General features: G+C 50.3%; 1 long non-coding RNA gene and 1 other non-coding gene across 2 annotated transcripts; one reads left to right on the top strand and one right to left on the bottom strand.

Annotated features, from left to right (window-relative positions):
- Positions 1-33603: 33603 nt before the first annotated feature.
- LOC122429791 lies at positions 33604-35406 on the top strand. Its single transcript, XR_006266139.1, has 3 exons — positions 33604-33644; positions 34310-34385; positions 34972-35406. It is a non-coding gene; the product is annotated as an uncharacterized LOC122429791 (long non-coding RNA).
- A 5035-nt stretch (positions 35407-40441) lies between these two features.
- TRNAY-GUA lies at positions 40442-40513 on the bottom strand. Its single transcript has one exon. It is a non-coding gene; the product is annotated as a tRNA-Tyr (tRNA).
- Between the last annotated feature and the right edge of the window lie 20435 nt (positions 40514-60948).

Here is a 60948-nt window from a genome sequence, read left to right on the forward strand (position 1 = left end):
ACAGCTCACCATGGAGCCCCCTGATCACAGCTGCACCCCTGGGTGGGACCGAGGGCAAGACCCCTCCCCAGCAAGGACGGCAGGGACAGTGAGATGGAGCCCGGGAATGCGTCTCTCAGAAGGTGGGTGGTGCTCAGACCCCGTCACCGCGCTGTGCTCACTCACTCGTCTCTGACTCTGTGAGACCCCACAGGCCCCGCCAGCCTCCCCTGTCCGTGGGATTCTGCAGGCAAGAACACTGGTGAGGTTGTCATGCCCTCCTCCGGGGGACCTTCCCAACCCAGGGACGGAACCTGTGTCCCTTACGTCTCCTGCATTGGCAGGTGGGTTCTTTACCTCTAGCGCCACCCGGGAAGCCCGCCTATTTACCCGAAGGATGCTCAAGATCTCTCAGGGCAGGAGGGCCATGTCCCCTTCTCCACACTACATGCTCTGCTTTGGAGACATTCTTACACATCCGATTTAGCCAAGGCTCTGTGCCAAGGGGTGTCCATTCACCCTCTGCTATTTGAGGCCACGCTTGCTGTGAGCTGGGCTCCCCCCCTCCCACTCCCTCTCAAAAATGCAGTTAATTGACGGTGGATTGGGCCACAGAAGCCTATTATTGGAAGTGATGGGATACAGCAGGATTTATGGGCTGGATTTTTTTTTCTTCTCAAAGAATTACAAGCTAACCCCAAATTGTAGCAAGAATTCTTAAGGTTCAATAATTAAAAGCAAAAGGCAGTCCCCTTGGGAAGGAAGCAGTGTGGTCTGGAAGATATCTTTCAAATTGAAGCAGACTGTGTAACTCCCAAATATTATGGATACAAATTAGCTATATTTGATCACTGGATCTTATTTACCCTAATTGTCTTCATTTCTGTGGTTTCCTGATACGTTTTGTTTAGAGCACACAGTTTAGCAGTTCAGCGTTGGAGTCTGCGGTGGTGGCGAGAGCAGGCTTCAGGTTACTAGCGAGACAGAGACAGAGAGTCAGAGAGAGGCCTTTGTCAGGAGATGTGTGTTTTTCCTCAAAGACGTAGAAGTCTTATAAATTCAGACCAAAGATACATTAAAAAAAAACCAACAAATTTCGTTCTGTGAAATGTTTTGCTTGTCTTTTGGAATGATTGATGCGAACCTAAGATTTGAAATTTGAGCAGCCAAGTAACCAGGAATTAGGACCTTATCTAGAATTTAGGCAAAAACTCCAGACCACTGCTGTTGAGAAATCGGGTTAGAAGCCTCCTGAGGAGTGGCTTTCCCACAAGCTTTCTGGTGCTTCCCAGATCTGAATGGATGAGAAAAATGGCAGGAATGCAGCATCACTTCCAGTCTCTCTGTCCCTCTCTCTGGTTTGGGGTGAATGCAGGGAAGAAGGGACCAGGGTCTGTGCAGGGACCCCCTGGAGCATCAGGCCGGCCGGCTGGGCTGCGGGGCCAGTGGAGGCCAGCTCTCTGCTCCCGGCTTTTCCCTGTTCCCGGAACCCATGGCTCCCGTGGGTGCGGCACTTATTACAGCGGAGGCCGGGCCAGCTCTGCCCCCCCGGGGACCCGGACTCGAATCCCGGTTTAGCTCAGAGGGAGAAGGCTGTGGCTGCGACCCTGCGGCCTCTGTCCACGTGACTGACACAGCACTCTGGGGGGCTGACGGCCGCTTCCAGGGGGCCCCCGGGGCAGCGGCGAGGACGCGCTGCGTGGGAGCTGCTGGAGGCGCCTTGCTCTCGCCACGTGTGCCTTCAGCCTGAAGCAGGTCCCGTGCATCTGGTGAGCACTGGTGTCGGCTGCCTGAGTCACACCCAGGCAGGCCGTGCACGTGGGCGGGAGTGCGGCCGGGCACACGGGCGCTGTGGTCTAGTGCGTCTTGCCCGTGCCCTGCGGTTCAGGTGCCAGGGAGCCTGGGAATGTGAGTGTGAGTGTGTGTGTGTGTGTGTGTGTGTGCGCACACGTGTGATGGGCCGGGGTGGGGGTCCTGCTGGGGGCCGCAGGCTCCGTGATGGGATCACAGCTGCTCGTGCGTGTCTGGCAAGCCGTCTTTCTGACATCGAGTTTGCTCCCGAACGCTCTACTCCTGGGGAAGTGCATTTCCTTCCCGAGTCTCCAAACAAACGATCCAGTAGACACGGCCCTTTGTGTCCACAGTCCGGATGCCCAGACTCGGCTCCTGCTCAGGCCGTGTGGGCTCAGCCCTGGGACGAGGCGGCCGGTTCCCTGGGGGCTGCCCTGGGCGGGCGAGAACGCGGCCCGCTTACTTGCTGTTGTCCTGCAACGTGAAGCTCCTTTGTTCCTCTTCCTCCAGAACAGAACTCCGATTCTGTAGATTCAAGGATGCACTTTCAATCTTTTGGTCTTTTCTGTCCGTGTGGTCTTCCTGACCGGCTCCTGGGACAACCTTGTGGATTCCTGTGAAACTGATGTGCTTGCCGACTCTGGCGGGCAGGAAGTGAGGATTGTTATATCCAGTGAGATGTCCACGTGGGTGTTTGGTTCTCCCCTGGCCCTTTGTGGGCAGAGAATTCCATAAAGGTCATGAGGCTTGCCAACACACTCCACCTGTTTCCACGAGGAATTTAGTCAAAATCATACATTATTCACTAATATTTTGCTTCAAGGTGGCAATGTGTTAAAATAAGTGATTATGTAGTTATCATAATAGTTTAAATCTATATTTGCTAGAAAACATTGCTGGATTTCTCCAGTGATCATATTTATTATTCTTTACTTGGTGGGTGAAAATAATTTTTGCTAAAAATAAATTATATTCCAGTTTATTTTATAGCCCAGTATCCAGTAACAAAAATCAGTATCCGTCTGTTATGTATGTATGTATCTATCTACTGCTGTGTGTATATATATGTGTGGGTGTATGCATCATGTACCTATGTCTACCTAGCTACCTACCTACCTGTTTCTCTCTCTAACACTTGATTAGTTCTATTATTTCAGATCGATGACACATTTATTTAGTTCTTCCTTGCCTCCAACTTGCAGTAACATAACCTCTAGTAAAACATACCTTTAAAAGTTTATAGTTTACAGCCCATAGATTTAAAGCCTCACAAAATCAATGATTTATTTAAGTTCATTAGTTTTAATTCTAGATTTTGTGGCACTAAAATAGGTTATTAAACCAATAGCCATAAATGGATCTGTTCATTCGTTTTTGATGAAATCCACAGACCCAGCATGCCTGCGTGTAGGTAGCATACCCCTTTCTGCACGCCCACTCAGAAGTGAATGTTGGTTTGAAATAGGCTAGAATAGTATCAAAATCACATTTCACATCCATGAATTTGACTCTGTGAGCTCAGCAAAAATAAACAGATATTAAAGCCTGGTTGGCAACACCCGGTCGTGGCCATATGAAGCCCTGGAGTGAACTGGGCCGGCTGGTCTGGATGCTCTGGGCCCCGGGCCACGTCAGACCACCGGAGCCGCTCCTGGTGTAAGGAGCCTCTGAGCTGAGTGTGATTCTAGGCCTGGAAGGGAGGTCCCCGCACACCTGCATGAACGTGTCACGGTGTTTGAAGAAGCAGCCAACGCTTCAGCAACGTGGGCCTTTCTGAGGGGCTTCCAGGGGAACCCTGCTTCTCTTCAGGAGCTCGCAGCTGGGGAGACACCTCACCACCTCGAACCAGGACACAGCGTGTGTTTTCAGCGTGATTTGAGCTTCCTGGTTAGGCTCCTCCTCACATCTGCTTCTGCCTGTCTTCTGAACTTGAACCTGCGCCGAGCACATGCCCATCTCCCTCAGAGGCATCCCGAGGTGAAGACGCTGCCGTGTGAACCCTCAGAGCAGAGTCCACGGGCCTACCAGCCTTCGTGCGGGCAGGGCAGCACCGGGCGTTTGCCATTCCCGACACAGAAAACGAATCAGTTCTGCGCTCTCACAGGACCCTCTGCACAGCCCCTGGCTTTCAAGAATTTTCAAGGGCTGGCCACGTAAGCCGTGAATTACAGAGCTGGAGCGTGACGGTCACTCAGAAGCTGCCCACAGAAGCGAACAGCTCGGAGGATTTCCACGCCGGGCACTGCCCGCCTAGGGGTGGGGGTCGGGCTCAGGGACCCTCGGCCGACCCATGAGACCGCGTGGCGGCAAGAGGCTGGACGCGGCCTCGAGGGCGACCCGCCTTCTCACCGGGGTCCTCGGAAAAGGATGGATCTTCCCGAGGAGAAGCGCTGTCAGGGCGGGATGCTTGCCTCGAGTTCTGGAAACAAAAATAAGATGGTCAAGTGGGGCGGGATGAGCTGAAGAAGATACCAGAAGTGTTGGGCAATATTTTACAGAAGCGGTGGTGTGTCCATCAGTGCACATCAGGGTTCTTGTCTGGACGACGCGAGGACTGTCCAAAGAAGTCACGCGCAAACATCGATAATTCCAAGCTGTGACTTGCTTGAGAGCAGAAATGTTAACGTTTGGGATGGTTTTAGCGTGAAAAGAAGATGTGTTTATAGAAGCTTAACAGAAAGCTTCAGGCTGACCAGGGCTTACGAAGACCACCTAGCTCCGCATGCACTGCTGTTTATCACCTGGGATTCAGCAGGGAGTCAGAGGGAACCGCGCCAATGGATGTCACTGCTCCATCAAGGTCATCGTCACCACGGCCCGGGCAGGTGGAGAGGCTGGGCAGACGGTACAAGTGCTGGCTTCTCAGGTGCCTCAGTGACACGGGGGTGCGGGGACCCCGTGGAGCCGCGGGGCGAGGCTGGTAACAGGAGCCCTGGGGTCCCGGGGCCTGCCCCGCCTCTGGCTGCGTTTTCCATAAAGGATTACATAATTGGCCAGCAACTGCATAATGGCTTGGGTGCAATAATGGCACGGTCTGACTTCCTATGGGGCCCTCGCTTTCTGAAAGCCGGATTCATCCAAAAACTTAAAAACCAAATAAATATTCCTCCAAGTGATGACTGCATTCCAGCTGTCAGGCGGCTTGTAATGACCAGCTCTCAGAGCTGGGTGATGGCCTGAGCTGACCATAAATCCTACCCCGATCCTCCGTGTCAGCACAGGCTTTAGAGGCCGTAAAGCAGGCCCGGCTGGCCTGTCAGCTGCTCCCCCGGCCGAGCACCAGCTCTGCAGGCTTGCCCGGCTGGCCCGAGCCACCGCCCAGCAGACATTTTACGGCTGCTTTTCCCCCCAAACCAGATGAAAATGATTATGCACTACAAGGGCTCTTTTGATATAACCGATTCACGGCCAGGCTGGTGTTGGACGCAGCAGGGAGGTGGGCGGACCTGGCCCCCGTGTGGGAGGCGCTGAGCGGAGGGTGCTGCTCAGCCCCCGACCCCCAGGGGGGCCGCAGCAGCAGTGAGCCCCCCGCTCCCGGGCACCGGGGTCGTGCATGCCTGTCCCCCGCGCCGGGTCCAGCCCTCCTCTGGGAAAGAATGCTCACCATCCCAGCTATTCCAAGCAGCATCCTTGACGTCTCGCTCCCTGGGGCCTGTCACCCTGCAGTGATCGTGAGCTGCGAGCCCTCATACCTCAGCTGTTTGTCTTGGCAGCTCCCCCTGTTTTGATAACTGGCCAGATGCAGGACAAGGCGCCCCGTCCCACCCGCCCACTCGAGAAGGGGCGCCTCCATCATGCCCCTGCCAGCCAGCGGGACGCCCCCGGAGGTCAGCGGGCCAGGCGGCCAGCGCCCTCCACCCTCTGCCTCTCCCTCCTGAGCCGGAGGAAAATGCTGAGGCAGAGGTTTGACTCTGGACGAACCGGAGGACGGCTGTGAGCAGAGCAGGGCTTGTGGGGTTGAGTCAGCAGGATGGCGGGGGGCGGCCAGGCTGGGGTCTGAGCTGCACGACCCTGCCCCAGGTGCTTCCCCCCCGACTCATCACAGCAGGACGGAGGCTGTTGCGGGGGGCGGGGGGCATCCCCCACTGTGGTCCGGATCACCAGTTTCCATCGTTTCAGAGCAGGGACACACACTGACGCCAAAGGAGCACGTCAGCAGGGGAAGCGAAGCCTGAACACAGACTCCTCCTTGAGGCGGGATGGATGGAGCATCGGATTGTCGAGCTTGAAAGACAGAAGAGAGGGTGCAGAGGATGGTCACGCAGCAGCGACCGGCCCAGCTAAATCCGGACCTGCTGCCCCACTTCCGGGGAGCAGAGGGCGTGAGCCTGCATCACCCCATCCAGTCAGGTCTCTGCGTTGGATACTGGACTTCAAGGGACATTGGCCAAGGATGCCAACTTGGCCTGCTTGTCAGCTCCAATGTGGAGGCCCCCATATTTGGCCACGTGTTCGTTTGAAAATCCTCCAGGGTGAGAGAGTCTTTTGGTGACGTGAGAGGAATCTAACGGAGATGAGGTTCCAGGGACTCCGCGTCCGGGACCACCCTCGTCTCTGCCATGTTCTGAGCTGGGCTTAGCCTCGGCCTAAGAAGGAGTCGCAATCAACCAGAGTGACCATGGGGACAGGGCTGGCCTTGGGGGTGCGTGGGAACCGGGCCAGCTGGGAGTCTGCAGCTTGGGACCAGCAGGAAGGACTGCTCAGGCTCATCTACCAAGGACGCTTAGAGGTCTCGCCCGACGGTCCTCTCCGGGGAGAGACAGCCTCTAAGCTCCTTCCCACGCGAGCAGAACCGTGCGGATGGGCTGTGCTGGAAAGTGTGTCCTAACGAGGAAAAGTTAACCTCGTAAATGCAGGTCACACGAGGGACAGAGTGCCGGGACCTGCCTGTGGCCCCCTCTGGCCCTGTCTGGGGGCCTCCTCCGACCCGGTCCCTCCTCATTTTCCCGTCACGTGGGAGCCGTTTCTCGTGGGTACACAGTCACTTGCAGGGTTGATTAACTCACTTGAAATCTTTCCCCCAAAGTGCTCAGGCAATTCTGGCATCCTCACTGATTAGATTGTCCTATAATTCAATCCTACTCATAGTTTCTAGTCAGAATTTATCTCTTCCTGTTGATGAATTACTGGCTTTGAAGCAATCTGAACATTCTTCTGGTCAAAATTTAGTACTCTATATCAGAATATTTCTTATGGATTCCATTGCACAACTATTCATTTTTGCTTGTACTCTATTGAATTTAATATTAATTTCCTCTTCATTCGTTAACAAATTTAGGCTTGCCAAAAGAAGATACACACCCAAACACATTTACAGAGATACATTCATATGCATTCAAAAGATGTACATTTACATACATCCAAATCAAGTCTCTATATGATTTCTCATTTGCTTTATTAAAAATGTTTCATCTTTCTAAATCCAGTAAAAAAAAAAATGCTTCCTTTTTTATCAGATATTCCAACCTCATCCAGAAAGAAAGACGAAAGCAGGATGAACTTTTGACCAATACTGATGATCCTCTGTGTAGTTTCACACAATGGAGGCTGGAGGAGCCCCCTGCAGACTAGCTTCTGAATCTGTGCAGGCGAAGACCTGCTTCTCCTCGCTACCCACAGCGGTGCCCTTGGATTGACTCTTGCCTCTGACCGGCACCTTGCAGTCTTGGGACTGGGCCAGTGGACACAGCGTGCAGTAGAGATGCTCAAGGAAGCTACCCTCCATCAGGGTGCTCCGCAGTAAGTCGGCAGAGGAGAGGGCCTGGAAACCACATCCATTTACCCCATCGTTTCCCCGGCTCCCCTCACCCCTTCCCGGGAGTCCGCCTGGCCTGCTGCCACTCCAGCTTACCCTCCAAAGGGAAGGTGTGATTGACAGGAAATAAAAACGGAAGAAGACGTTGGTTCATCTTCGTTAAATGATCTTTTATTTGCAACTTTTATTGCACATGGTCACAGGAGCACGTTGTGAAGGGTCACTCAAGAAACTTAGGTTTGTGTGGACCGTTTCCTGAGGTGTCCACCCGGCCCCTGGAAGGAGCCCATGTAATGAAGGGTCCTGAAGCTTGAGCTCTGTTAGTTTTATGGTAAATCTGCTTTAGACATCTATTTATTCATTCAGGATTTTGTTGTTGTTAATTTTTAAAAGAGTCTGCTCTGTGCCAAACACATCAAGAGCTTCATGAGGAACAGGAGTGATGCTGGCTTGTCATCGGCAGCCCCCCGGCCCTCCCCACTGTGCAGAGGGCGGGCTCGCACTCAGCTGTCCCGGGCCCTGGTCTAGTCTGTAACGGCCTTGGGGCAACCAGGGGGCAGCTCACGATTCGCGCTGAGAGAGAAGGGACTGTGGTGCTGGTAGCAAGTCAGGCAGTCTCCAATCCCTTGCTTTCAATACAGTTACAGGAAAACCTAATACCAGCTGGCGGATCATTAAAAATAACTTTGGTGATTGATCATTATGTGATTTTTGACATATAACTCAGAAGTTAAAAGAATTTAGTGACATAGCCTCAACAAATCTTTTATTTACTATTTACTTATTTATGTGAATAGGGCTTCTTAATAAAACAAAAATTAGTAAAAACAATTTATTGCCAACTTGTTTCTTATTCTAACATTAAGTAACCCATAAATTCAATTAAAAATTAAACACACACACACCAAAATTTAGGGGAAGATTGAAATGGGCAGAGATAATATTAGGTATCCCTTGTAACATGGACCAGTCATCTCTGACTTGAGCTATTTTACAACCTATAAATTGAAGAAGTTGCATGATAGTGTGAATTATTCTTGGCCATAGAAATATAAATATATTATGTCTGAATTACTGGAGATTCAAATAACTATTGCCTTGTGGATATTGACCAATTTTGATCTATCTGTAAATTTATTTCAATATTTCTAATTGCTTCTGTACATGCGTGTACATGTGTATTTGTTTTTTGAACTCATGGTAATTAACATCTTACTGGTCTCCTCATTGGTTGATGATGAAAGTAAAATCTCTGATGTGCTTATTTTGTATTTTCCCTCTAGTAATGATGATTTTTACCTTTTAAACATTAAAAAAGTCATTTAAAAATGATTTTTATCTTTTATTAGAGAAAAACCTTAACTGTATGATTTCTATGTTGGGAATTTATGGGTATTTTATTTTTGCTTCATAAATGGCCAGTTCAGAGGTTATGATTTTTCCATCATGACATGGTAGTGATCTCTAAGATGCAGGGCAAATACCAGTATGTGCTTCTCCAAATATCTTCTTAAAATCAAGATGAAATAAGAAAAAAATCAGGATGAAACAATGCCCGTCTCAAGGGCTGTGTGAATGAATGCGTGTCCCCGGGGGCACAGGGGACATATGCAGCAGATCCACTCACTGGCCTCCTGAGTCACCGACCCCTCAAGCGTGCTGTGTGAAGAGCGTGATGACTCTTTCTAATTCCCGATTAGCCGTGAATTTTTCTGAGCAGGAATAGTCCAAATCTTGTTTTCTCTCTTTATGCCCCCAGCATCTTTCTCGTGAAACACACCCCCTAATAACCATCCCCCCACCAGCCCACAGCCAACCCTAACCACTCAGAAAAAAGACAACAAGTTCACGATTGACTGAAATCAGATGCAGATGGATGCTCGGTTTTGTCTGGAGCCAAATGACTGAATCCACAAAGTAACCAGAAAATTCCTCGCACTGTGTCAACCCCACCGCCAGGCAGAGGAAGCAGAGCTCAACCAGGCTGGTGTCCCGGAGGTCGGACGCTCCCAGGAGACGACATGCAGAGTCGGGATCCTCACAGCTCAGTGGAGGCTGGAGGGGCATCTCTTCTGGGTGGACACGACCCAGCCGAGGTGAGGGAAAGAAACGGCTGAGGTTCAGCCCGTTTTGGGATCGAGGTGTCCTCGATTTGGCAGGAAGCCTCTGCCTGTGGGGGTGAAGGCAGAGGAGAGCGAGGGCCCTGGGGCGCGAGGGCAGGTGTCCCCGGGCCCAGAACAGCCTGCAATTCTGTGAGGCTCCCGCGCCTCCCCCTGGATGGCAGGACATGAAGGACGTGCAGTGTCTGGGTGTGATGGGGCCCCGGAGAAGGGCCCAGCCCCGGGACAGCATGCTGGCTTTGCCTCCAGGGCTGCAGCTCGAGGCTGTGTGAATCCAGCCCGACTCCTGCGTGGCCCCCAGCCCCGGCTCGTCCACCTGCTTCCCCCCAAGCCCTGGACACTTCAGGTGTCAACTGAAATGGCACAGCAGGCATATAGGTGGAGCATGCTGACTGCAGTCTGCTTGGCTCAGCGCTCCCTGCCCATTTCTCCCTCCACTCCCGGTGCCAATGGAAAGGCAGCCGCGCCAGCCAGAGACATGAATGGACTTCAGCATCACGCCCTTTCTGTGAGGCCCGTGGGCAGGAGCTGGGGCTTGTTAGCTTTGATTTCCAGCCAGCTCTCAGACACTCAGGCACATGCATGCACACACATGTACATATGCACACGCATGCATAGACTTGCACACATGTGTACGCACAAATGCACATCCAGGCACACATGTGCACACATGATATCATGCTTGGGCACACAAGTACACCCTCGCACACAGTTGTACACAATTGTACACATATGTACAGACTTGTGAACACTTCTACATGCGTATGTGCGTGCTTGTACACATCTGTACACACTTGTACACAATTGTGCACATTTGAACACTTGTGAACTCATGTAAATACTTGTACACACATGTACACACACACTGTAAATGTTTACAGGTGTGGACACGTGCATACAAGTGTGCAAGAGTGTACACAAATGTGAGTTCAGAGGTAGATCACCCCTTCTCTTCCCCCTGCCCATCCGGACACCGTGCGGCTGATGCAGGACAGCTACACGGTCTGGGCCCTTGTCCAGACATGGGGGCTGCTGAGGAGAGAAGCAGAGATGGCCCCTCTGCTGGTTTCCCTCTCTGGGAGAATGGGCGTTGTGATCACTGAAGACAAATCAGGGTCTGTTGGGGCAGGAGCGCAAGTCACTGCGAGATGAGCTGATGCTCAGTGAAGCTCGGAAGTTCAAGGGGGACTCGTGATATGGGTTTGGCAAACAAGGATGTCCAGTCAGTTGAGAGGGGGAGGTCTGCAACTGAGCCATCCCCGGGGCAAGTACGGAGGGCCCCAGCCTCCCACCTGAACCCTCTGCTGCGCTGAGGACGCCCCAGCCCAGGCCTCCAACTCACTCCTTCTGAGTGCAGGCCCCCAGTGCTTGAGGGTGGAGGCTGGGGAATGAGGGGAAAGGCTGCTGCCAGGTGTGGGGCAGAGGCCGTCCCTGGAGGTGGGCTGGGAAGGACGCATCGAGGTCAGGGGACAGGAAACTGGGTCTGAAGTGACTGAGGGAATGTCATTCCCCCGGCGCTTACGGGAATGTTGGGGAGGTCCAGCCTTCCCACAGGATGTGGGCAGGAAGCTCGGCCAGTTCTGATTGAGTCCTAGAGGACCTGGTGCACCCCGCTGACCCCTGAGTTACACAATCTCCACCCTGCACTCCTCTGGCCAAAACTCGGCACAAAGGATGAAGAAGCCCAGGGTCTTAATGTCCCTGGAGACACAGCCGCTGCAGATGCGTGATGGCGCCTGGCAGCCCAGCCAGTCCGTCACACATCTGTCCCTTTGTGCTGGTGACGCTGGAGGCCCACAGTGTCGGGGGCAGGAGGGCGATGGGCTTGGCCTCCCCCAGGGACCACCTTCCCACGTTAGTCCAACTGCCTACTCATCTGGGACTTTCTCTTTGCTGTGAACTCTCTGCTGACCTGCCGGCTTGTACTGGGTGGGGTGGGGGGGAGCGGACCCACCCTCAGGGGTCTGGAAGCTGATCTGGAGGAAGGGTTGGTGGACTCAGGCCCAGAGGAAGGGCTGGTGCTCACCAGGCCAGGAGGGGACGGAGGTGGATGCCGGGCTGATGAGTCATAGCCCCTGAGGGTCCCCTCAGCTCTGCTGACCACATAGACGTGCCAGAAAGTAGAATAACCTGCAAAGTGACAGGGATACAGGTGTGTGCACTGTGGGCACACGGAGAGACCCACATGCACGCGGTCACACACACATGCAAACACGAAGCACCCTTTGCTCATCCTCCCAGACGCCGGGTGTGTGTACACGTGTGTGTGCGCGTGTACTCTGCCTTTCACGGAGAGTGAGGACAGGGTGGGCCATGAGCAGGAGGTGCTCTACCTGTCACACGAGGGGACCTTGATGCTGTCGGGGGCGGCTGTCTGGACAGCTCCTTGGGCACAGAAACGGTGAAGACGCACTGAAGACGGACTGTCTGTGTCTGGAGTCCAGCTCTGCACATTGAGCCCTGGGCGCCCCTGGCCTTCCCGCGCCCCTTTTCTGTTTCCGGCAGCGTCCAAATGATAACGTCCGTCGAAGGACGGCCGTGAGGATGGGAAGAGTGGACGTATGCGGAGTCTCAGGACAGGACCGGGCGCTCACGGGGGAGCAGCCGCTGTGACTGTTTTCATCGAGGATGTGTGGGTTGCCCCTCGCCGTGCGGCAGGCCCTGGGGTCCGCGTCCAGATCGAGGAGCAAAGCCTCTTCCTTCTCACCGGGCGCGGAGCGGCCAGACGGCGGGCGTGCCCCGGTAAGAGGAGGAGTCAGCGGTTGCCCTGGAGACTCCGCATCCCGGAGACACACCAGCCCATGGAGTCTCCAAGGCGCCCGCCAGTGCCCAAATCTGGACAGACACGGATTTAAGAGCGGGCAGCTCCGGTCGTCATCCCCTCGTTCACGGCTCCCCCAGCTCCTCAGCTCTCCGATTGGTAGGATTTACCCTCATTATCTGCGCAGGTCAGGTGGCAACACCTAACCCAAACTCCCGGCACAAGCGTGACCCGGGCCACAAGGAAAACGACTCCTGCCTTCACTCCCCGCCTGGTCCTGTCCTGTGAGAAGCAGCGATTTCTCCAAGGACGTCCCGAGCCACACGCAGGAAAAGTAGCTGACACCATTTCCCGGTGACCGCCCAGCGTTTGGGGATGAACGTGGGTGAGAAATAGAAATATATGACCACTGTCCTCTCTGGTGATTGGCAGACTTAAGCGGCCACAACTGGTAAACAGGACAGCCAGCCCCTGGAGGAGCCTCTAGTAAGGCTCTTCCTTAAGAGGCCCCTTAAGAGCCTCTGTTAAGAGCCCTGGCACTGAGGGAAGACGAGAATCCTCGCTTCCACCGGCATCACATTCTTTCCCGGTGGCCGAGACGACTCCTGTCTGGGGGGTGGAGGGGAGCCTTCGGGAAGGCACTGACCAGGTCTAGTTTCTCTGAAACACCTCCCTGGTGGGAAGTTTCATCTTTCAAACTTGACACGTGGAATGACTGTCATTAGGAAAGAATTGCATGGCCTCACATTTAATATAAGCTAATGGATTCTGGAGGGTTTTAAGCAGCAGAGACTAAGTTTCAGCAGCCTCCTGAGAAGGTTCAATGATGCGCCAGTGCCATCGCACCTGAGAGCTCCACGTCCCCATCCCCAAGACCGAGCGCTCACGCTGAGCCGACCTGCTTAGATTTGCTGCAACACACGCCGGCCCCTGGCCTCCGCGTGTGCGGTCAGCCCCTCACTTCTCTGTGTGGCTGAGTCTTGTTTTTATTTCCAATGTCCACTGAGCTGTGAAGGCACGTCCACGCGTAGGAACAAGATAAGGTAAATCCACAGACTGATTTTACGGATGGAGATTTGGTAGAGAAAACTCTTTCCATCAGATGAGGGCAGAGTGCAGGGAGATGTGTCAGTGTGGATGTGAAAGGTTGTTAACGAAAATTGTGTTCTTATGCTGAAGTATTTTCAGTTTGACATTCCCAGTAGTCATGTATGGATGTAAGATTTGGAGTATAAAGAAAGCTGAGCGCCGAAGAATTGGTGCTTTTGAACTGTGGTGTAGGAGATGACGCTTCAGAGTCCCTTGGACTGCAAGGAGATCAAACCAGTCAATCCTAAAGGAGATCAGTCCTGAATAGTCATTGGAAGGACTGATGCTGAAGCTGAAACTCTCTTTGGCCACCTGATGTGAAGAACTGACTCATTGGAAAAGACCTTTATGCTGAGAAAGATTGAAGGTGGGAGGAGAAGGGGACGCCAGAGGATGAGATGGTCGGATGGCATCACTGACTCAGTGGACGTGAGCTTGAGCAAGATCTGGGAGTTGGGGATGGACAGGGAGGCCTGGCGTGCTGCGGTCCATGGGGTCGCAGAGTCGGGCACGACTGAGCGACGGAACTGAACTGAACCAAAGGCATAAAGATGAACCGTAATCTGACAACTCTGGTAATGTAGCTTCTTCCTCCTGCCTTCCTTCCTTCCTTCATTCCTTCTTACAGCACATAGCGAGATGCACCGTTTCCACCGTCTCTCAGTGCGCGGGCAGGAGCGCTCCCTGCATTTTGCTGCTGAGCCACCACGGCCATCAGCCCCCAGAACTTTCCTTTTCCCAGACTGTAGCTCTGTCCTCACGCAGCACCTTCAGTGGTTTTGAAAAGCTGGTGGAACACTGAGACGACATCACAGGGACACATGGAAACGTGTGGAGCCGTGCCTCGTGGGAGGTCAGCCCTCAGGCCGACAGGACGGGCTCGCAGACAGACCTCCTGCACCGGGAGCCACGCCGGCGCATCGCTGGGTCTTGGCACGTCCCGCAAGGACCACGTGGAGGAGGAGGACCCCGCCCTGTGTCGCCCGTGTCTTCCGGTCCTCCACGCAGACCCACTGCCCCATCCCTCTCGGGAGAACAGGTCAACACCAAGACGTTGTAACTCATGGCCCAAGGCTGGTACTTAAATAACTCATCTACAAGTGTGGCCATTGCCAAATTGCCCAGAGCAATTATCTGTGAGCAAAGGGAAAAGTATTTGTCACTCCTGGTGTGGCGACTTTTCTCCAGAGTAAACAGCAGCATCCTTCCAAAAAGAGCCTCTCTGTCCACTGGGTCAGAGGTGTTTACACTCAGCCAGAACCATGAAGGGCCAGGAGCCCTGCCGACTGTGCCCTCAGAGGGCCTTCCCTGTGTGCCCTCTGGAAAAGCCTTTAGGAGGAAGGATGGGGCCTCCAGAGTCGAGAGGGGACACTGGTCGGGGCCGAGGCTGGGACGAGGGGAGGGGGCCGGCCGGTGGTCTGGGCTTGGACTGGGTGGGCTCACCAGCAGCCCAGATGACACAGCCCCCCGCTGTGGAAGGAGGAGGGCACGGAAGGAGCATGCTGCGGGCACGCAGCAAGGGCGGGTTACGTCTGGGGAGTGAAAAACAGTTAGAAATTATTTTCTGAAGCATAACTTTAATGTTTCCTGTTTTTATGATCTAGGATGGCCTCGGGAGCCTTTAGGGTCAGTGAACCCCCGGGAGGCGAGAGGACCACGTGCAGACATTGTGGTTGGCAGCCAGAGCGCTGATGCAGCAGCGTGCCCACGGCCCCGGCGCTGGAAACGGCTGTCCCCAAGGGAGGGCGCGGTGCAGGGGCAGGGGCAGGGGCAGAGAGGGACAGGAAGGTCTGCTGGGGGCCGGCCACCTCGCTCTCTTGTTGAGGCCTCAAGAGGTCAGGTTCCTGGAGCTGAGATAACTCATTCAAGGACACACGGCTGAGTCTGTCAAGGCCCTTCCTCCAGACTCCACGGACCACAGTCTCAGACCTCCTGCAGCTGCTAAGACAGTCCAGGCCCTCTGATTGCATCCTTCTGGAAGAAGGACACTGTATTAGTCAGGGTTCTCCAAAGGATCCGAACCACGAGGACGGACATGTATCTATCATCTCTCTATCATCTATCCATCTATAATGTATCTATTAACTATCTTTCATCTATCCATGCATCTATCATCTATTACCTATCTATCATCTATCCATCAATCATGTATCTATTAACTATCTTTCATCTATCATGTACCTATTATCTATCATCATCTATCATTTATCTATCCATCTATCATGTATATATTACCTGTCAATCATCTATCTATTCATCTATCGTGTATCTATCGTCCATCTATGTTCATGAGAGAGGGGTTTACTCTCAGGAGCTGGCTCATACAATCTTGGAGGCTGGCAGCCAGGATCTCAGTTGATGAGGGGAGACCGAGGGGAGCTGATGGTGAGGCTGTGTGTTCCAGTCGGAAGGCCTGAGAAAGGGGTAAATTCTCATCCGAGGCAAATCTGAAGACAGGAAGAGACCAGGGCCTCAGGCAGAGAGTGAACTCTCTCTAATCCAGACTTTCTGTATGTATTAATCCAGACTGAATGTATGAGGCCCACCCACACTGGGGGGCAGTCTGCTTTACTCAGCCTACTGAATCAAATATTAATCTCATCCTCAAACACTCTAGCAGACACACCCAGAATCAGATTTGACCAAATATCTGGACCCTTGGTGGCCCAGACAAGTTAATGCAAAAATCAGAGTACTGATTGTAAAAGAATTTTAGATAAATCATTTCGAGGAGAAATATGTTCAGTCACTAAGTCATGTCCTACTCTTTGTGACCCCATGGACTGCAGCACACCAGGCTTCCCTGTCCTTCACCACCTCCCAGAGCTTGCTCAAACTCATGTCAATTGAGTAAATGGTGCCATCCAACCATCTCATCCTCTGTCACCCCAAGAAGACACAGACATTAGGAAAGTCACAGGAAAATATTTTTGAAAGTTTTAGCAATGATATTTTACATCCACATAATAATAAAATGATAAACTTTATATGCAATCCTAAGAAACTTTACATAGATATGTAGTTTCGAGGTCAAGCACTAAATTCCCGTTTAGCAGATGGAGATGCTGAGGTCCAAAGAGAATGAGTGACTTCCATAAGATCATAAATGAAGAACGAGGAAGAAGTCGCACCAGAACACCACATCTTCTGACAGTTCCATTCTTTCTGTAATAATGACTGCTTCTGAGTAGACCTGGCTGATGCATTTTAAATTCACATGGATCCAGAAGGTAACCATAGTAGCTAAATTAAATTTTTGTTTGTCTAAAAACCTTGAAATTTTTTAGAGCAAAATTTTTTTAAGTTATTACTTGGTGTGAAAGTGAAAGTGTTAGTCGCTCTGTTGTGTCCAACTCTTTGTGACCCCATGGACTGTAGCCTACCGGGCTCCTCTGTCCACAGGATTCTCCAGGCAAGAATCCTGGAGTGGGTTGCCATTCTCTTCTCCAAGGTATCTTCCCAACCCAGGATTTAAGCCCAGGTCTCCCGCATTGCAGGCAGATTCTTTACCATCTGAGCCACCAGGGAAATCCATTGCTTGGTGTACTTAGATTTTAAAATGTCAAACTCTCTCCAGAATAAAGTCTGTGTGAGTCTCAGATGCACTGAATAATTTTTGCAATCTCAAGCATATAATGCCTAACACGGATTTTAGCTGTAGACCACCAGGGAGGGGAAAATGGTTGAGAAAGTTGAAAGAGTGAGGCGAGAGCCTAGAAAACTGTCATTTTATTGGACAAAGACCACGACTGGGCTTCATGCTGTCTGATGGATGCTGTATTTCTTTGTTCAGCGGGCCTCCTGTCCCCTGAGGGGCAAGAGGAATTCTCTGGATGGAGTGCTGCTTAAAGTTCTTGGGGGAATTTAGTGATAGGCTGTGGAGGGGATGGACATCCGGGAACTTTGCTGAACAAGATCCGCGGTCCTCCCAGCTGAGCACCAAGACAATGACTCTAGTATGTGAAAGCCAGAGTCAGACAGATTTCCCAGAAGATCCCAGTGTCAGATCGAGGGCCTGAGGGGACAGTAATGAAGTGTCAAGACTGCAGGGGAGGGAAGGCGGGGGAGGGCCACGTTAGGAGTGATGGATAGCAGTTAGAGGTGTCCAGATGTTTTTATTACTTTAAATTTTGCTTCCAGCGTCGCGTTTGCAAATAGATTAGTAATGCCAGTTATGCTCGTGCTTAACCTTTAACCTGCTGAGTAACTCATCGTGTCTACCTCTGGCCTGGACCTCCCTCTGAGACCCAGGCCGGCGTATCCCACTGCCCGCCTGACATTTCCTCTGAGATATTCCAGAGCAGTGCAATCCTGACGTGTCCAAAACCAAAGCCAGTTTTTCCCCTGAAAGCCTAGTGCTTGCCCAGCTCACTGTCCCGATGACAGGTGCCACCAGCCAGACACTGGGGTGCACACGAGCACCCGGGTCACCCGCAGCCCTCCCCGCCCTGCCCCCACGCCCTCGGCACCCGCGTCCAGGCCCCCCGAGTTCTCCCCTCGGGCCACTGCAGTCACCGTTCCGCCTGCATCCCTGCTGTCCGTTTGGGGTGAGTTCCCACCGGCAGTTGGAGCAGCCTTGTTCAAAATGAGGTGAAAACCTCATCACTGGCTTCCCTCCGCCTTAGGGACACGTGCTGGCCATGTGGTCTCCCAGATCCCGGCATGGCTGGGCCAGATGTCCTCAGCACGCCAGGCGTCTTGCCCTGAGCCCTGTGCTCTGGCCCCCCAGCAGGTGCCCGCGCCCGCCGCCGTGACGGACCCGCCCCGCCCCACCCTGACTGGGCCCCCTTTCTGCCTCAGTCTCTCTGAAAGTGAAAGCCGCTCAGTCGTGTCTGACTCTTTCGACCCCATGGACTCTAGCCTGCCAGGCTCCTCTGTCCATGGAATTCTCCAGGCAAGAACGCTGGCGTGGGTAGCCGTTCCCTTCTCCAGGGGGTCTTCCCAGCCCAGGGACTGAACCCTGGTCTCCGGCATTGCAGGCAGATTCCTCCCCAGCTGTGCCGCCAGGGAAGCCCCTTCGTCTCTGCCTCTGTGCTGTTCCCTTCCTGCTTTGCCTGGTGATCGCCCCCCACATCCTTCACACCTCACCAGGCCCAGGCTTCTTCCAGGAGTCCTTTCCCCTCGTCCCCACTGGGCCCCAGTCCTGTAGGAAGACCGCAGAGCTCTTTGAAGGTTTTTACAAATTGGAATTTAATGGGCAGTCACGTGATCACTGCATGACTGTCTCCGCCCCCAAACAGGCAGGGACAGTTTCTGGTTTTACTCCTTTGATTTGGGGATGGGAAGAATAAATAAATGAATCCTAACTGAGCAAGAAATGGCCACCACATCTGTAAGAGGTCCGACGGCTTAGGCCAGGGTGGAACCAGGTCACAGCTGCCCACTCTCTGCTGTTTGCTCTCATTTAAACAAGAAAAGACATAGGGAGAGGGTTGTGCTAAGAACTTCCTGAAGATCACAAACTTTAGATTATGCTCAAAAGTTTCTGGCAAATGAATCTGTAATATCATTAATCAAATTTGATTCTGCAGAAATTAACTTTGAGATGGTTTCATCAGACCTCTTACGTTCCCCCTTTCCATCAGTTTCGGGAGGACAGACTGAGTCCTTACGTTAATTTCCTGATCTTCTAGTGAGCCGTCTCTTTTCTTACTTTTTCTACTGTCCCACTGGTGGTAGCTATCTCTGTACAATTGAGTTTTCCTTGGTTCTCCTCCAAGATGAAGCATCCTCACAAGTTTGGAGGACCTGGGTTGGAGGAAAACTTCGGAATATCTTGGGATCCAGGGCAACTGAACAGCGCCACGTCCATCTCACAGTTCTTCACGGTTTGTGCTGGTTTTCACCAAAGTATTTCAAGTTACATACCTGAAGGCTAGTGAAGAAACTTAGTAAGTTGAAAAACAGGTTGACGAGCCTTTCATTTTCCCAGTTTGCTAGAGATGAAAGTTAATCTCCATTGAGAGGCATTCAGCAAGCGGAAGTTTGAGTTTGGGGTAAATCTACTTGATTTGCGAGTATTTGCTGGCGCTTTCAACCCTATCTGCATTAACATTCTTAAATTACACAAAATTTACAAAAGCAGTGGAGACAAGACGTGCTCGCCCTCCGTGGGGACTTCAGTGATATTGTAAATCAGCCATTCTAGCTCTCAGGGCCAACTGGACCTCTTGGCCTTTGGATTTTCGGAACATAATTCAGTCTCAGCTCAGGTTCATCTATGTGTCTTCTTCCCAGAAGAGCAGGAAAGGCATCCTGAGAGTTTTCGGATCACAGTTTATTAAAGTTCTTAAATCATCTCAAAAGGGGAAATATGACCCGAGTAAAACAAGTAAATTTTTTTTAAATGGACATCAGAACAAAGCCTGGTGTTCTAAACTATACAATTAATGGTGATTCTGGCCGTAAGAAGCCCAGAGAACTGTTTCAGGCTTCTGTTGGATTGAGTCACGTTCTCCTGGCCATGTATTTATATGTATACTATGAGTATGAATAACAAGAAACACGTCTGTATGTTTTCCACATAATGCAATATTAGAAACTTGAGGCCAGCTTTCAACAGCTGAAGCACAGGCTTTGACAATTTTCTTTTAGAATATTAAAATTATACTAAAGTTAGTGTATTAGAATCATTCTGAAGCAGCAACTTGGTGAGACGATCAATTTGGACAATCTGGACCCCAGAGTGGTGTCTCAGGTCTAGTGTGTTTGCTTTGGCTGTCTGGGTCATTCCAAGGAGGTGGACTACCGCCGGTGGAGAAGAGGGAAAGGCCCTCCATGCACGTACGCCTCCTCTTTGGGCAGGTGTTTAAATCTGCACTGCTAAGAACTTGCCTTTCCTGTGTTGAGGGAATGACTTTAGAAGGCCTGACATTTTTCCTCTTCATTCCTGAAACCCAGACAGCATGGGGACCCCATGAGCCCCTGATGGCAATTGAGGGATGAAAGGTCTTAATTGACAAAAGAGCCCCTTGGCTAAATGCTTGTCTTTGTAGAACTTGTCAAAAGTGTTCAGTTTCAAGCCAAAAAGCTGCCAGAAGGAAGGCCGATCACTGATGACAGAAAGATTAGGAGAGCACAGATCTGCTGGGCGCACAAAAGCACAGTATGAGGCAGAAGGCAGGGTCAGCGGAGGGCAGTTAACCCACAGGGGTCCTCACGGGGAGGACCTGGGACCCGGGGTCCACCTCCCACACGACGAGCGGCAACTTGTCTCTGCCCTAAGAAGCTGAAATCACGAGCTCCAGGTGTGTTTCTAACTCTGTCTCTTTGCTCATCGTGCGTCTACACTGTGTCAGACTTTGGAGAAAACTGAGGCATAAAACAAGCAAGCGACTGCCCAGGTCATTTGCTGGAAGAACCCTCTCGGACGGTGGCAGGAGGGGTCTGCTATATTCCAGTGGCAAACACACACACACGCACACACACACGTGCACACATGCCCACACATGCACATGCACACATACACACGCATATGCACGCGCACACGCACATGCACACATACACATACATGCACACACACGTGTGCACACACACGCATGCACACACACATATGCACACACGCGCGCGCGCACAGGCTCCGCCCATCGTGGGTTTTCTGCAGGCTATGGATTACCTCCAAGAAAAGGCCCGTCTTTTCTGAGTTCTATACAGGGCTATAAATAAGCTATTTGAGTCCAACTGAGGAATTTTAACAAATGGGCAGAGTTAAGACGTGTGAATGGCCCAGACAACAGCTGTGCCCAGGCCTTGGTGGTGGTGGCTCTGGTTTGTTCCTGGCCATCGAGGGCAGTTGTGTGAAGCTCTGGGTCAGATCTAGAAGGGTGGGGACCTTTCCCCTTGACCTTCCTGCAGACACACCCCCTGTGGTGCTGGATGAAGGAATGGACTCCAGTCCATCCATCCTGGGACTTCCTATAAGTTCTGATTACCTAGAAAAGAAGTTGGCATTTGGCCAAGGAGGCATTTTGAGCATTTGTATTTTCTCCAAAACTGTGGAATTTCTGTCCACCTCAATACCTGCCCCCGCCCTATGCAGCGAGGGAAGTTTTGTCTTAACGTCCTCTGCTTCCAAACCTCTGCTGGGCAGGATGACAGCCGTGAACACGGGGCAAAGGCAGAGAACCCAGGGAGGGCAGGCTGACTCCCAGAGCTTCTGGGGAGTAAGGGGTAGGTGGGCAGGGAGAAAGGCGAGCCTCAAGCTGAGACTGACTGAAGGGGTCTTTTTGATGAGCTTGGAGAGAGTTTTTAGAGAAGCTGACGTGATGGAGATGTAAAAAGACGGGAAAAAGAGAAAAAGAGCGATTGGAAAGAAGACTTTCTGGAGTCCTTGTCTGTTTTTATGTTTGTTTGTTTTTAATTAACAGAGTCTCCTTTTGCATTTTAAAGAGACCCTGGTAAAATCTATTTTATTGTTTTTCTAATGAAAACCTGGGATGTCAGACAGTGTTTCTTTGCATTTAACATCTTGGCAAGAACGGCTGGCAGAATGTCAGGCTTATGTGGGTGATGCATGATGTAACAAAAGCCCTGCCCATAGGTGCCGGGCGTCAGCGCCCAGGGGTCTGTGTCCGGCTGAGCATCTCCACGTGAGTCTGATGTGTCAGCGGTGGAGACACCTACTGTCCCACTGCGATGCCCATCAGACCAAGAAAGTAAGTCAGGGTTCCAGCAACACTGCCTTAAACCAGGGACACGGAATATCACCACGGTCACTCGTGCCTGTTGGGTACACTGTTGGGAGTAAGATGGCTTGTTTTAAACCTTTCATGTAATCAGGACAGGGCAAGGACTTAAACAGTAGAAAATGCAACTTTCCTTTTTCTTTTCCTTTTTTTTTTTTAAATACCACTATTTTCAAAAACAAAAGGGAGCAAAGCCATCAGCTAGAAGTGAAACGGTCAGCGTCTGCCTGGTAATTTTCCATCTGTGCCACAGCGATTTTCACCAGCAATTTAAAAAATCCTGTCATAAGCAGAAAACAGATTTGGCCACGAAAGTAAACTCCGCTTCCTGCCAGTGACTGAATGTGACTTCCAGGTTTATAAACTCCAAGGCCACTCACATCGCGTTAGTTGTTGAGCCGGGGCGAGGTTTGGCTTTCAGAGATGTTTACAATATTTTTCAAGTTTTGTAATAAGCGAGTGTCCAGTGAAATTCACCATGTGGACAGCAGGAATGGGGCGTCCTGACAGTCTTACGCTGTGTTCCCAGCGTCGGCGGTCTGCCCTGCCAGCCCAAGAGAGAGCCTTAAACGATATCAAAGTGACATGGTGGTGCTGAGTTAGAAGCTGTGGACAGCCGTTATCTGCAGGGTCTACATCCCAGTGCTGAGAGGACTCATCCTTTCTCAAACTCTAGAGAGTAAAGGTTTGCATGTGCCATGGGCAGGAAGCCAGCCATTTCTGGAAACATGAGGAAAAGGTATAGGTCTGTATCTCCTGTCTGTTTTCATGGAGTGTGAATTCACCCTGCTCGAATTATTCTATTTGAAGCTGGTCCGGGAACCTGGGTTGGCAAGGAGCAGCCACGTCTGTAGAATGACTCAGTCATTCCTGTTTCCTGCAGCCTGGTGACCCCCAGCCCCAAAGCAGCTGCCGCTCACACCCGACCACCATCACCAAGACGTCCTGGGCTGCCCTTCCTGGAAGCTGCCCCTGGGCCCCAGGCATCTGGAGGCCCCACGACCTTGGCTGTGAGGAGGAGGCGCTGCTGGGAGTGGAGGGAGAGCTGCAGACACGGGACGTGGAACCGCCTGGGGTCCTTAGACATAATCAGACGCGATCTGCAGAGCCTCAGGCCTGTTTGGCAGCGGTGCCCCCTGTCCCTTCTGTGGGGTCTCCAGGGCCGTGGCATCAAGCTCTCTGGCAGCCCCTCTTCACTCAAGCCTGCACTTTGTGCTTGTTTCAAACCAGATTCAGTACAATAATGTCAAGGAGGTAGAGGAGGAAGAGGAAGACATGCTGACTGGCTGGTAAGGCCCACCCCACCCCGCCCGGCGCCCCACGCCTTCATGACCGTCTCAGTCTGCATCTCTGTGTGTGCTGGTTGGGGGCTGTTTCGCCCTTCCTCCATCCTAGTTGTGTTCAAATTGCTGTACTCCTTGCTGAAGCCAATGAAAATTAAGATCTAAGATGCCATGAATATTAGTTAGGCGTGTGTTTGAGTGAATGCAGTATAAAACCTGAAGATGTTTAAAAACTAAGGAGTTTATCTGTGTCAGATAACAAGAAATCTTCGTGTGGTCGAAACCAGCTACTCCCCAGGCTCCGTCTGCCTTCCTGCTCTGCCATCGTCTGCAGGTATGTCTTCATCCTCATGGTGGCAAGATGGCTGCAGCACCTCCAGGCCCTGTATTCCAAGCAGGAAGAAAAGCGAGTGAAGGGGAAAGTGTGAAAACCTGAAACAGACAGACCCACCGTATCTTTCCTCTTTAAAAAGCTTTGTGGGACACTCTGTCCTTAGAGGCCTACTTACATCTCATCGCCCAGAACTGGCTCTTTTATCTACCCTTTGCTGCATAAATTCTATAGCTTCTGTGTTAGAGGAAGGGGACCATGAGACTTTTGAGTAGGTTTGTGAGGACTTTCACACTGTTCAAGATAATCCGTAGGAAATACATACCTTGGTTCCAACATGTAAATGGTAAATTGGGAGTCAGGATTTCATGTGAGCGCGGTGACTGCCTGTGTGGGCTGGTCTGAGAAGGGACAGCGGCAGCCTGGCCAGTGTCCCCGGCCTGATGCTGTGGTGCCTCCTGTCGCCTCTCCCCCGAATCGTTACTATGAACGAGTCAGAGGGGTTTAACCAGGAGGCCTGCCTGTCCGGGACCTCGAGCCAACTATCGGCAGTTTCCTGCAGGTGTCTTCTTGTATGTCTCTCCACCCGTCAAAACCCCATCAAGACATAAAACAGGAAAGTCCCTGATTTCCACCTTCACAGTCAGACAGCTTCTCTTCCAGCTTTTAACTTGGCCTGTTCAAGGGCTTCAGAGAAATGGAGTCACGCAGTAGATCTTCTTTTGGGTAACTGAAAACTCAGGATGATATTTTTGAGAATCACCCAGGTGTATCATTGCAAAAGCTAATTTATTTCACTCATTGTATGAGACCAAATCAAACTCTGGATCCCAGTTGGGTTCAAATCACCTATCATACTTTTGAGGTTTATTTATTCTTTTTTTTTTTCCCTGAGGAACCAGATGAAACTCTGGGCTTTTATCAGAAGCAGAAGCTTATCCCTATCCAAAATGAATTACACAAACTCATACATATGGTAAAGATCCTAACTGCCTCTTAAATGAGACAAATTTTCAGCAGAAAGGCCCAAAACAAACTGGTTCTGTCCTCTGAAGTAAAAAAAAAAAAAAAAAAAAAGTATTTATGGGAAAAGAATTCATTTTATTATATAGAAATATGTAATTTCTATATTATAAATTATATAATTTCTATAGTATAAGTTATAAAGAAAACTTAAAAATAAGTCCCTCTTCCAGGCCATAGGGCTTCCTTGGTCCAGTTAGGTTGGAGCAGCCAGGGGAGAAGTCAGCTTGCTTAGAAGTCACTGTCTGATGGAGGAGAAACAGGAATCCCTTCTCTGAAATCTCTGTCTACAGCACAGAACTTTAAAGCCGTCAGAGCAACGCTGCCCTTCTCTGTGGCAAAGAGTGCAATCTCCTGGAAATGAAGATCTTTCTTTCATAAGAAGGAATGTGGGTTTGGGAACTTTGAAATAACTCATTTTAGATTTCTTGTCTCTGAGAGATATAAATTAGCAGCAGCAAAATCTTATGGCCCTTTGAATGCTTCAGCCCTTGAATTGTAAATTAAAGTTTGTTTAGCCGTTCGGTGGGGCTTAACCGTACCAGAAAGAGCTGTTAAATATTTTATGGTGTCTGAACGCGTTTGCAACCCTGGGCACCATTCCTGTCCCCTGACACATTTTTGTTCAAGTGAGAAAGGGAACGACAGAATGCACATAAAAATATTCCCAGTTAACAGAAGTTTAAATGAATTAAAGAAAGAAAGAACACACATGTTTGCATTTAGACATGGTATAGGGCCAATTTTTTCATGAAGAGTGCCTTATTACTTCTGCTCTAAGCGATGCTCTGAATGTTCAGCATTTGACAAGGGGAATTTCCCTCCCTGCTCTCCTTCCCCGATAGTATATATTAAACTAATTGCTTTATTTTAACAAGGGGGACCCTGTTTCCCCCAGCCATCCTCCTGACCCCCAGCTTGAACTTCAACTCCGAGGATCTTTGCCGAGAGATAATTGCACCATCGATATGATTTAAGGCACTTTCGCTCTAGTGAGCGAAGTCTTCTCCGTCTCCAGAAACATTTTTAACTCTCAAAGGGTCAGATTCCCATCCTGCATAATTCTTGGAGAGTCATATAAAAAATTTGGCCCAGAGTTTCCTTATCATTTATAATTTTCAAAATGCTCTCAGAGTCACAGACCTATCTAGTGTTTCAGAGATGAACAATTTGCTGTTTTTCAAGAATAAAAATTCTCTAAAGAGTAATGTTAGGAAGCCAATAAGATTAAGACTGTCACAGGGAAACTGTAAATAACACGCCTGCCAGAGTCTACAGCGCCCGCATCTGAGGTCTGCACTTATAAACCATTCTTCAGCTTCTCCTTAAAAAGCACTCATGGTCAAAGTGAACACACGTGGAAAACTGGCATGTGGTGAGGGGTTGGCCTTCCTGCCGTGGATGGAAAGATGGAGAGGGCACCCCTCTGAAGGTCCCCACCCTTAAGACTCAAGATTCTCCTTCTCCGGAAAACTCCCCCGACCCACCTGCCCTGAGGCCCCGGGGCAGCGGTGCTCAGTCCTGCGGCTGGCGGACCCTGTTTCCTTCCCACCTCCTCCTTTTCCTGGCAAGATGCTTTCTGCACTTGTGTGTTACACACGCACACATACAGGTACACACACAACACCTGAGGCAAACATACAAGCCCCATGTACACCCAGCTTCTACAGGCAGAATGAACAGCTTTAATTTATTTACATTCCCTCTGGTCCTTACTCCTTGAAGAGAGTCTTGCTCTCTTGGGCTGGGCAAAGGCAAGCACTAAGCCTGCCTCTTCTGGAAGGCGGGTCCATCAGCGATGTAAACATCCTGTATCTCCAGGTAACTTCCGCTGGACCAGGGCTCAGCAGCATGGTTCTGTAAAGGCCAGAGAATGAGTTTTAGAATAGTAATACTTTAGACCTTGTGGGCTACACGCTGTTTGCCTCAACTGTTCAACTGCAAAGAGGCCACATCCACAGGCAAACAAGTGGTATGGCTGTGTTCCAATAAAACTTTATTTGAAGACATTAAAATTTGCATTTCATCTAATTTTGACATGAAATATTATTCCTCTCATTTTTCAGAACCATTTACAACTGTAAAAGTGACTCTTGGCTCACAGGCTATAAATAAACAGACAGTGGGCTAGACCAGACCCACTGCCAACAGCTTACTGAACCCTGTACTTTCAAGAGTATAAATTCTAAGGACTGGGCTTTTCAGGTTTGTAATTCTGGAGACTTAAGTACCATGACAGGTACTTAATAAGTAATTGTTTAATAAAAAAGTAAAGTAAATCATTTCTTCTGAATCTGTAATATAAATTTAATGCATGCTTACTCACATGTATTATAACATGATAATAATAATAGATTGTATTGTTTAAATATAATACTATAAACTTATGTTTGCCTGGTTCTTTACAGCTGGACAAATACTTTCACAAACCCCATTTGTTTAGCCTGTGTGCCTGTGATGTCTGCAGGGAACACAAGGCTGTGTGACAGATGATGGAATTTATCACCAAGTGCATTTTTGCTTTTGTGAGCACATCATGAAAACTCTGATTTTTTTCCAAATAATTGCCCTATAGGAAATGCCTTCCTGCCTTTCATTTTTTAACTTTCATTACTGTCTGAGAAGTTTTAGGTGACTTTTTGACACACTATCACATTTCAGCTTCTCGGGGACTTTGGTTCACACGTGGGAAGAGAGCAGACTCCATCAGTGTTCACAAACAGGTCGGTGTGGACGCTGGACGGGCTCCGGCAGGGGGTCCTCTCTGAAGGAAGAGGAGGCTGCCCCGCGGCAGGCGAGCCTGAGGGGCAGATGGCGGCTGAGCCGGCTGTGCAGGATTGGCCCCCGAGCCCGGATCTCTTCTCCGTCCTTCTCAGCCCACTCTGTGCCAGGCGGGTTGGCATGCAGTGGGTGTGATCATTGGCCAACACCCGTGGGACCAGAGGGTGGGGCAGAGAGAGGGTGGCAGCTCATGCACCGCTCTGGGTCTGCAGTCCCGGGCCCAGGGGAGCACTGCTCTCCCCCTTCTGTTGGGAGTGGTGAGGGTTTTCCGTGCGGCGACTGGGCACCTGCCTACCCCTAGCCTGGACCGTCCTGGTGGCTCAGACGGTAAAGACTCTGTGAGCCATCTATGAGGTCTGCCTGGGGGACACCCCGACTCAGAGCCGTCACCTCAGAAACGTTTCCTGCTGATCCCCCGCTTGGGGTCACAACTCTGGGTACTTTCTTTGACTCTGGGAACACCCTGGCCCGCGTCACGCAGGAAGGACCATGAGCCCGCTCTCCGTAGGGCGGGCGTGAGGAGCAGGCCTGCTGCACCCGCCTTCCTGAGACTCGCTTGCCGTCGGCGCTGAGGTCGGCTCCCGGAGCCAGGGGAGCAGCGGGGCAGGGAGGAGAGCTGGGCCCTACCTCCTGGACGGGGCTTCCCTGGCGGCGCAGTTGGTAAAGAATCCGCCTGCGGTGCAGGAGACCCGGGGTCGATTCCTGGGTGGGGAAGATCCCCTGGAGGAGGGAATGGCCACCCACTCCAGTATTCCGGCCTGGAGAATCCCAGGGACAGAGGAGCCTGGCGGGCTACAGTCCATGGGGTCGCAGAGTCGGCCACGACTTGGTGACTAAGCCACCACCACTTCCTGGACGGAGCCTTCAAGGACCAGGGTGAGGCAGGGGGCAGTCAGCGAAGGAAGGGGCTGCCCCCTCCGGGAGCTCAGAACCGGAATTACTGATCATAGCCTTTGTCTATTTGCTCATATTCTCAACACCACATATGAGCCCGTTGGTGTTTTTCATATTTGCATTTCTCCCCTCATTTCAATTTCTTTTTTAAAATTGAAGTAGAGTTGATTTACAATGTTGTGTTGATTTCTGCTGTACATCAAAGTGGCTCAGTTATACAAATATATACCTTCCTTTTATATTCTTTTCCATTTTGATTTATTACTGGACTCTGAATATAGTTCCTTGGGCTATACAGGAGGACATTCCAACGGATTTTGATGTGAGTTTTACTAAAACCAACGCTTTTATTTACTTATTACTATTACTGTTTTCCCACTTAAATTTTTTTTTTCATTTGTTTTTAGCTGATATTCTGCTATCTTGATTTTGATTTTTCAGTGACAGAAGAATTTAAAGGTTTAAAAATATTTCTAGATGGTAGGTTTGTTTCCTGGTTTCTACTTTTATTATTAATTTTTCATATTATTGCTTTATGATCAGAAAAGGTTATTTTGGCTTTTTTAAAGATACGAATGAAGGTCTTCTTTCTGGTTGACTAGAGTCCATTTTTGTGACTGGTAATAAATCATTTAAAACAGTTGTTCTTTGACTTTAGGATATAGAGTGTGATACACAGTGCTTACCTCATTATGTGATTATGTGTTGTTTAGGTTTTTCCCTTTAGTGTGTGTGTACATACCCCAGTTCTCACCCTTCAGAGTTTTCCGCTCATTTACTGTTTTGTTTTTACCTTCACTCTGTGCCACTCTTTCCCATCTCGCATTTTGCAAAGGCAACAAAATCCACATCTGACAGGTCTCCTATCTCTGCAGATCAGATGAGCTCAGAGCAGCGTCTTGGCCCTGACATGTTCTGCAGAGGAGCAGGCCAGGCTTTGAAAGCCCAGCGGGGGAATTTGGAAGGAAAGAGGGATGTGTCATAACAGTCGGCATGACTGAGACCAGCACGTCTCTGGCCTGGGACCCATCGGCTGAACTTTCTTATACAGTGGGTGTGTATCAACACGAGACCTCAGAATCTTACCTGCACGGCGGCCAGGGAGAGCCAGGTGGTTCTATGAATGAGTGAATGAATGTCGTCTTAAAACTTATATCATGAAGCTTATATCACAGGCAATTAAAAATACATAAACTATATGACTGTCAGACAGTAATTGGCACTAGACCAAAAATTAAGCTGGGAAAGAGGATAGTTATGAGGAACACGGCTTTTTATAGCATCAGAAAACGGGAGAAAACATTTGCAAACCACACATTTGATAAGGAGATAATATCCAATATATATAAGGAACTCATGCAACTCAATAGTGAAAAACCAAGTAACCCAGTTTAAAAATGGACAAAGGACTTGAATAGACAATTTTTTTTTCAAATAAGACATACAGATGGTCAAAAGATACGTGAAAAGATGCCCACCATCACTCATGGTCAGGGAGAAGCAAATCAAAACCATGAAGAGGTATCACACCTCACACCTGTTACAGTGACGGCTGAGAAAAGAAGAAACAAGACGTGTCGGTGAGGGTGTGGAGCGCGGGGAGCCCCACGCACGGCTCGTGGGACAGAAGTCGGTGCAGCCGTCAACCCACTCCCATTACACTTCTGCTCGTTTCTTTGCATTTTTCCAGAGTTTTTAAATATAAATACTAACGAAGGCAACTATACACGTTTAATCTCTCCTTTCATTGTCACACAAAATGATTATACAATACCCTCAGCTTTTTCACCTTGCTTTTTACACAAAATTATAGGTCTGGAGATTTTTGCACACCAATAAATAGAAAGACTCCTCACTGTTTTCAAATAACTGCGTATCCATACTGTCAATAGCTTCTACTAATAGAAATTAGGAGTGTGCCCAGGGTTTCGCTATTGCAAACAATGCTGCAGTGGAAAGCCTTGTTTATGTGCCGTTTTGCAGGTGTGCAAGTCTATAGGATAAAGTTAGAGAAGGGGAGTAATGGGTTAAAGGGCACCACACACGAGAAGTCTGACAATCATTGACAGACAGACCATCGCAGGGCCGGGAGGAAACACTCACTCCCACCCGCAAGGCAAGAGGGTCTTGTTTTCCTGCAGCCTCCCAGCGGAAGGTGCCGACAACTGTCCGAGTTTTTTTGTCAACGTGATGGGTGAAAAATGACATCTCAGTATAGTTTTAATTTGCATTTTTCTTGCTCTAAATACAGTGAGCATCTCTTATTGTCTTTCGTATTTCATAATTTTAAGATGTAATTATCGTCTTTTCCTTTGCCCGTTTTTCTCTTGGATTGATGGTCTGCACTCTGTGTTTTTAAGCCAACCGAAAAATGTCAAACGCTGTACATTATTTTGGATCTAAAAATCCCATAGCATTTTTAATGTTGTAAAACTTACAATAACCCTTCCATTTTAATAAGAGTAAATATGTGTTATTATACTACAAAATAGTTTCTTTGTTCAGAGTCTGAAATTAGAAATTTCAAACATGGCTCATATGTATGTGTGTGTGCATATAATGATGGCCTTCTTATAAAGTCATGTGAGGCCATAAAACTTTACTCCAAAAAGGGAACCAACCTCAAATGAGGTCTCTGGAATAGAGCTATGCTGAAGCTTAGAAATAAAGTCTCAGATTAGTCCAAGCATTTCTCCCACTAAGGGGATAACATTTCTAATTACATTTCTAATTATTTTAAGCCCGTTTGTTGAACAGATTCCAGTCTAAATCATTAATATCAAACCAGATTCCTGCAGTGGCTGCTTGAATGTGTATTACATTTATATTGAACTCCATTTTATTAATAATTTTTAAAAGCGTAATAGACATCATGAAATAAAGTGTCAGAGCTTGTCATCTTGTCTAATCCCCTCATTTTATGTAGGCCTTTAATAGGGACTTTGATTCTCACCCTCCCTCTTACTTTTTCTTTGCCATTTAAAATGCACTCAGTACCGACCGTAACGCCTGGTTACAGGTGAGTTCACACAGTGTCCTGCCCGATGCCCCTCACACCTCGGTGCACACGGGCTCTTCCTTGTTTAGTTCTTGGCTATTCCAAATCTTAGGGGTCACTAGAGAAAATCCTCTGGGACAGTAAAAGTTCTATTTTTTCCAGTTAGTAGGCTTCAGTTTCTCCATGGGTCCCTTAAGGATTTTTGACTAGAAGCCTTCTAAGTTCCCGGAAGAGCCAACCATCGCTGAGTTTGGGAGGGGAGAGGAGGGTGGGTGATGGATTCTCCACTTTCTCCAGGGAGAGCACTGCCCTGTTTGGGGCAAAGTTAATATTTCTGCATAGGTTTGTTACATTCTATTTCCTGAGGTCATAACAGTCTGGGTTCCAATTACATTCCTAGAATAATGAGCCTATTACAGTAAATGAACATTTTCAAGTGCAACCGAACAACCGTCTATTGAATATGCCTGCACATAATAATTTTCCACTTGGCAGAAGGAGAGAAAGAGGTGTTTGGGTGACAGGAAGTCGTCTGTGAAACGTGATCGAAGAAGGAGGATGAGAAGATAAGGTGGGGCTAGCATCTCTCGTGGCGTCTGCTTAATCAAGGCCGCGGGGAGACGGAGGCTGCAGGCGTTTTCCGCAAATGCCGAGGCCCCTGACTCCAAACCGCTTCAGGGTCCCCATGAGTCACCTGCTCTGTGTCCCCTTTCTCCTTTGGAAGCTGTGGCAGATATCAAACGACAGCCCAGCACCGTGACTTTGTTGACTTAGCGCTATCACAGAGAATGGCGGTGGATCCAGTGGCCCGTGTGGAGGGTGAGCTTTAGGAATAGATGTTGTTCTAAGTGTTAAAAACACAGTTTTAAACAAAGCACATTTTATGCAACTATATTGCAAGAAGAAGAAAAAGCTGTATATAATTTATACATACAAATTAATTTATAAATATGTAACTTTATATAATGTATAGAACACATATATACAAAGCATATAAGTATATAACATATAGAACAGATACACATATCAAATCAATGTGTGAGAAATATGTGTAACTGCTACTGGTCCTGTCTGTGTAACTGATATATTCAGTTGATATATTTTTAAGTATATTTGTTGACATATAATTTACATGTCATAAAATCCATCTATTTAAAGTGCCCAGTTCAATGGTTTTTGGTATGTTTGCAGAGTTGTGCAACTCTCACCACAAACATTTTAATCACCCTCCAAAGCAAACCCTGTTCCATCACTCCCCATTCCACTTGCCCACCCCCTAGTCCCTGGAAACCACTAATCTACTTCCTGTCTTTAAAGATTTGCCTATTCTAAAATTTTATATTTCGTATAAGTGAAATCACACAACATGTGGTCTTTGATAATGAACTTCTTTCACTCAGCATAATGTTTTCAAGATTCCTGATGTAGTCATGTGTGTGTGTGTGTGTCCAGTTGTGTCCGACTCTGCAAGCCCATGGTCTGTAGCCCACCAGGCTCCTCTGCTCATGGAATTTTCCAGGTAAGGATATTGGAGTGGGTTGCCATTTTCTTCTCCAGAGAACCATCCCAACCCATCGATTGAACCATGGTCTCCTCTGTCTCCCGCATTGGCAGGCAGGTTCTTGACCACTGCACCACCGGAGAAGCCCAGTTTTTCCATAGTTGATGTTTGTTACAGCTTAATGACAGACACAGTGTACAACAGGAATGTTTATAGAGTGGTTATGGGGAGCAAATGAGTTAATACATGTAAAGTTCTTAGGATAATGTCTGACAGAGTTAGTGCTTAATAAATTATTTTTTGTCTTTATAAAGAGAACTCATTTTAAAATTGTGTTTTTTCTAACTGTAGCAATAATAGCACATAGATGACATCCAAGGTCATTCATAACCAATATCAACACCATAATTCCCATCTCTGCTAATATTTTGGAATATATGTAAGGTATACATATATATACAACTTACTATAAATACATATGCATATATATATATGCTACTGTCTTATTGAAGTATAGTTGATTTACAATGTTATGTTTCAGATTTACAACAAACTGATTCAGTTATACATTACATATATGTCTATTCTTTTTCAGATTTTTTTTCCCCTAATAGGTTATTACAAAATGTTGAGTAGAATTCCCTGTGCCATATGGTAGGTCCTTGCTATGTAATCTATTTAACATATAGTAGTGTGTATCTGCTCATCCCAATCTCTTAATTTATCCCTCCCCACCCAACTTTCCTCTTTGGTGACTGTGTTTTTCCTATGCCTGTGGGTCTACTGCTGTTTCGCAAATAAGTTCATTTGTTTCAATCTTTTAGACTCCACATAAAAGTGATATCATATGATGCTTGTCTCTCTCTTGTGTGACTCACTTCGCTCAGTATGATTATCTCCAGGTCCATCCCTGTTGATATAAATGGCAGTATTTCCTTTTTTATGGCCAAGTAGTATTCCATGGTATATCTGTTTCATTCATCTATCGATGGACATTTAGACTGCTTTCATGTCTTGGCTATTGTGAATAGTGCTGCAATGAACATCAGGATACAAGCATGTTTTTGAATTATGGTTTTCTCTGGATATATGTAAAGGAGCGGGATTGCAAGATCATTCATTTAAGCTATTATTGATTATTCCATTTGGTATAGAAATACTCATGGAGATAAACAACAATAAATATCTTATATTCTGGCCTTACTGAAAAATTATTAATTTTTTTTCCAGTATAGGGTTTTCAAAAGAAAAGATAGTGATTACCACAATACTTGGCATGAGTTGAGATTCTCCGTGACTTTTTCCTGTCTCTCCCTCAGGTTCAGCTACAGCACAAGATCTGTGGGCAGATGTCAAACGTGCCAGGCTCTTCTGAAATGTAGGAAAACACTTCGAGTTAGTGTATTCTAATCTGTTGTCGTTGTTTAGTCGTTAAGTCGTGTCTGACTCTTTGAGACCCAGATAGAGGAACCAAGAGATTGGGATCGAGTTTAAGCATCTTCCAGTTTTATCCCCCTACTGAATGAAGACTTTGGACTATAAGAATTTGTTTTTTTTAATAAAAGCAGCAAATAAAAATAGACCAAACAGCCTATGAGTTAGTAAGGATAAGAATTCTGCGTTTAACCAACTTAATAGCCTCAGAGTCTAGTACAGCGGGCTCAGAGCAGATACTCAACTGATGTTTGCTCTCTTCTTAGATTTACTGGAGATGTGATTGTCCCCAGTGTGACCGTACGTGGTTCACTCTTCATTCTCATCCATTCTTACGGTACCTCAAGTATAAGTGGATCTCAGTAAATGCTCAAGAATTGAGCTTAGCTGATTGAAGACTATGTGATTCCTTTCTGTTAGGGGAGATGTTTCTTGAGAAACATTTTTATTATTTAGCATATCATGGAAATTTGGATTTGCTACACACCTCATAACCACATCTATTATTTTATTACTTTTTTTATTCCTCTGGGTTTCTTGTTCTCAGTACACAACGCTCTCTGGTGTGACAGATCTTGGCACGAGTAATTCCAAACCTCAGAGCTCTCTCATCATCCAGCCCCAAGCAATTACACAAGCACTTGCGATCCTGGCGGAGTTAGGAGTGTGGATGTGAGTGAAGCAGACAAGGAGGAAACAGACGGTGACATCTGGAGAGGAGCTCGGCCAGGCCCCGGGTCGCCTGCCTCCAGCGCCTCCCCTTCCTCTGTCCCTGCGGTCCCCCATCAGCTCACGATGTCACAGGACCATCTCCCTGGACTGCCCAGGGCTCTGTCCTCAGTCAGCCTCCAGCCCCTCCAGGCAGGCGACACCCGGGATGTCACCTCGGTCATTTTCCCGAGCTCCGTGCCTAAGCGTGGATCTGACCTTGTATCCTCTGAAAATGGTCTTATGTGTAAACTCTTAAATAATCTTTTAAAATCTCTGACTTCTTTTCTACAGAGAGTTCACATACAAGACTTGTATCTTGGCCACGACCCTTTTAATGAAATTAAAGATAGAAGGAAAACTGAGACTACCGGTTGTTCAGGTGGAAGAATGTTTGGGTTTAATGTGTGCACACTCTTTCCTGGATCTCTGAGGTGGATTTTATGGTTTTAATCAAAAGTGTAAGCTTTCAGGATAATGCTAAGAGATGGTCCATTGAACTGCATTCTTAAAATATGAAAGCTGTCCAATCATTCTACAATCCCTACATTGTAAAATTTTATGTCTCAACTACAGTTAATTTTCCATCACCCAACCTCTTGGCTGGACTTCCACGTCTTCTCAATAATGACTTCTCTTACTTGGCTAGTCATGTTAAATTTAGCAAAAGCTGGGGTGCTGATCGCCTCTGCCCGGCCCCCCCTGTATTAAGTCACCTCTGATGCTCTCTCAGGCTCCCTTCATCACCTTGTGGGTCCCCTCCATCACCGGGTTCCACGTTTCTAAGAGATTGCTTATTTGGATATCCATCCAGGCAGGCCCATCAGACCTTTCGCATCAGCTCTCCTGAGTCTGGAATTGAAGCCTCTGGCGCAGAAAGCAGGCCTTTGTGCCTCTGCACTAGCGTGCGAGGAGCGGGGTGTTTACCAAGACACTTGTCACTGCGCCTCCCTGCACGCCGTTGCTTTCCACGTGGGAGGCAGGGACCGTCCTCGCTCACAGAGAGCTGTGGCTCCAGGGTAGAGAGACGCCACCTTCCTCCTCCTCTCCTGCGTGACCGCAGTCGGCTCTGTGTGCGTCCTGCACGATGACCGTGGAGCAGGACGAGAGAGGGTGGAGACCAAGTGGAAGGGCTTCCCAGGGGACAAACCCAGAGGGATATTCCAGGGGCTCGGATTCAAGCAGAAGGTGAGTGTGGCTGGGGGCGGAAGCGGTGTGTTGCTTCTGTCTCACGCTGGGACCTGGGGGATGGGACCTGGTCTCTGCTGGCATCCTCCACCTGGAGTCCCCGGCCCCTGCCTGCACCCCAGGCTACAGTCTCAGCCCCCAGCCCTGCGCTCACCTCCGCTGCTCTCTGACATACTGACCTTGAAGAAAGCTGTTTATCTGTCCTCCCCTGGCTACTCTCCTTGTTCACACACACATACACACACAGGGACGATTGCACCCAGGCGCATGCATATGCTGGGACAGATTGTCCATTTAGATGCACACACACACAGTTGTGAGCACCTCAGAGGCAATTCTGTGTCTAGGTCTCCCCATCACCAAAGTCCTTGCCCAGAGCAGGTGTCAGTAACGGCTGTTGAATGAATGTTAAACGAGAAGCAGGGTCCCAGAAGTGTGCACCTCTCAGGGTCAACTGCCATCAGATATTGGATCTGGAATTTCCCATCTGCTTTGATTCTAGTTGAAAGTCTGCTGATCACAGCCTGCACTTGGAAAGCCAGTTACGTCTCACCGGTTCCCCAGATACACCGTCAGATCAAGCTGGAATGCACGTGACTCAGGAGCCCTCAAGGGCAAAGTCATTCTGTCCTCTGATTAGTTCCCATCAGAGACTCAAACAAACAAATACAAACCAAGCAGTCCCCACTCCTGAGCAAACATTGCTTGAACTGATAGTAGGTCAACAAGAGCCTGGACGGGTCAGCATACACCAGTAAGTGAAGAGGCACATTACTGCAAGTAGTCCAAGGTCAGCTCACAGTACAAATATACGCAAATGTACACAGAAAATATAATAACATCATGAATCAAATACAGCAACAGAGACTGAGAAAGTGCAGCTTCATGAAAGATGCAGAGATGGAGATACACACGTACATGTGTACATAGATGCATAGACGGATGATGGATGGAAGGAGAGTGGGATAGAGAGATAGGCAGATGGAAAATGCAACGTTGGGGGGAGGCAGCCTGTTTTATCTTTTTGAGGCTGAAGGTTGAGAAGCACCAATTTGCAATACATGTGCTTCAAGACGGTAGCCAATGAGAGCCTCCGGGTGAGGTTGGCTGGAGGTCGGCAGAGATCATGAGCGTGCGGGAGTCAAACAGCCCACTCCGGCCCCTTTGGCAAACCCCCTCTTGAAGGGACGAGGTGGGGGCGTGGGCTGGGGGACGCTATAGGCGGAGGCCAAGTGCAGGGAAAAATGAGGCGATGCAAAGAGGGAGTGTCAGCAGAACCTCTGTCCCCACCCAGGTCCAAGACTTCCACTCTAGAAACGTTTGGGAAAGCTCTCCAGCGCCCTCCAGGGCTTTCTGGAACAGGAACTGAGTTTCTTCCATTTCCCACACCCACCAAGACTGTGCCTAGGTACCCAGTTGTTTTTTCAGTCGCCAAGTCGTGCCCAACTGTTTGAGACCCCACGGACTGCAGCACTCCAGGCTCCTCTGTGTCTCTCACAGTTTGCTCAAACTCACGTCCGGAGAGTCAGAGACGCCATCCAACCGTCTCATCCTCCACGGCCCTCTTCTCCTTTTATGGTACCCAGCACACTGCAAAATTTTGATAGTGAAAATACCTCCTGATGTTTATACCTACCCTGCAAAGCACTTCCACACTTGTGTCTTCCTTGGCCTGTGTCTAAAAACAGGCTGCTGCTTCCCTGGTGGCTCAGAGGTTAAAGCGCCTGCCTGCAATACAGGAGACCTGGGTTCGATCCCTGGGTCGGGAAGATTCCCTGGAGAAGGAAATGGCAACCCACTCCAGTATTCTTGCCTGGAGAATCCCATGGACGGAGGAGCCTGGTGGGCTACAGTCCATGGGGTCGCAAAGAGTCGGGCACGACTGAGCGACTTCACTTCACTTCTTCACTTCACTTCCACAGCCACTTGCAAGCAGGGGTCAGGGGCGGGGTGGGGGGAGGGGCTGGACAGCCGAGCCCGTCCTCCCCCGCGGCTCCACCCCAGGCCCTGGGTGTACAGAGAGTCTGCACACACTGCCTCCAGGGACAATGTCCCAAGGCCCCCATCCTCAGGGCACTTCCTGAAGCCTATTATCTTGCAGTAAAAGGTTTCCTTATTTTGGATAGCTCAGACTTTTCCTCCAGTGCTCACATTCCTCCGAGATAAATGTGGAGACCCCAGCTACTCAGAGTGTGGGCATCACCATCTCCTGCGGTCTTGTTAAAACACAGGCTCCCAGACCCCAGCCCGGAGCCCACTTTGAGGGAATGTGCCCACCAGGCCAGGCCTCAGGGGACGTGGGAACCGCCACTCATGGCCACCAGGTTGCTGAGTTTCTCTTGAAGAGTGTCTTAAAAGAGAAGTTCTCCAATATTTACTCCATTAGCTAAGGGAAAAGGCTGGCCTGGGGGGTGGGAGGAAGGGGAACATATATTATTCCTTGAAAGGGAAACTGATATATTTTCCAGCAGTGTGATCTCATCCCACATCTGTGAAGGACTAGTGTTAATCCGAAGTCAATTCGAGTTAGTAAAGCACACGTCTTCCTTACAATGACATTTTGTTGGAGGTATTTGAGGTTTGCTTTTGTAAACAGTTCTTACTTAAATGGGAATCTTGTTATCAGTTTATTGTAAAAGTCAGTTATCCTGTGTCAAGCGATACAGAGCAGAAGCTTGCTTTTGCCCAGTCTAGAAAATGTATCACCCTTTTGAAATAAAATTACTTCAATAGATTTTAGTAATAACGCATTACGTATGTGTGGATGTGTGTATATGATATAAAACACAAACAAGTGTTCATATATAATAAAGTATAATCATATACACAACTATGTACTTATTTGCCATTTACAAAATATTTTCCATCCATGATCCCTTTCCAGGGCCTGAATACAGAACCTTGGGCACACTGGATGTTACTTCAGTTTTGCTGGTGACAGTATTGAAGCTTTAGGTTCACCGAGTTGACCAGAGTCACCTGCCTGGTTCCGTGGTAACTAGATGCCATCCTCCCCCACTTCTCCTGCCCCCCACAGCTACTCAGATTCCCTAAGACCCTTCGTGGACGTGTTAACTGATTAATCAATCTTGGTTTCCATTTCATGTTGCAGAACTCAAAGGTGACTGGCTCCCCATGGCTCACAGAGAAATTAGGAAGAAAAGTGTGTTTTAGTCTGAGCACCGAACACACACACACACACACACGCCCACCTCCTACTTTCAGAAAGGATTTGTGGTGCTTGATATCCACATTAGGGACAATAATAATGTCACGGAAAGAGACAACAGCAAAAAAGTTTTAAAAACTAACAATGACAGAATCTCTACTATTTATTACATGCTGATTGTTCAGACTCTGGGATGATAGCAAAATGAGAGTTTCCCTTCTTCTCAGTGACGTTTCAAAGGCCAAAGCAGTTCAGAAAGTGCAGCGTGCTCTGAGTTGGTAACAGCGTGAAATAAGCCGGCCACAAAAGAAAAAAGATCTCGGGCTGCCGGGCCTGGGAAGTCTAGGAGGGGAGGTCATGTGGGTGAAAACAAAGCCATAGAGTGCAACCACAGACCAGAGTTTCCAAAGTCCACCTCAGAAAACAACCTATGGGACGCGCCTGAAAGCTTTACTCTCCTGGACCCCAGTTTCATCATCCGCAACAAAGAAGCAAACGTATTTTATGGGTTGTTATTCAGAATGTGGACAGTGTGCTAGACCACCTCTGCAATTTTCCCCAGCAAAATCTTTTAAAATAGTAAACCCCGGAGAAAACTAATACAATGTGAAATACACTGAGAAAATAAAATGCAATGTAAATGCTTCGTGATGAGGTGATGAAAACCCAACTGAGGTCTGCAGACAGCCGGGTCTACCTGACTCCACCACCACACAAGTCTGGCCGCTGCAATCTCAGCAAGTGCAGATTTCAACAAATGAACACGGAACCTTTCTGACAGATGTTACCTCTCCCAGCACCACCTGATGTGCAAGTCCTATATAGTGTTAATTGCTCAGTCGTGTCCAACTCTTTGCCACCCCATGTACTGTAAGCCATCAAGCTCCTTTGTCCATGAAATTCTCCAGGCAAGAATAATGGAGTGGGTAGCCGCTCCCTTCTCCAAGGGATCTTCCCAACCCAGGGATCGAACCTGGGTCTCCTGCATTACAGGCAGATTCTTTACCAGCTGAGCCATCAGGGAAGCCCTGAATAACGCCAGGACAAACTTGGCTCCTTGGCCGTCGAGCCGGGGCAGGCCCACCTCCCCTGCCCCCATCACTTCAGCCTCGAGGGACAGACCGCTTCCCTGCTTGGTCCTGGAGAGTCTGACTCCCCCGTAGCCTGTGGGCTGAGAGGAGGACTCGAAGAGGCTTTCTGTGTGGCGACTCGCCCCCAGCGCTGCAGCTGCGTTTTCACTAAGCTCGGCGCTTCCCAGGTACGTCTTGGTGTAAATTTTCAGAAGGGGGCTTTGTCTCTCTCCTTCCATCCCTGGCTTTTCTTTCTTTCAAAAGTAAAATACAGCCACTCCGAATGATCACTTTGTCCTTGTTGTCTGCTGTAGGATCGCTGGTGCCCTCTGTGGCTCAGGCCGGGCTGCTGCCCAGTTCTGCTACTGCCTCCTTCTTACAGACAGGGGAACATGCGCACTGTAGTCAATCAAGAGAGCGCCGTGTCCCTCAAACAGAACGTGTGTATGCATACATATACACACTGTAATATGCATGTACACTATAATGTATATGCACTCAGTTGCTCAGTCATGTCCAGCTCTTTGCAATCCTTTGGACCACAGCCCACCAGGCTCCTCTGTCCATGGGATTTCCCAGGCAAAAATACTGGAGGGGGTTGCCATTTCCTTCTCCTGGGGATCTTCCCGACCCAGGGATCGAATCCCCATCTCCTGTGTCTCCTGCATTGCAGGCAGATTCTGTACCTGCTGAGGCATCGGAAAAGGTCATTTGTGTATATACACACAAACCACATATATTCACACATATGTGGGTATGCATGAATATGTATGTGTGTACATATGGTTTGGAGGATATTTACACACACAGTAGGACTGCCCTTGTTCCCCAGTCAGATGGTCTAAATTAGCTCTGAGACTCATGGAATCCAGCCTCCTCTTCACCTGGTCCCTTCCCGCCACAAACAGCCCAGGAAGACCCACCCGCGCTGGGACATCCGCCCAGAGGACCTCCAGGTGGACACAGCGGGGTCACTGTGGGGTGAGTCCAGGCCCAGGAGGCCTGCTGATCTGCGTGCTCCGCTCCTGGGCCCGTGTTCTTCAGAGTGCTGAGAAGAGCGCTGCAGGCTCCCTCCACGAGCAGCCCATCCCTTCCTGCCAGCAACGCCACAGGCTAAATCCAGCTGCTCTTGGGCAAAAGTGACCTCGAAGTGCGCTGGCTCCACCCCCGACGCCACCCACACAGGCCCCGCCCACCGCTGGCCCGAGGTGCGCTGAGGACGGAGGGGGAGACCGTGAGGAGGTGCAGGGTGTTTGGAAGGGGCTGCGGAGGGGCCCGCACCTGCACCCGCAGAGCGTGGCCTGGACTCGCGCGAGGCCCGCGGGGTTCGTGCTGACGTCAGAGCTGGGGTGGGCGTCGGCTTCCGGCAGCGCGATGAGCATGGACATGTCCGCTGCGCGGGGGGAGGGGAGACCCCCTTCCATAATCTGAATGGAGGGAGCCGGACACCAAGCCCGGCCCCGCTCAGGGCCCCTGGTGACAGAGGAGACCCTGCCCGACAGCGGCCGGGGCGGGTCAGGGGTCCGCTGGGCCCCGGCACAACGCCCCGGAGCTCAGAAGGAGGGGACGGGAAAGAGGGCCGCTCTGCCGACGCCTGTGTGATCTCTGAATCATAACCCGCTGAGTCCTCTCCTTTCTCCAAAGGCGATTTAGAAGAAGCTCTGGGACTGTGAGCCAGCATTTGTTTACGGCCGACTGCGGTTATCAGTTGGAGGCTCATGTTTCACAGGCCACATGTGTAAACGCCCGGTCCTCCCCACACTGTTTATGGAGAGGCAGAGCCCAAGGTTTCCAGGGTGCCCCGGCTCCTCCGGAGGGCCGGGGGCGCAGGAGGTCAGCCTCCCTCCTGCAGGAATCTCGGAGCTTGCCGGAACCTTCCAGCACGTGGGTGGCAGATGTATCAGCTGACGGGAAAGCGAGAGCGTGAAGGCGGCCACCCAAGACTTCGGGTCACCCCCGGCATCCCTGCCGGGGCTCGGATCGCAGCGCTCGGAGGGCACCTGCCGGCCAAGCGGGAACCAGCCAGCCCTGCGAGGGGCGCGGGGCGGAGGAGGGGCGGAGGGCGGGGGCTCCGGGGCTCCCTGCAGCCCGCTGCAGTAACCCGCTCAGGACAGCGCGAAGCCTTGGGTGTGGCGGGCGGACAAAGGGCCCCGCTCAGCCCTGGGAGCGTCTCCGCTGAGCGCTGGAAGCCAGCCGGCTGTGCTCGCAGCCCGCACTCTGGTGGTCCTCGGCTGACGGGCTCTCCCTCCGCTCTTTGTTGTCTTTAGGCCTGAGAGTCCATCTGGTTTTGATTCAGGTGGCCTCAGGCTCGCCTCAGAGGTGAAAAGGGTGCACACTCAAATTGAATTTCTCACAAATCTCAAACCAGAAGGATCCCCGCCTTCTCACACAAAGCCCGTTCTGCCTGGGCAGCCCCCGGCCCTGGGAGCCTGGCATAAATCAGTTTCACCTGTTTGGCCCAAGAAGCCAGTGTTAGTCTAACAAGAGGGACCAACACAACCAGAGGACGTCTGTGCGTGCCTGAACCAGGGAGAACAGGGAGGTGACCTCTTGTTGACCTCCTGGTTGGGACGGTGGGTCTGGGTCCTGGTGGGGCAGGACTGGGTAGTCCTGGACATGAAATGGGGTTCTCCGGGGCTTCCCAGGTGGCTCAGTGGTAAAGAATCCCCCTGCAATGTGGGATTCTTGGGTTTGATCCCTGGGTGAGGAGGATCCCCTACAGTAGGAAACCCACTGCAGTAATCTAGTCTGGGAGAGCCCATGGACAGATGAGCCTGGCGGGCTGCAGTCTGTGGGGTTGCAAAGAATTGGACACGACTGAGCACACACATCAGTGGGGTTCTCTAGCCAACTGAGCCATGTTGGGGGAAGGCACCTTTGTGTCTGCAGAGGGTGCAGGTCCTATCTGAGCCATTAGAATTAAAAGCCCCCCTGAGGCTGCGGAGATGTTTAGGCCGTGGCCCCTTGTTTCAGAGGTCAAAGCTCGCAAACAGCCCTCGTGTCGTCGAGCTGGGTGAGGAGGCCCTGGTCAGGTGTGGGATACGCGGTCCAGTGGACACACCTGCTGAGGATGCACCTGGAAGGAGGGATGTTCCTCTGCCCTGGGGTGCCTGGGCATCCTTGGGACCTGTGGCCTGTCATCACGGTGACTTCTTATTAAACACCACAAGTAGGATGAACAAAGAGAAGTTGGATCCTCTAAACAGGGACCAACAAACTGGCTGGTGCGCTGAATTCAGCCTGCAGCCTGTTTTCACCTATAAAGTTTTATTGGTACACACACACCCCTGTGCACACAGGGACATATTGCTTGTCACGTGTTATCCAGGGCTGCTTTCTGAAGAGCAGAGTAGCTGTGACAGGGACTGCAAAGCTGAAAATATTTACTATCTCATGCTTCACAGAAAAAGCATGCCTGCCCTGTTCTGGAGGCTCAGGCAGCTTCTTCCTGGGTCCTCCCTGGTCTTCTTTGGTTGTCATCACGTTATCATCTTCAGTGGTAAAATTGGTAGCCTTCTTTTTGTAAGAAGTCATCAAAATCCATAGTCCCTTTGCAGAGAGCAAAAAGCAGACATACCACAGAGGGGTGGGGGGAGTCCCTGGAGGGGATGGAACTTCACTTGTCCCCAGACTCTGCTCCGTGAGCTATTCTGGGACTCAAGGGAAAATGAAGCCTGATTTCCTGTTCATAAAAACAACATGCATCGCCGAAGCCAGCCACACTGGACAACAGCTGGAAAGGGCTCAAGACGAGGTAGAAGCCTTGGAACGTCTTGGTTTTCAAACACGCCGGATTGCTTCTCCAGCTTCATCCATCAGCGTCTTGGGCGGGTGGTAGTGTCACCAAGGGCCTCTCAAGGTTTTCATGTGGGAAAGCAGCTTGAAATGATCCTATCTCCACAGGAAAAGCAGATCCGTGCCAGGGTCAGCAATCTGAAGCTCTGATTTCAGGAGGAAAAGCAGAGTGGAGCGGAGGAGAGGGTCGGCCTAGGCCTCCGGGTGGAGGTGGCTGCTCTGCGCCTCGCCCCGCGTTCTCCCCCGGCGACGGAGCGCGGCGTGATTCTGGGTCACGCTGTGACACGCGGACCACACAGAACAACGGAGGGCAGGGCTGTGAGCTGACCGCTGCCCCCGAGCTCTCCAGGGTGTGATTTCAAGGAGTAAGTTAATGGCCTCCCTACAAAAGAGCCCCAGGGGTCCCTGGAGCTTGACCCACAAACTTGAACTCTACCTGAACTGATTTTCTCATTTTTTCCCCCTTTTTTGAGGTTTGAAAACATTTAATCAACTCTCCTCCCAGGACATTTGAGTTCCGTGCACTCCTGCCCTTGTGGCTCCATCTGGGAGAAGAGGTGCCAAAACCACCGCTGGAAAGGCGGCCCGGGGTATTTTCAGTCGACGGAAAGCAGCAGGTAACGGAAATCTTGTGAGACGGCTTGTTCTCAGGAGATGGTTTTGGGTCCAGTTTTGCTGACCAGAGCATTCCCCGGGTTTGGCTAAACCTTGAGTTAGCAATTGCACTTTGAGACGCCGGCTCTCAGTTGTAACTGCGGTGGAAGTGCTTGCAAGCCCTGCCCCCGCCCTGCAGCTAGCCTGACACAGTGCTTCCCGGCTCCCCAGGGGCGTTTATGCGCTTCCCATCCAAAAACACCAGGCTGTGGTTGAACGGACCACCTAAAGGCTCTCAGTTCAAGTCAAGGAGCATCTATTCAGATCAATAATATTCCATTGCCCTAGGAGTGAGCGAGGGAGCCTGGTGCCCTGGATTCAAGGTACTTGCCTGGCAGAGAAGGCAGATTCTGTCACAAGATGGTCTCAGTGACACTAATGGCACCAGGAAGTATGGTGGGAACACACGGACACGCGGGGGACGCACTTACTGTGTTTTTAAAATAACGGCTCACACACAGTTCTTCCCCTCAAGTGCCGTTGGAGTTTGCCTTGTTGAATCTAAATGTAGGGACTTGCCTGGTGGTCCAGCAGCTAAGACTCTGCACTCCCAATGCAGGGGGCCTGTGGTCAGTCCCTGGCTGGGGAACTAAGAGTCTGTGTGCCCCTCATGCCACCAAAAATAATTTAGGGAAAGAATCTAAATGTACAGACCATGGGTGGCGGGTCGTTTTCAATGCCGGGCTCATTTTCTGGGCTGGGGGTTGTTGTCTGGGGGTCTGTGTTGAGAAAGACTCTGAGGCTGTGTCTGGGCTCCGAGACTGTGATGGGCTCGTTGTCCTGGATGCCGCGGGTGGAGGAGGAGGGCACTCGTGGTGCAGGAATGCCAGTCCTAAAACCAGTGCGGGCCCCGCATGAACCCACGCGGAGCAGAGATATAGCCTGGCGCACGCCTCCTGGGCCCCCACGACGAGCCGCAGAGGGCCTGCCCGTGACCCCGATTTGTGTGCCCTGCGAGCCCCAGGCTGGCTCCTGAAACAGAAGAAGGCCAAGAGGAAAAGGCAGAGACAGCCACGCGTCGGAACACTGATGTCTGCACGGACCCCCACTCTGAGTTTGTAAGAACAGGCAGAATGAAGCCCCCACACAGCGCTTTAAGACTGAACATGCGCTGTGGCCTGTCAGGAGGTAGAGACGGGACTGTTTGTAAACTTCAGATTCACCAAGCGAGGAGTTGGGGGTGGGGGGAATTCGGCCTGGAAACCTAAGGATCCGCTGAGAGGTGTGACACGTGTGTGCTTGTGGAGACGTGGATTCCCAGCTAAGTCTGGAAGATTGAGGGCCCAGCCAGGGCTGGCCCGACAGCAGTCACCAGGCGGCCCCTGGTGGGATGCACACGGGCGTATTTATCATCCAAGCTCCGAGGAGAAAGCGGGACTCCAGGACCAGCGCACTGTACAACTGTCGGCGTATTTCGGGCATCATTCTTAGGAAAGTTCTCTTACATGAAACATGTTCCTGGGTGGATTTCTGCCTGCCTGGCAGCACCGGCCCCATAAATCCTGCAGGAGAGAACTGGCCGGCTGGAGCTGGAAACTGCATGTAGCATTTCTTCAATGGCAAGAAAGCGGCCACACATTTTTTTAATTGTTTCCCTTGCAAATAACTTTCAAAGAGCCTTACAAAAATGTTTTCCTTGCTTGGCTCCCCCGTGAGTTAAACACGCAGCCCCGGGCCTGCCAGTTGGCATCCCCCTCCTGACTCCGGCAGAGGGGTGGATGAGATTGCTGGGGTCGGAGAGGGGCAGGGCACATGTTTCAAATGAACCTTTAGACTTTTAACCAACTCCTTAAAGCCAAAGCACTTCCCGCCCATGAGCGTTGCCTAACTGGGGGGCTCGGGAGATGAGTGAAGGCAGGAGCCCCAAACAGAGCAGGCTCCCTGCTCCCATCTCCGCGCCCTTAGTCACTTGTCGGTGCGCAGATCACGTGCGCGGGGCCACCCTGTCCAGAGGCCTGCCTGGGCCTCCGGGGGTGTGGACACGAAGCCGGGGCCGCGAGCGCTTTGATGGGACCCTTGCTCTCTCACCCCTCTGCGTAAAGGAGGATGCGCTTCCGTACGGGCTTGCGGTTCTGTGATGAGATGCTTTTCTACTTCAATTATATTTGGTGGATCAAGCTTTACACAATAAGCCTCAAATAGGAGCGCAGCCTGCCCCAAAGGAAAGCATATGAGTGGCTGTCGAGATGCAGCGCTCGATTGATGACACCCTGAAGTGTGCGGGCCGCTCCTGCCATGATCGAGGCTTGCTACAGGCACGAACTTGTAAAGAGGCCAGGAATCTGGTTTTGACACATGCCTGACCCTCTTGCAGACCTTTAAAATTTTTTAAAGCTCTTTTTCTCTGCTTTTTAACCCAACGAGAACCATCTTCTCGGTTCTCCCCTCTCCCACCATTAAGCAGGGCTGTATTGCAATCTACGAGGTGTTGTCACACTGTGGAAGGATCCTTGCGTGGGGAGCTCTCATTCATTGATTTTATCAGAATTGTTTGGGCACCTGTTGTCTGTTGGGCTCTGGACTAGGAATGAGGGGCATAGCACCGGGCGGAACAAACGTGTCCCAGCTGCCTGCCGTGCGCAGGGGGACAGACGCGAATCAGACAGAGACAAGGAGGAGTCTGCAGTTAAATCCAAGACGTGCTCTGTCCGCTGGGCGAACGGAGGAGTTGGCTCCGTGATGGAGGTCTGGGCGAAGAGATGGACAAAGCCGAAGGGCTCAGGGGAGACGTCTTCGTGTTGACCAAGAGCAGCTGAAGGAATGGGGGAGGAAGGGCGCTTCCACATGAGCGGGGTTAACCTGGGGAGCCCCCAGGATGGGGACTTTGCAGGCGAAACCAGGACCATCTCTGAAAGGGGGTCGGGTGCCCAGACCCCATTGCAGCTGGAAGCCGGTGCTGTGAGGATTGGGCCAGCCCTGCTGGGAGATGCGGGCAGCTCCCCACCCCAGACAAGATCCAGTCAGACAGACGGACGGGGCCAAACCATTCAAGGCCTTAAAGGTCGCGTTAAGGTCTCTCTCCCAAGAGCAGAGAAAAGCGTTTTATGCAAGTAAACGAGAGGTCCTGTATCTTTCCCCCAAAAGTTCATCCAGTTAGAATACGGAGATCATGACCGGGCGACGTCTGGCAGTCTTCCCCACGGGTGCAGCGGGCCGTGGCCCCTTGGCCCTGGTGTGTGGCTCTGGCAGGGGCGCCCGCAGCAGGCAGAGGCCTGGTTGGTAGAATTTGCCGGTTTCCACAGTGTGGGTCTCCCACCTGGTCCGTTTCAAACCACCACGTGGCATCCCTGAGCCCGGCGGTGGCAGAGACGCCACATGGACTCCAAGAACGTCCATTCCCTTCCCATCGTGAAAAACTAGAGGGCTTTCAAACAAAATCTGACCCCAGTGATCGATAAACGGAAGCCTTCCCCTGAGGAGCTCTGACCCAGGAGAGGATTTTAAAACCTTCTGCTACATAACGGGAAAATGTGATAGGCATGGGCTAGGCTTGCTACCCTGAATCTGGAGCTTCCTAATGACATCGGAAAGACAGAACCCTAAGAGAAATGTAAAATTCACCCCAGGTTAGCAAAGAGCATTCTGCATCTGCTGACAAGCACTCAGTCTTGTCCGATTCTTTGTGACCCTGTGGACTGTAGCTCACCAGGCACCACTGCCCATGGGATTGTCCAGACAAGAATACTGGAGTAGTTTTCCATTTCCTTCTCCAGGGGATCTTCCCGACCCAGGATCAAACCCACATCTCCTGCATTGGCAGGCAGGTTCTTTACTGCTGACCCTGCTGTGACGCAGGAAGTCCCTCCGAGAGCTGAAGGCCGACACCAGTGTGATGCCCTGACATCATTAAGGTTTCTGCTCTCTCACCACGTAGGTTCAAAGATTTTGAAATTCCAACTACTATTTTAAAAACAAAAACTCCACAGAATGGCAGGCTCAGAATGCTGTGTGCCCCTGGCCTGGCAAAGAAAGAGGGGCAAGCACCATTTTAACCACACCTGGACAACCGGGCTTGTAGACATTCAGGCCCAAGGTCAAGGAGATCTGCAGTTCTTATGGGCAGGGGTCATTTCTTACTCACTTTTCTGTCCATCGTCCCTGAACTTGGGGTCAAGTTCAAATTAGAAGTTAAAAGATAGATAGATAGTTTAACTTGCATGAAACGATGTCTTCAGGATTAGCTTTATAATTTTCTGTCGTTTAAAGCTATCTGATTGGTTCAGCTTTAGTATAATTATTTGCCTTTTCAGAAAATGATAGCTTTTTCATTTCTCAAAAATTTTGAATACATTTTTATTATGGAATAGACATAGTGTACAGAAACTTCTGAGGATGGTACAGAGCATTCCCATAAATCCACCTCCAGGTTCCCCGACGTTAAGAGTTCACATCACAGCGGTATATTTGTCACAATTAAGAAGCTGACGTTGATACATCATCATTGATTGAAGTCCATGGTTGCTTGGACTCCCTGAGTTTTTACCTAATGTCTCTTTTCTCCTCCAGGATCTCATCCAGACAGCACTTCACGCCGAGTCGTGACGTCTCCACGCTCCTCTTCACGGTGCCAGTGTCTCCGTCCTCCTCGTCGTGGTGACTGTCTGTTCCGAGGCATACTGGCCAGGCGCTCGCTTTGTATTTTCAAGACAATCCTTTGGATTGGAGTCTGTCTGGCGTTTTCCTCTTGATTAGACTGGGGTACCTGGGAGGAAGGCCAGAAGGAACGAGCCTCTCTTACACCGTGTCTGGGGCACGCGCGTCAGCATGACCCGTCACTGTGATGTGGCTGGCAGGCTTCTCTCCTGTAGCGTTCCTCTACTTTCCTCTGCTTTCAACGTTGTCGGAAACTACCAAACTCTCTTCCGAACTGGTTATATCATTTCCATGCCTACCGGCAATGACTGAGAGTTTGTTTTGGGCTGCATCCTCACCAGCAATTACTATGGTTAATTTTGGATTTTAGTCATCCTTATAGTACAAAACGGTGTCTCGTTGTTGTTTTAACTTGCATTTCCCTAACAAGAGGTTCTGAGCATGTTGTTGTATGCTTATTTTCCATCTGTGTATCATCTTTGGCGGGCTTCCCTGGTGGCTCAGGCGGTGAGGAATCTGCCTACAATACAGGAGACCCTGTGAAAAGTGGATGCAGTGACAGATTTTACTTTCCTGGGCTCCAAAATCATTGTGGACGGTGACTGCAGCCATGAAATTAAAAGACGCTTTCTCCTTAGAAGGGAAACTGTGACAAACCTAGACAGAGTATTAAAAAGCAGAGACATCGCTTTGCCAGCAAAAGTCCATACAGTCAAGGCTATGATTTTTCCAGTAGTCATGTACAGACGTGAGAGTTGGACCATAAGGAAGACTGAGTGCTAAAGAATTGATGCTTTTGAATTGTGGTGCTGCAGAAGAGTCTTGAGAGTCCCTTGGACTGCAAGATCAAACCAGTCCATCCTAAAGGAAATCAACCCCGAATTTCATTGGAAGGACTGATGCTGAAGCTGATGCTCTGGTACTTTGGCCACCTGATGTGAAGAACCAACTCACTGGAAAAGATCCTGACGCTGGGAAAGATTGAGGGCAGGAGGAGAAGGGGGCAGCAGGGGATGAGACGGTTGGATGGCATCACTGTCTCAGTGGGCATGAATTTAAGCAAACTCCAGGAGATAGTGGAGGACAGAGGAGCCCGACATGCTGCAGTCCATGGAGTCAAAAAGAGTTGGACACAATTTGGTGGCTAAACAACAATAATTTCATGGTATGTTTGTGCCATTCAAGGACCTGGAGGTTGTTTCCAGTTTGGGGAGTATGTGTGTGTGTGTGTGTACACGTGCGCTTAGTCACTCAGTTGTGTCCAACTACTTTGGGGATTATTATAAACAAAAATTTTATGTATAGTTTTTTTGTGTGTAAATACAAGTTTTTTTTCCCTCTGGGATAAATGCCCGAGTGCAATTGCAGGATTGTATGGTGGCTGCGTGTTCAGTTTCCTAAAGAGCTGCCACATTGTCTTCCGGAGTGTCTGTCCTGCGTTACACTCCCAGCAGTAGCACGCGTGACCCAGCTTGTCAGCATTCCCAGCAGCGTTCAGTGGTAGCACTACCAGAGCCTTCGCTGACTCGCGTGTGAAGTGAGGCATGTAGTGCCTAACTCACAAGGGTGCGCAGAGAACTAAGTCGGATGTTGCACTCCGCGTGCTCAGCGCGACGTCCGGCAGTTAATTAATCGTCAGTCCCTACTTTTGCTGTCGCTGCCGCCCCTCTTCTCGTTCTCCCATTTCTGCGTTTCCCTGTTTGCTCACTTGTTTTCATGTGGCCATCCTGTCGACCCTGCTAACTGGGAAGCTCTCCAAAGGGGAAGGCGATGCGGTCTTTGTAGTATGTTCTGCTCCTGTGTCACACACGCTCACACATGCACACACGCTCACACATGCACACACGCACACTGGACATTGCTCTACTAGTGCTGGGCTGAGCAGGTGGTAGATGGGCAAGTTTCCCATCTTCCTGGGTTGGGGGGGTGGAGGCCTGGGGCCCCCGTCATCTGTAATGATGGAACGTGGGCCCTGAGTGAAGAGGCCAGGCTGCCAACCAGGAGGGGCAGAGAGGGAACCCACAAGGAGCATGGTGGTTTAATCAAGTGTCCTCCGGAAGAAGGATAGGACAACATCAGGCAATTTATAAAAATAGGTGAAGAACAGCTGATCGGGAAGTGGCAGCTTCTAGAGTCAGGATCTCAGGGAAGTAGAAGAAAGGTGAAGGGAGGAGAGAGGCAGAAAGGACCCCAAACCGCAGACCTGGCGATGGCCCTGCAATGATTTTAGGTCAAGAAACAAAATACAGGACTTTTCCATCTCAGACTCTTATTTCTGACTCTATTTCTCATCAAGCAAAACTGAACTCCAGGTAACATGGAAGGAAAAAGCAACAGAAGGCAACTGAGGACAAGCAAAGGGAACCAAAATATTCAAAGAGTCCTTTATCAAGTCTCACCTCCATGCAGAATGAAGAGGCAAGTCACAGCTCTCCAACCCTCCCTGGTTTCCCGGCTGGGACTCCCCGAGAGGCAGAGTTAGAGTTCCTACTCGTACTGTGGTTGCTTCAACCAGCTCCGGGGCACTGATTTTATCTCTCCAGATTTATTCATTTGTTTTCCTGTCTCTGAAATGCACCATTGTGTAGAATCTAGGCGTGGCTGCAGAATTGCCCCATTCTCCTCCTCAGTGCCTGCTCTGATCTCTACTCTGATCGCTAGTCGCAGCCCGCACCCCCACCTCCCACCTGGGACCAGGAGCACCCTGGATCCCTGACGTCAGGCAGCATCTTTAGCCACTGGGCTGGGGGTTGGGGAGAGAAGCATGAAGGGTCTCGGGGTATAAACACCAATGATTCTGACCTTGACCAGATCAGCAGAAGAAATGGATCCTTTCAAGGGAGAGAAGTCCTTCCAGTAAAAGGCAAACAACCCCAAAACAAAAGAAAACCAAGAGTGCTGGGATGATCAGTCCGTCTATAATGCAGCACTTTGTTTCTTAGCTAACCTCAGGGTTTTCCTTTCAGTGCTACGTAGATCTGGGTTGCTGGGGAACACAGGTGGGCCTGTTTGCATTCTGGTCTGTGCAACCGAGACAGATTTCCAGGTAGGCTGAGTCAGTTAACCAAAGAAATAAAGAAATAGAAGTGGTTGTCCCAGGGCAGGCCTCTCTTTACAGATGTCAGAATTCGGAGTCATGTTTGCCATCACTGCGGTGAGAACTCGGTCATGTCCAGGGCCACAGTCTCATCCCCTGGACAAAAGCCAGCATCAGAGGGAGATATGTGTTGTAGTCACCCTGGGGGAAACTGTGGCAGTGTAGACTCTTTAAATACCCCGAGCCTGTGTCCCGGGTCAACAGTCAAACCTTCTGCTGACATTAGACACAGGTGAGACCTGTGGGACTAAAGGCAAAGCCTTTCTCTTGTCCTGGAGAACGAAGCCTGAAGCTGAAGCGTTGAGTCCTGGTGGCTAGGTGAACTGTCGTCTGCTTTCCGTCTGAGACCAGTTTGGGGCTGGCTCTGGGGTCCCTCTCTCCCTCTCTCAGCCAGAGAGCACAGGGGACAGAGGCCAGCCTACAATCCACCTAAGAACGTCTCACTGAGACGGCAGACCTGCAAAACACCCCAATTAGAGCTGCTCAAGCAAGAGTCTAGTGCCCTCCACACACACACACAGCTCCTTATAGAGGCAGACAGCAATGCCTCTCAGACGCCCTGCTCCCCTCCCACCAGCGCTGAGAGCCCATCGGATCATATTTGCCTCCGGCCCTTGCAGTGACCAGGGTCTCAGGACACGCACTTGGTAACTTGCCAGACATTTGCCATGATCCAGCCCTGGGCTGCCAAGGTCGGAGCCAACAAGGGCGTCTGAAAATGTGCACAAGTGTGTTCTCGCTGCCTGCCTGGCAGAAGCTGAGCCCAAGGGCGAGGAACCAGACGTCTTCCTGCCAGAATCCAGTCCCCAGCTTGGTGGAGACTGGAGACGGTTTCTGAAGCTCCTTTTGATTGTGCCAGGGTTGAAGACAGCTGCAGTGTCTCCACCTCCCACTCAGCACACCCTTGGTCCCAAGACCCTGGAGACATCTTAACTGTTAAGTGCATGTTAACAAAAACCAGTGGGATATACCATATTTGCACAGCAAGTGCAGAGAAAAAAAGCAAGCTGGGCAGTCAGGCAAGAAAAGGAAATTTATTAGAGGGAAACGAGAGGGTGGCTGGCCCTTAAGGAGAACCAGCGTCCTCCCTTTCTGACGGGGTCTTTCTTATGCCCCACCAGTGAAAAATTCTCGGAAGGGATGATTAATTTTTAGCCTGTAGTTGAGCCCTGTGGTCACATAGCAGAGGTCTGGAATCTGGTGGTCTCGCAGCTTTGAGCAGGTAGGCGCCAGTGAGAAAACAGAACATCGTTTGGGCAATTTGATCAGTTGCAAGGGTCACTGTGGTTTTATTCTTTGTTTGCAAGATCAACATCATGAGCCATCTTATCAATGAGGCCCCAGGTGGGCCCTATCAATATTATGACATATTAGCACAATAATATAAGAATGTTATACATCAATATAAGAATATTATATTAATTATATATTAACAGTCTTCCCTGATGGTTCAGACAGTAAAGAATCTGCCCACAATGCAGGAGACCTGGGTTTCATCCCTGGGTCAGGGAGGATCCCCTGGAGGAAGGCATGGTAACCCACTCCAGTATTCTTGCCTGGAGAATCCCATGGACAGAGGAGCCTCGCAGGCCACAGTCCTTGGTGTCCTGAAGAGTCGGACACGTCTGAAGCAACTTAGCACATGGCACACAGTTAATGATATCAGCTCGACTCTAGGAGTCCTAAGTTGAAGTGAGAATATAGTATAAACGCTCTGGTCCTCTGCATCTGTGCAGACTGGCCCCAGCTGCCATCGCAGACACCAGGCGGCTCCGTTCAGACGCCGGCTGTTTGGTGCCTCTGGCTGACGGCCCTGCTCCCAGCCGCTCCAGGGACTTCGCTCTCACTGAAGCCAGCCGCCTCGCTGCTTCCTGCCTGTTCCTGGGGCCCACCGGCATCCAAACGGCTGATTCAGGTGCGGCGTTGAGGCTGGGCCCCTCTGCACGGCACGGAGAGCCGGTGGCGTGGGCTGGGACTGTCTCCTCCTCCTGAGAGCAGCCCGGCCCACCTTCCTCTCCAAGTCCACTTGCGGGGCCATCAGTCTTCAGCGGCGGGCCCCAGCGGGTGTCTGCGTGCCCAGGCACTGCGTGGGCCCTACATCGCGTCCAGCCTCTGCCCCGGCCTTGGACAGTTGTGGTATGGCGTTGGCAGCCTCTGGGACAGGCTGGCAGTGGTGACTCTCGCGCTGGTTGTGACCTGGATGTCCCAGCCGCAGAAGGAAGTGCAAGAGGGCTCATATATCAAGTGCTAGGTGAAACTGGGAGAAGTCAAGTATAAGACAGCGCCATCAGGCCATCACCAGAGGCGGTGGATTCTTAGGAAAAGACTGAAAGGGGTCCCTCAGCAACTAGAGGCTGGACACGAGCACGGACAGGATCCTTGGCGTGGTGGAGAGTCCCCTGCGGCTGTGGACAGGAGAGCTGAGCCCCAAGCTCAGCAGTGAACGGAGGAAACCGCGAAGCTGAGTCCTCCCCGGACAGATTGCTAGACTGGGAGCAGCGGCCTGCTGGGCAAGAGCTGCGTTCTCCGTCACGGGTGGGGACCATCGGGGGATGCCCTCGGGAACCTGAAACCCCACATTCTTGTGACACCTCTGGGCTACCAGAGGCTCCCCACTCCCTACCTTTGAGGCAAGCGCAGCTTCAGCTTGAAAATGGGTCCAGGCCTCTTCCTTGTAAAATGACACACGTCCCTCCCTGGATGTGCCCTCGAGTATCCAGGGCCACCCCAGCCCCCCACGCAGGCTGAGCCTCAGCAGCACCTGGCAGGGGAGCGGGGTGAACCCGGCCGGAGGCACCGTGCCGACCTCGAGATGCAGGGCTGGGGGCCCAGGGAGCTGTTGGGTAAGGAGTTCTGGCGGTGTGGGGCCTCCCCGGTAAACATTTGATGCCTGTCAAGGCCCCGGGAGCTGACTCGCTGTTGGAAGCTGGAAAAAGGGACAGTTCACACCATGCAGCAGTGAAGCCCGATCTGTCCCAGTCCCGGACGCAGGGAGGCTGAGAGCCCAGGACCCCACTCTGCCGGAGCGGCTTCGCCTGGCACGTGAGGCCAGAAGGTGCCCAGCTGGCCGCAGCCTGCAGGACGGACCGGGAGCCTCCCCCAGGACAGCACCGGGGAGCGCACATGGGCCGCTCTCCTTGGTAGGCAGGGCCGTCCCCAAGGCGGGCGGCACAGACCTGGGCTCCCCAGGGACCGCGGGGGGAAGCCCAGGGAGCAGGTGGTGAGAGCCCAGGAGACAGCGCTTCACCGTCAACAGCGGAGACAGTCACACGGGCATCAGGGCTGGAGGGGCAGCCAGAGGCCTGTCCTGCAGACCACGGAGACGGCAGCGGACTGTGGTGACCCTGAGGCAAGAGCGATGGGCCCCAGACAAGAGCGAGACACGGGTGGCCCCCGTAAGCCAGAGGCAACACGGCCCGCGTAAGCGAGAGGCGACGCAGCCCACATAAGCCCGAGGCGGCCCGGAGGGGTGGAGGGGGGGCCGCGTGGGGCCCCAGGACACACGCAGGGCCCTCGAGGCCAGCTCCCAGGCGGGGCCTTCAGGCGCACTGCCCGAAGAAGGGTCTGGTCACCAGGACGCAGACCTGAGAGGCCTGCATCCGCGTCTCAGGTCCCTGGGTGCTGGGGAAGCGGGGAAGCCCAGACCCCTGGGAGCAGCTGGGGTGACGATTTGCTGAGTGCTGGGGGCCCCGGGTCAGGGTTGTGCCAGCGGAGGTGGAGAACGCCCGGCTGGTGCAGAACAGGGGCTCATGGGTGAGCCCCCAGGCCCCGGCAGAGCCCGAGGCCCGGATAGGCTGCCAAGTGACCACAGAGCCAGAGTGCCTGTCCCAACACTGTGACCTGCTTGCCGGACACCGAGCTGGGCAGTGGGTCCCGTTTGAAACTGTCTCCAAGTCAGAGAAAATGGGCCACAAACACACAGATCCCCCCAGATGCCACACTGAACTTCCTTCACAGAGCAATGACTCCAGGAGGGAAAAAAGAGAAAAAATCATTAAAAAAAAAAAGAAAAAAAAACACGTTGTTAAAGTGAATGGAAACATAAGGAGGTCCTTCACTGGCTTAAGAAAATAAACCAAAATCCAAAATATTCTGAGAAACACATTAGGGAATTAGAGGGGATCAAAACCTCCACCGCTGGGCCAGTTATCCGTCAGGCTCAGAGACATTTAATTCTGCACGAACGGCAGGGGGACCTCGGCTCGCCCCAGTCCTGAGAAAGTCCCTTCAGCTTTCCACTCTCTGCCTCAGTGGTGGGGAGAAGGCCAGTCCGTCCTTGCAGATGGCAGGAGGGTCGTGACGGCGGTTCTCGCAGGCACGCTGAGCTCTCCGGGAACCGAGCGCCGTGTTTACGCAGGACGAGGCCGCCTCGGGTCAGCGTCCACCGCCGGCCACACACACCGCGGTGCGTTCAGACGCCCCCCGACCCCGTGGTGACGCAGAGAGCTCCTCCTGGGACACCAGGCCAGCGCAGGGCCGGAGGAGGGGTCCCGTCTGCGCCCTTGCCCATCCTGCCGTCCAGCCACGTGCCTCTGTGAAGACAGGTGCAGCTGCAAGGAACGTGGAGACAGTGAGGCCTGTCCAGCCGCTCAGTCGTGTCCTCCCGGGGTCGGCCTTCCTTTTCACTTGACCGTCTCCACGTGCGTGCCCTTTCCCTTCTAACAAGATCAACCGTCACAGTGGATTCGGGCCATCCAATCCAGCATGACTTTGTTTTAATGTGATCGTGTCTTCAATGTGAGACCCTATTTCCAAAGAAGTTTCCATTCATTGGTTAAAATTTAGACATATCTTTAGGGGACACAATTTAACCTATAATAGTGTGTGTGTTGAAAATTATTCCAAGCTGGTTCTCCACTTTCCCTAACCCTTGTGCAGGCATGTAAGTATTTCTTCTATGTCTTTCCAGAGCTGCTTTATATTATTACAAACAAGCACAAACCCAGACACTGGTTACTTCTGCCTTTATTCCTTGTCATTATCATCTAGTAATATATCTATCTTTACCTCCTATTATTAGCAAGCCATAAGGTATTACATGGGCTTGCCTAGAGGCTCATATGGTGAAGTATCTGTCTGTGATGCAGGAGATCCGGGTTTGATCCTTGGGTTGGGAAGATCCCCTGTAGAAGGGAATGGCTACCCACTCTAGTATTCTTTTTTTTTTTCCACTCTAGTATTCTTGCCTGGAGAATTCCATGAGGAGCCTGGTGGGCTACAGTCCATGGGGTCACAAATGGTCAGACACGACTGAGCAACTAATGCTTTACTTTCACTTTCTTTTAACAAATTACAAACACTAGATTTTTTTTTCAGTTTATACTATGTAGTGGAGACTTTGATAGAGACCCCTCATTTTTTACAGCTGTATAATATTCTATTGTAGGGTTATAACAAAATTATTTAACAAGTCCCTTACTGATGAAAAGTGGGTTGTTTCTAAGCTTTTGCTATTGCAGCCAACACCAATGAATAACTTTGCACATATTTTATTTCTCCCTTGGATGAATATATTTATAAAATAAATATAACTTACTTCAGGGCAAAGAGCATATACATTCATAATCTTAATATCTGTTGCCAGATTCCCCATAGAAGTTGAAAACAACATGTTTCCATTAGCTTTTCATAAGTGACTTTTTCCTCCCTTGCAACTTCAGCACATTATCCTTTTTTTAAAAAAACAAACTAGGAATTGGATAATGAAATCTCAGTCTAGCTTAATTTGCATTTTATTCATCGTGGGTGAGCTTGAGCATCTTTTCTACTCACATATTTAAATGTCTGTAAAGTGTTCTTTTAAGCATTTTCTACTGGGTCAGTGGGTTTTTTCTCATGGATTTGTGGGAACTATTTAGGTATTAGTTATATCCCCTTTGCCTGTATGACTTGCAAATATTTTTCCCATTTGTTGTCTTATGAAGGCTACTTTAACATGAAACTTGAATTTATTGTCAACTGATTGTCTTGGATCCATGTAAGTATTTTATTTCTTACGTTGGAAATAGTTTTAAAAAAGCAAGATATAAAATCTCTCATAAATCCAACACTAGTAAGTAGTTGGTTGTTTGTACTGTTTTGTCTCTAGGAATGGACTTGGGGGACAACAGTATATTAAGATACAAGCATAAATATGATTTATTTTTTAGTAACAAAAAGTGAGGGTTTTTTTTTTCATTTTGTAGAAACTTTATAGAACATCCATAATTGTATCTATCAATTATAAAGATAGAGTAAAAGTGATAAACCTAAATATTTGCTCTACATAAACCTATTTTTATTACTCTGACAAGATCTAAAATTTACTAAATAGCTTGGTTAAAAAAAAAACAAAGTAGAAGGTTCTCAGATGGCTCAATGGGTAGAATCCACCTGCAATGCAGGAGATGAGGGTTCGATCCCTGGGTCAGAAAGATGCCCTGGAGAAGAAAATGGCAACCCACTACAGTATTCATGCCTGCAAAATGCCATGGACCGAGGAACCTGGCGGGCTACATCCCGCAAAGTGTCGCAGAGTTAGACACAACTAAGTGACTAAGCACAGCAAAAAAAAAAAAAGTAAATATTTCATGGATATAGTTTTCAGAGAATATTTTGCCCCAAAGGGCCAAAAAAGGATCTTTTAATTTTTATTATGCTTTAATTTTATTAAGATTTGAAAAAATTTTTTACTAATATATATGCACACAAACACACACACAGACACATATATTGTCATTGTTCAGTTGCTCAGTCACGTCCAACTTTTTGTGACCCCATGAACTGCAGGCTTCCCCGTCCATCACCAGCTCCTGGAGCTTGCTCAAACTCATGTCCATTGAGTCAGTGATGCCATCCAACCATCTTATCCTCAGCTGCCTCCTTCTCTCACCCTCGATCTTTCTCAGCATCAGGGTCTTTTCCAGTGAGTCACCTCTTCACATCACATGGCCAAAGTATTGGAGCTTCAGCTTCAACATCAGTCCTTCCAATGAATATTCAGAGTTGATTTCCTTTAGGATTGACTGGTTTGATCTCCTTGCAGTCTTAGGGATTCTCAAGGGTCTGAATTCCTTTCTGAGACTCAAGAAGCACCTGGTGGCTGGCTGTTCATTTCGAGGGACATTTCAAGGGTGTCACGGTCTGCTCTGTTTGTTGATGCTAATGGGCATCTGCCTGAACCTTCACCAAAGGGAACATCGTGGAGGGGCTATTTGGCCACATGGGGGCATCTCACCTGCCTGCCAGCCTCCCCAGGAGTTCAGGGCTCCAGGGAACCCACCTGACCTGTGACCTTCACCTTGGTGGGTCGCACCCTGGCCCCTTGGGGAAGGGGCTGCAGAGCTAACATTTTGAAAGCGATTTTCTGCTGCTGAACAAACGTGTGGTTTATCACAGCCTTCAGAAACGTCGATTGATCGGGATTATCCCCTTTCTCCTTTCCTGTGTGCCTTCAATTAGCTGAATGAAAGCAAACCCTGGGCTTTAGGACCAAAAATAGCTGGGGAAAAGTGACGCAGGCTTCACCGAGATGAAAGAGTGGAGCCCAGAAGCCTAATTAAAAGCAACTGAGGAACCAGCATTTGATACGGAGTTTACTCACCTGAAAAAATAAACCGAGAGCTGCAGCAGGGCTCGGGGGGAGGGCTGTGGGAAAGGGCCGCGGGGTCCCCGGCGGGTCACAGGAAGGCCCTGCCCGCCAGGACACAGGCTGCCTCTCCGCCCCTCCCGGAGTCAGGGGGAGGTCGGCCAGGAGGGGACCCAGGAGGGTGCGCCGCCGCGGTGGCAGGGACCACCTTCGTCCTTCCCCCAGCCCGGGGCTCTTCCCCTCCCTGAAACGTGCGTCATTAGCGAGCATCCTCCCCCAGATCTCCCAGCCTCTTCCCATCTCCCGTCTCCTCGCCTCCAGCCTCTCCCCCGCCACCTTCCTGACATTCAGAGCATTTCTGTGCATTCAGCATATAGATTGTTTTTGATGGCATGAGCTTTCAAGGTCTCGCTGAAAGAATGAGCCCTCCTCTACCAAGAGGAAAATTCTCTGTTTTGAGATAAATCAAGGCCCAAGGTCAGTCAAGAAATAAATGACTCCCTCTTTCGAACACTGCATATTTTTAACCTACAAGTCAGCCCCACACATGGAACCACTGGCAAATCTAAATGGCTTTGGGGGTGGGGGTGGAGGGCCTCTTGAGGCAGCTGCCATCTTGTCCAAAATTTTACTTGGAGGCGAGAGAAAGAACTTCGCCTAATTTTCTTGGCCCTTGATGGCTG

This window comes from Cervus canadensis, chromosome 28 (assembly GCF_019320065.1).
Source record: "Cervus canadensis isolate Bull #8, Minnesota chromosome 28, ASM1932006v1, whole genome shotgun sequence".
Lineage (NCBI taxonomy): Eukaryota > Metazoa > Chordata > Mammalia > Artiodactyla > Cervidae > Cervus > Cervus canadensis.